This window comes from Pseudophryne corroboree, chromosome 9 (assembly GCF_028390025.1).
Source record: "Pseudophryne corroboree isolate aPseCor3 chromosome 9, aPseCor3.hap2, whole genome shotgun sequence".
NCBI lineage: Eukaryota > Metazoa > Chordata > Amphibia > Anura > Myobatrachidae > Pseudophryne > Pseudophryne corroboree.
The window spans coordinates 140079953-140152041 of NC_086452.1; positions in this window are offsets into that span (position 1 = coordinate 140079953).

Below are 72089 nucleotides of genomic sequence, written 5' to 3' on the forward strand. Positions count from 1 at the left end.
GTGTTTGTATAGTGAGGTGTTAGGTAGTAATGGTTTTTTTTTTTGTTTTGTTTAATGTCTGCTGTATTTTACTTGTCTTTGTGGCCAATATGTTAGTGTAGATGGCTAAGTATTGTATGTTTTTTTTTGTTTAATTTTCTAATTTTTCGGATTTTAAAATGTTATTTTCACATTTACTCATTAATGTAATAATGTAAAATATATGGTAATACATGTGTGTATATTCAGCTGTTGGCCATGGAAAATTAGACTACTTGGCTATGTTTTTGTCTTTGGAAATGGAACCTCATTAGCCTGTTTTCAAAAAAATGAAGCAACCTATTGTTTCAACATTTATTGTTAGAAACTGTACCCATAATGGTAATCATATGTCCACATCACTAAATGTTGCTGCTTACAAAAGTACACACTGTAATTAAAGGTCATAAACACCAATGTATCATTTTTACAGTACGAAAGCAAGCCACCACTTCCAGAACACAAGCAACACTGTCAAGAGCTGTGGATGCTGGCGATACAGGTAACGCAAAAATGACACCTGTTAATGTGGCCACCACAAAAAAGCAAAAAAATCTAATGTTTGCATTAATCCATAGGAACTTCAACATCGCAGCACAGTCCACAAAGACGTCCTTCACAGGGGTCTGGCAGCCACACGAGCAGGCCTAGCAAGAGACGTCATCCTGATGTCGCACCAGCACCAGCATTAAGCACACCCCCACGTCGTATTTCAACTGTGTTGCCTCAGCCACCAGAACACATTTTGGAGAGTACTCAATCACCGGGACCACATTCCCCTCAGCTGTCTGGTGAGTAAACACAAAACACAAATTGCACATCAGCCAAAAAATGTAATAATCCTAGTACTTATCCACAGCAGCAAGCACATGGCTTGCAAATTGTTAAAATCCAAAAACCACTAAAAAATTTTAGCAAATTTAGAGTTTTCTCTTGCACCTTACAGTAGTATTGTGTTGTCATTATTTATTTGAATAGTAAAATATTGAGCTTCAGGTAGATTCACACCCTTTCACAATGGTGATAGAATTCATATTGTCATTTACTGTTTGAAATTTTAATGCAAGTACGATATGGCAGGTGACAAATCACTTTTTTTCATGGTGTAAACTTTGTACCTCTGTGTGTTTGTTTCGTAAGTGTGGTATTTGTCAAACATGTGTCCACTTTTGTTTTGAAGTCATTTTTTTCAACATAAAAACCAACATAATTGGCCTTTTTGATTGTGTATACGAGTCTTGGTGAACATCCTAATTTGCTAAATAAAAATTTTGACAAACAAGTCTAGAAAGTTAAACTAAATATCAAAACCAGCATAATTTTCAAATACACTCAAATGTTGTCCCCTTAAACCCCATACAGAACCAGACATCATGCCCCCGGAAGCCCAGCAGGAATCTGAACAGGAAACATACACCCTCCATCTGCAAGCAATAGATGTTAACCAACCAAGCACGCCTCAGGAAAGTATCCCGCCACCTCAAATGTCACCACACCCACAATTGAGCCAAACAACCCCCCCCCGCAACAACCTGAACCATCATTTTGGGTGACATGGAACCAACAACAGGCACAGAATATTGATTGCCTACGCACACACACCCATTACCTAGCCTGTCTGCCCCATCATCTCCCGAGACAGATGAGAGCAGATAACAGCCAACTTATTGTTACCTTTCAGCGCATAATGGATGAGCAACACCGCCATCAACAGGCCCTCATTCAGTTAATTCAAAGTAATCAAATTATATCAGAAACCATGTCTCGCATCATAGACAACAACACAACAGCCACAACACAACTTACGGCAACCCTGGCTAACCTCAGTCAAAATATTAATTTGTTGGCACAACACCAACAAGGTTCCACCTCAGGGACCAACACACCTACACAGACCCCAATTTCATCACCAGTTCGAAGATCAAGCCGAACCCGCTCCACTGCCCAAACCAAACCTACGTCAGCCACCAAAGAACAGCCTAAGAAATAGGCCACCCTACAGCTGACACATTGTTGACAAAACTAGGTCTACACAATAGCAGTTATTTGTAATGAAAACACATGTTGTACAGTAATAAATGTGAAAAGTGATTGATGTGCAATGTGTTATGTGCAAAAAACTGTCAGTGTAAGAAGAAAATTCTTAGAGTTAACACTCACATGTGTTGGGAATATTCTAGCATCATTACTAACATGAACGTTTACCACATCACAGCCATAATTATGTGTAAACAATTTTGTAAGGTTGGTGTTAGTCAATGTATGTTTGGCTAATTGGCACACATTACTCAATGTCCATTATGTTGTGCTAATGAGGTAACATATTTCAAACACAGCTTTAGAAGAAAGCCGACACATAACAAACACAAACAATAGGCTAAACAATAATGGTTGTTAGTGCATACTAAATTATTATGTAGTATTGTGGCAAACATTACCTTTGAATGTGAAAAAGAAACTTTTAACATTATAAACACATAATTACTAAACAAAAACGCAAAAAAAATATCTAAGTAACTGATACCCAACAGTTAGACATAAACACATATCAAGCAAATAAACAACACTCAGCTGACTAGCTCAAGAGGGAGCAAGTGCCACATTACTACAGAAAATACATTGGTGTGCCTTAATTGTTCATATACAAAGCACACAGGCAAATTTACTTACCACTAAAATGTGCCAAAATCAGGTCTTGCCTTAGCTGCCTCCCTATATCTGTACTCACAGTGTCGCCAGATGTTTCTAACTCCTCTGCTTGCTGACTGTTTTCTTCTTCATCATCATCATCATCATCATCATCATCATCATCATCATCATGTGGCAGATGTTGCTGCAAACACATGTTATGAAGAAAACAGCAGCAGAACACAATCCTAGTCACCTTTAAGGGACTATACAACAAAAGCCCGGCAGACTTATCCAAACACCGAAACCTTGATTTCAGTACACCAAAACATCGTTCTATCACATTCCGCGTAGACTTATGTGCATGATTGTAAGTGTGTTCAGCAGGGGAATCAGGGGCGGACAATGGAGTCAGAAGCCAAGAGTAGCAGCCATAACCCCCATCACCTGAAAAACAGAAATTAGCAGCATTGTAAAATATTGATGCACAAACACTGTGCTAACATAATGTGCAGGTTGAGGTAAGCACAAAATTAAACACAAATACTTGGTACATACCCAGCAGCCAGCCATCCGGCATTTCTCCAGCCTCAAATTTATCAAAGAGGGATGACTGACTGAGGATGAAGGAGTCATGGCAGCCGCCAGGGTAACCCGCAACAACACTCATAATTTTGAGATTTGCATCACAAACCACCTGGACATTAGTTGATTGCCCAAAATATCTATTTATATAAATATATTGCCTGCCCCTAGGTGGTCTCAGCTCAACGTGTGTGCAATCTATGGCACCCAGCACATTTGGCATGCCAGCAAGCTCATAGAAAGCTACCTTGACTGCATGCCACTGAGACTCCTGGGTAGGGAAGCAGATAGAGGCATCTATGTGGGGTTCAAATGCTTCCAAAACCTGAGTGTACAGTCAAAAATATAAGGTGAGTGTCTTAAGCACTTTGTTCAAATATACTGTTATAAATTCACATTACACAATACAGAAATGGGGCATAGAGGAGTATGTATGGTTTGCCTCACCTGATTTAAATATTTTAAAAAAGGTGGGCTGTGAGATTCCTATTACATCGCCTGTCACAGCCTGAAAGCTGCCAGTAGCCATAAAGTGCAACACAGCCAGGAGTTTGTGCAGGCCTGAGACAGAGCGAGAGCGTGCTGTCTCAGAATCTAGGTCCAGTTTGACTAGGTCATACAGACGGAAAATGTTGGTCCTATTTAGCCTGAACATCTGTATGACCTGGTCATCGGCCAATGCGTTTAAGTTCAAACGCCCCCTAAAAAACCGAGGCCTGCGCAGCCTCCGTGGCACCTGTACATCCTGCTGACCATGTTCAGTTTCCTGGCCCTGGTTTCTTGTAGCCTCATGGAGCAGTCTCAGGAATCCCACAGCAAAACCAAACTCACTGCTACACACGGCAGCAGCCATTTCAGAGTGATTGATTTGGAAAATGTGCTGGCCCACCTTTTAAAGGGCCAAAAATGCAGGTGTGATTAATGATTAAGTCGGAACACATGTAAACACGCTTCTCAAAAGCAGGTCTACTTTTTTCCCGTGTTTTTTTACGAATTGTATTTTTTTACGACCGCAAATGCTCTTTCACGGTAGAGATTTCAAATACGAATGCATAGTAAATGACCGAGTTCTATACCTAAACAGCCACGTTTGACCGATGGTGTATTCATTCCTATTTTTACAACACAGTCGTAAAAAAATACGAATGCCCTCATCACTGCCGAGATTTGAGTTTAGTAAATTCCCGAGATGACACTTTGAACAAAAAACACCATATCGGTCAAAATCGGGAGCTTAGTAAATATACCCCATAGAATGGGAGAGCTTCTCTGTGCACTCCCGGCGTGACTAGGCGGATGAATCGCCTAGTCACACCAGGAGTGCACACCTGCGATGGAGCCGCCTCAGATGAGTGTGGCTCCATCTGTATACTAGCACCCGCGATGCATACGCATTGCATTACCTGGTCACAGTTACAAATATATACAGCCAGGCGTTGCCATTATGTGTATGCATGTGCATACACCGCTGCAACGATGAGCCTGGCTACATATGTAGATAGATAGATAGATAAACACAGACACAATATTTTGTTTTAAACAGTTTACTTGAAATATAAAATAACATTGTTAAATGTAAATAAAAAAACTTTTAGAAAAATTAAATTAAAATTAATGAAACTAATTAATTCGAATTGAAATTGAGGAAGCCGTGGCAGCCAGGTTTTGTTGAATCAGCTAAAGGTGCTCCAAGATGGCTGCATTTCTGTCATCTTCTTCAACATCTACAGATTGTGGGTAACAAAAATAAAAAAAAAAACATAATTTTTTTTTACCAATATATATACTGTGCTGGGGCCCCAGCCATCTCATGATGGCATCTTTCAATTTGTATTTAATATTTATAAGGTTTGTGAAGTGTGATTGGTCACCTTCATCAAAATGGCTGACAGTATAACTGTCAAGTATTTATTATTTATTGCACTACTTCCTCTATATTTCCAGTTTACTTAAGTAGCTCTATAGAAACCATAACACAACACAACAATGACAAGTATGGCAGAGGGTTGAGAGTGGTTCTGACTGGCCTTAAAATAGTAGTTGCCTATGTATGCAAGCAGTGTGCAGCAGAATGCACAATATATGTATAAAAGAACTCTGGCGTGTCATATATGCATTAAAAATGTCGGAACGCAATGATATAGACGATTTACTGGATGATTTCTCGCTGAACCAGGGGAGTGAGCCTGCAAATCTAGAGGAAATGGAGGATATTGTTGCAGCTGCTTTTACATCAAGTGTTGGCGATTGGCCCCAAAGTCATGTTGAGGAGGTTGGGGAGCCTAGTGTCCTCCAACAGGCTGCTGCAGATACATTATCTCAAGCACACACTCCAGTCCCAATGATGATCAACAGTTAGACGACACCTCAGATGAATCCACAGAAGATGACACTCCTGGTAGATGAGTGCCATTCATTACAAGAAACAAAATGTTGCATTGAATTGTAGTGAATTTTAAGTGTCCTATTATTCAAATTGTTTTTTTTTAAACTAATAACAAACACAAAATTGATCTGATTAGGTATACTTATAATTTTAGATGGTGTGAACTTCACAGCAGGCTAAGGTAAAAATTAAGGAGGTAGTCAGAGCTTGCAATGGCGAGTGGTGGGGAAGGGTCTGTCTCTCAGTCTTTGGCATTGACCCCACAAGACAAAGCTTTAATGGGGTCACTAAAAAGAGAAGTTCACGGTATGTGTTGTCCAATTAAAAGTGAGGGCACCAGTGAGAGTGGGTAATTCTCACTGGAATTGGCTGCACCTACCATGGAACCCCTGTATTTTGGATTAGGTAATCAGAATATAAAGACAATATTAGTAGCAAAAAGCCTTTCTCTTACATCCTAGAGGATGCTGGGGACTCCGTAAGGACCATGGGGTATAGACGGGCTCCACAGGAGACATGAGCACTATAAAGAACTTTTAGTATGGGTGTGCACTGGCTCCTCCCTCTATGCCCCTCCTCCCGACCTCAGATTTTGTGCGAGATAGGGTGCATTACAGAGGAGCTCTCCAGAGTTTCTCTGAAAAATAATTTTGTTAGGTTTTTTATTTTCAGGGAGCACTGCTGGCAACAGGCTCCCTACATCGTGGGACTGAGGAGAGAGAAGCAGACCTACTTAAATGATAGGCTCTGCTTCTTAGGCTACTGGACACCATTAGCTCCAGAGGGAGTCGGAACGCTGGTCTCACCCCGCCGTTTGTCCCAGAGCCGCGCCGCCGTCCTCCTCGCAGAGCCGGAAGGTAGAAGCCGGGTGAGTATAAGAAGAAAAGAAGACTTCAAGGCGGCAGAAGACTTCAGATCTTCACTGAGGTAAGCGCGCAGCGGTAACGCTGCGCGCCATTGCTCCCACACGCTACACACACAGGGGGTAATTCTGAGTTGATCGCAGCAGGAACGTTTTTAGCAGTTGGGCAAAACCATGTGCACTGCAGGGGAGGCAGATATAACATGTGCAGAGAGTGATAGATTTGGGTGTGGTGAGTTCAATCTGCAATCTAAATTGCAGTGTAAAAATAAAGCAGCCAGTATTTACCCTGCACAGAAATAAAATAACCCACCCAAATCTAACTCTCTCTGCAAATGTTATATCTGCCTCCCCTGCAGTGCACATGGTTTTGCCCAACTGCTAAAAATTTTCCTGCTGCGATCAACTTGGAATTACCCCCACAGAACGGGCACTGATGGGTGCAGGGCGCAAGGGGGCGCCCTGGGCAGCAATAAACCTCTGATCTGGCAAAAACGGGTACATTAGGCTGCGGAGGCAGTAAATGAAGAGATCCCCCCGACATTTTTTGTATATTGAAGCGGGACCGAAGCCCGCCGCTGGAGGGGGCGGAGCTTGATCCCTCCGCACTAACCGCCATTTTCTACACAGAACGCTGCAGAGAAGATGGCTCCCCGGACTCTCCCCTGCTGAACTCGGTGACAGAGGGCTGAAAAGAGGGGGGGGGGGGGCATGTTTAAGGCGCAGTGAGTGTATAACATTGATTATATATATAAAAAGCGCTATCTGGGTTATTCCAGTGTCAGTTTGGCGCTGGGTGTGTGCTGGCATACTCTCTCTCTGTCTCCACAAAGGGCCTTGTTGGGGAATTGTCCCCTTATAGATATATCCCTGTGTGTGTGGGGGTGTCGGTACGTGCGTGTCGGCATATCTGAAGCGGAAGGCTCGTCCAAGGAGGAGGTGGAGCAGATGTGTGTTGTGTCTCCGTCGGCAACGCAGACTCATGATTGGATGGACATGTGGCATATGTTAAATGCGAGTGTGGCCTCATTACAAAAAAGACTGGACAAAGCAGAGTCCAGGGAGAAAGCAGGAAGTCAATCTACGTATTGGACTGGGTCACAGGGCCCTTCTGGGTCTCAAAAACGTCCCTATCCCAAATAGTTGACAGTGGTACCGACACGGATTCTGACTCCAGTGTCGACTACGATGATGCAAAATTACACCCAAGGGTGGAAAAAAGTATTCAGTGTATGATTATTGCAATAAAAGAGGTTTTGCATATCACTGATGACCCCTCTGTCCCTGATACGAGGGTGCGCATGTATAAGGAAAAGAAACCTGAGGTAACTTTTCCCCCATCTCATGAGCTTAACGAGTTATTTGAAAAAGCTTGGGAAACTGCAGATTCCCAAAAGGGTTCTTATGGCGTATCTTTTCCCTGCAAAGGACAGGGTACATTGGGAATCCTCTCCCAGGGTGGACAAGGCTTTAACGCGCCTGTCCAAGAGGGTGGCGCTGCCATCTCCGGACACGGCAGCCCTCAAGGATCCTGCTGATCGCAGACAGGAGACTACTTTAAAGTCTATTTATGCGCATACGGGTGCTTTGCTCAGACCGGCAATAGCATCGGCGTGGGTATGTAGCGCAGTTGCAGCATGGACAGATACCTTGTCAACTGACCTTGATACCCTAGACAGGGATACCATTTTATTAACCTTAGCCCACATTAAAGACGCAGTCTTATATATGAGGGATGCACAAAGAGACGTTGGGCTGCTGGGTTCCAGAGCCAATACCATGGCTATTTCTGCGAGACGAGCTCTATGGACCCGCCAATGGATGGGTGATGCAGACTCGAAGAAGCATATGGAGGTTTTACCTTACAAAGGTGAAGTGTTGTTTGGGGAGGGGCTCATGGACCTGGTTTCAACAGCTACCACGGGTAAATCTACCTTTTTACCTTTTGTTCCCCTACAGCAAAAGAAAACTCCACAGTATCAGATGCAGTCCTTTCGGTCGCATAAGTCCAGAAGAGGTCGGGGCTCCTCCTTCCTTGCCAGAGGTAAGGGTAGAGGAAAGAGAACACCTGCTTCTGCTAGTTCCCAGGAGCAGAAGTCCTCCCCGGCTTCTACAAAATCCACCGCATGACGCTGGGGCTCCTCTAAGGGAGTCCGCACCAGTAGGGGCGCGCCTTCGACTTTTCAGCCAAGTCTGGATTCTTTCAGACGTGGATCCTTGGGTGATGGAAATTGTTTCCCAAGGCTACAAGTTGGAATTCGAAGAGGTGCCCCCTCGCCGATTTTTCAAGTCGGCCTTGCCAGCTTCACCCCCGGAGAGGGAAGTAGTGTTAGCTGCGATTCAAAAGCTGTGTCAACAGCAAGTGGTGGTCAAGGTTCCCCTGGTCCAACAGGGAAAAGGGTATTATTCAACCCTGTTTGTGGTCCCGAAGCCGGATGGTTCGGTCAGACCCATTTTAAATCTAAAATCCCTAAACCTGTACTTGAAAAAGTTCAAATTCGAGATGGAATCGCTCCGAGCTGTAATATCCAGCCTGGAAGGGGGGGGGATTTGATGGTGTCACTGGACATAAAGGATGCATACCTTCTTGTCCCCATATACCCCCCTCATCAGGAGTACCTGAGATTCGCTGTACAGGACTGTCATTACCAGTTTCAGACGTTGCCGTTTGGGCTTTCCACGGCCCCAAGGATTTTCACCAAGGTATTGGTAGAGATGATGGTGCTCCTGCGCAGGCAGGGAGTCACAATTATCCCATACTTGGACGATCTCCTGATAAAGGCGAGATCGAGAGACCAGTTGTTGAATAGCGTGTCGCTCTCCCTAAAAGTGCTAGAACAGCACGGTTGGATTCTGAATCTGCCAAAGTCACAATTGGTTCCAACGACTCGGCTATCATTCCTAGGCATGATTCTGGACACGGAACAAGAAAGGGTTTTTCTCCCATTGGAAAAAGCCCAGGATCTCCAGAACATGGTCAGAGACCTGCTAAAACCAAAAAGAGTGTCTGTTCATCAATGCACTCGAGTTCTGGGGAAAATGGTGGCTGCCTACGAGGCCATCCCCTTTGGCAGGTTTCATGCGAGGACTTTTCAGTGGGACCTTCTGGACAAGTGGTCCGGGTCCCATCTACAAATACATCAGAAAATAACCCTGTCCCCCAGGGCCAGGGTGTCTCTCCTGTGGTGGCTACAGAGTGCTCACCTTCTAGACGGTCGCAGGTTCGGCATTCAAGACTGGGTTCTGGTGACCACGGACGCGAGCCTCCAAGGATGGGGAGCAGTCACACAAGGAAGAAATTTTCAGGGACTATGGTCAAGCCAGGAGGCTTGTCTACACATCAACATATTGGAATTAAAAGCCATATACAACGGCCTACGACTAGGGGAGAATCTTCTTCGCGACCTACCGATTCTGATTCAATCAGACAACGTCACAGCCGTGGCTCATGTAAACCGCCAAGGCGGGACAAGGAGCAGAGTGGCGATGGCGGAAGCCGCCAGGATTCTTCACTGGGCGGAAAATCACGTAAGCGATCTGTCAGCTGTCTTCATTCCAGGAGTGGACAACTGGGAAGCAGACTTCCTCAGCAGACACGATCTCCATCCGGGAGAGGGGGACTTCATCAAGAAGTTTTTGCAGAGATAACAAGTCTTTGGGGAATTCCTCAAATAGATATGATGGCATCACGCCTCAACAAAAAGCTTCGAAGGTATTGTGCCAGGTCTCGGGACCCTCAGGCAGTAGCAGTAGACGGCCTGGTGACACCATGGGTGTTTTAGTCGGTCTATGTATTTCCTCCTCTTCCTCTCATCTCAAAAATATTGAGGATCATAAGACAAAGAAGAGTGCAGACAATACTTATTGTCCCAGATTGGCCTCGAAGGGCCTGGTACTCAGATCTTCAGGAAATGCTCACAGAAGATCCGTGGCCTCTTCCTCTCAGGGAAGACCTGTTACAGCAGGGGCCCTGCGTGTTCCAAGACTTACCACGGTTACGTTTGACGGCATGGCGGTTGAACACCGAATCCTAAGGTATTCCGGAGGAAGTTATCCCTACTCTGATAAAGGCTAGGAAGGAGGTGACGGCAAAGCATTATCACCGTATCTGGAGGAAGTATGTATCTTGGTGTGAAACCAGGAATGCTCCTACGGAAGATTTCCATCTGGGACGGTTTCTCCACTTTCTACAGACTGGAGTGGATATGGGCCTGAAGTTAGGCTCCATTAAGGTACAGATTTCGGCCCTATCTATATTCTTTCAGAGGGAATTGGCTTCTCTCCCAAAAGTACAGACGTTTGTGAAAGGAGTGCTGCACATCCAGCCCCCCTTTGTGCCCCCAGTGGCACCGTGGGATCTTAACGTGGTGTTAAGTTTCCTGAAATCTCACTGGTTTGAACCTCTTCAAACAGTAGAATTAAAATTTCTCACGTGGAAGGTGGTCATGTTATTGGCCTTGGCATCTGCAAGGCGGGTGTCCGAATTGGTGGCCTTGTCCCACAAGAGCCCCTATTTGATTTTCCATGTGGATAGAGCAGAGTTGAGGACACGTCTTCAATTTTTGCCTAAGGTGGTTTCTTCATTTCATATGAACCAACCTATTGTGGTGCCTGTGGCTACGGGGGACTGGGAGGACTCCAAGTCCCTGGATGTAGTCAGGGCCTTAAAGATTTATGTAGCCAGGACGGCTAGGGTTAGGAAAACAGAGGCTCTGTTTGTCCTGTATGCAGCCAACAAGGTTGGCGCTCCTGTTTCTAAGCAGACTATTGCTCGCTGGATCTGTAACACGATTCAGCAGGCTCAATCTACGGCTGGTTTGCCGGTACCAAATTCGGTAAAGGCCCATTCCACTTGGAAGGTGGGCTCTTCTTGGGCGGCTGCCCGAGGCGTCTCGGCATTACAGCTTTGCCGAGCAGCTACTTGGTCGGGTTCAAACACTTTTGCTAAATTCTACAAGTTTGATACCCTGGCTGATGAGGACCTTGCGTTTGCTCAGTCGGTGCTGCAGAGTCATCCGCACTCTCCCGCCCGGTTGGGAGCTTTGGTATAATCCCCATGGTCCTTACGGAGTCCCCAGCATCCTCTAGGACGTAAGAGAAAATAAGATTTTAAATCTACCGGTAAATCTTTTTCTCCTAGTCCGTAGAGGATGCTGGGCGCCCGTCCCAGTGCGGACATATTTCTGCAAGGCTTGTATACAGTTCTTGCTTACATAAGGGTTATGATACAGTTAAGATCTGTATTTGACTGATGCTGTTTTGTTCATACTGTTAACTGGTTGCGTATATTCCAGGTTTTATGATATGATTGGTGTGGGCTGGTATGAATCTTGCCCTTAGATTAACAAAATCCTTTCCTCATATTGTCCATCTCCTCTGGGCACAGTTCTCTAACTGAGGTCTGGAGGAGGGGCATAAAGGGAGGAGCCAGTGCACACCCATACTAAAAGTTCTTTATAGTGCCCATGACTCATGCAGAGCTCGTCTATACCCCATGGTCCTTACGGAGTCCCCAGCATCCTCTACGGACTAGGAAAAAAATATTTACTGGTAGGTTTAAAATCTTATTTTATAGTATGAATGAATACATAGAGACATAAATTTAATATACTATTATTAAATGAATTTCATTCCCTTGAACTGCTAAATGGTGTGTACAATTTACAAAGTTATGAGCATTTTCTTCAATGCTTCCACATCTGATTCAGGATCAAAGACAACAGTTTTAATACTTACAAATTGATGTGTTCATTTGGTAATATGTGTGTGTGTGTATATATATATATGTATATATGGAAAGTGGGGTAGACGTAACAATAGCACTAAATGAAGAGCTCAACCTCAAGATGTACTCCCTGTTAGACGGAGTACAGAAGTACAAATGCAGAGAAAGGGGTGGTGTCTATGGGAGCTGAACCCAATGATATCTTCCAGAATTTGACCACAAATCACTTTAAAATAATTTTTTTATATATTTATATAAAAGTATTTAACAATCACAGTGAATAACAAATGCAGACATCAGATATAGACACCATATATTGCGGATAATTGGTAAGTCCAATGTGGTTTTCTTAATTATTACATATCCGATGTTCTTATATCCAAACCAAAAACCCGACGCGTTTCGTCCAACTGGACTTCATCAGGGGCTCAATATCAAAAACAAGTCGGAAGAACATAAAGGAATAGATGACCAATTAATGATCGTATTAATCCCACATCAGTAAAACAGGCTTTGCAATAACAGATGTAATAAAGAATGAGCTGATTCCACAGCAAGGTTTGTATTGAATATGCCAACTCAGTAAGGCAAACAGTAATACAGGTTGAGTATCCCATATCCAAATATTCCGAAATACAGAATATTCCGAAATACGGACTTTTTTGGGTGAGAGTCAAATAGTGAAACCTTTGTTTTTTGATGGCTCAGTGTACACAAACTTTGTTTAATACACAAAGTTATTAAAAATATTGTATTAAATGACCTTCAGGCTGTGTGTATAAGGTGTATATGAAACATAAATGAATTGTGTGAATGTAGACACACTTTGTTTAATGCACAAAGTTATAAAAAATATTGACTAAAATTACCTTCAGGCTGTGTGTATAAGATGTATATGAAACATAAATGCATCCTGTGCTTAGATTTAGGTCCCATCACCATGACATCTCATTATGGTATGCAATTATTCCAAAATACGGAAAAATTCCATATCCAAAATACCTCTGGTCCCAAGCATTTTGGATAAGGGATACTCAACCTGTACAATAATTTCGTTTTCGTGGATAATCCTCAGCAGGAAGAGTGGCTTCTCCTAGTCAGCAGTGAAGCCACTCTTCCTACTGAGGATTATCCACGAAAACGAAATTGTGGCTTATACCGAACTCAGCATTATTGTATTACTGTTTGCCTTACTGAGTTGGCATATTCAACACAAACCTTGCTGTGGAATCAGCTCATTCTTTATTACATCTGTTATTGCAAAGCCTGTTTTACTGATGTGGGATTAATACGATCATTAATTGGTCATCTATTCCTTTATGTTCTTCCGACTTGTTTTTGATATTGAGCCCCTGATGAAGTCCAGTTGGACGAAACGCGTCGGTTTCTGGTTCAGATATAAGAACATCGGATATGTAATAATTAAGAAAACCACATTGGACTTACCAATTATCCACAATATATGGTGTCTATATCTGATGTCTGCATTTTGATTATGTCAACCATTTGTTATTCACTGTGATTGTTGAATACTTTTATATAAATATATTAAAAAATTATTTTAAAGTGATTTGTGGTCAAATTCTGGAAGATATCATTGGGTTCAGCTCCCTTAGACACCACCTCTCTCTCTCTCTCTCTCTGTATATTATATATATATATATATATATATATATATATATATATATATATACAGAACAAAACAAACCAAACAGGCGGCACTACTTTAGTCAGGTGTACAATAAAACACTTGAAATGTTGACATACATACTGAAGCTTGTGGAGCTGTGTTCTTTGTCAAAGACCTTGGAGTGCCGCCCATTTGTTCTGTATGTCTGCTGGCTCCCTTGATCTGTGGGAGGGCACCCAGGTGGTAACCCAATTTAAGCGGAGTGCCATTCAAACTGGATATATATATATATATATATATATACTGTATATATATATATATATTCATTTAGACAACAATCTGACCTCTCCAGGGACTCTGGAGCTGCCTTATGGATGAATCCCAACTAATCTCTCAGACTTTCTCCAGTGACAACCCTTGAAGAAAACATCTCAGCCATTAGGGTGGCACTGGAAGGCACCAACAGAAGCCTTGATCAGTTAATGGAGTTCCTGGGTGGAATCTCAAGCCAGGACGCAGGAGACCTCTCTTCTAAACCAAAGACTAGGGCAGCTTACTGAAACTCTAGCAAATATACCCACCATCACAAACCAACCATTCCCATACCGTGGCCCATCTGATCCCAACCCTGGCCAGGGAGCGTGAGGATGGGTCTGCAAGCCTGCCCCCTCTACTCCTTCAGCATGCTGTAAAGCATGAGCACCACTATGAACTTTTGCCAGGTATTGACCTTCTTTTTTGCACTCCTGACCTTGATTTCATGAATGCAATCTTGCTATTGCCTCTTTATTCAGGATGGCATTTGTCAACGTCGGAAAAATATCATGCTACACGTTGCCATATATCCACCCCATGCGCGTGCCGCTGCACGTACACATTCTCTCCCGTGCGTGCGCATATTCGCAGTTGCGTGACGGCGCCTCCTCGGCCATGCGCTCGAGCGCATGGTATGTGCATTTACGGTAGAGTTTGTGTGCGTCTAGCGGGCGACTCAATCGTTACATAGTAAATCCAAATAGTATGTTTTAAAGATAATGTTCCCCTTAATAATAACTGAAAGTTTGTTTATTGTGACTGGTCCCTGGACAGAGGAATTCCTCTTTGCATGATACGAAGGGTCAGATAGGATTTGAGCAGTGGTGTTTGGTACCTAACTAAAGAACATTTTATTGGAAATGATCCGGTGCTGGTTAGGTAAAGATTAATCGCTCCTGCGTATAGTTATGTCTATAAGTAGTTTCTGGACATTTATTCATTGTCCATGTGTTGGAAATCCTGAGATTCCCTCCCACCTGAGCAGTCTGAAATAGTCACAGCCCACCTGTTCAAACAAACCTATGACCTTTTGTTGTAATATGAAGACAGATTCCTGTGTCCAATGAACAATGAGATGGTAGGGCCCTTTGTAGTGTACTGTATGTAGTGTATATAAAAACAGCCAGCCTGGAGCAGCTCAGGTCTCTCCACACAACGGTTTTCATCATTGACTAACCAGGAGCTGGTAACCAGATTGCGCCTGCGATTCATTCCCAGTGTGTAAGTACTCTCTGTGACCAACTTATTCCCTGTTTGTATTTGCCATACTCTCTCTCTCTGTTATTGTATAAGATTGTGACGCTATTGTATATTTATGTGTAGTTATTCTGCTTAGATATTGATGTTAGTTTGTAGTGTATGAATTGTTAACTGTTTTCTCCTTTTTACATAGCTAGATATTGTTAGTAAAGGTTTTGGAACCTTAGCAAGGTATTGTGTGTTTATTACATTGCTGAGAGTATTTAGAGCGTCTCAATCGTTCAAGAGGCTTTCATACAATAGAGGTTAATAAGCATTGCATTGTGCTCACATTACAAAACCAAGGTTTACAGTATAGGCTCAGCCTTTCATTGAGTTGCATACAAGGTTTACTGAGTGTCATCCCATGAGCGTCTGCACCGCTCGTGTTCCCCTCGTGGTCACGAGCATCCGCTACGCTGGTAGCGTAGCATTACGGCAGTCGGCCGCCTATAGCGTGCTCGACACCAAGCGTTAAGCTGTGAGCAGGGCCGGTTCTAAGACTTGTGGCGCCCCGGGCAAAATATGGGGGCGTGGCTTCAATTGGGGGCGTGGTCACGACACTGCAAATAAATAAATAAATAAATAAAAAGAATACTTACCATCCCCGTTCCTGATCCAGACCCCCTCCGCCGGCGGCACCGCTCTTCTCCCCTCTCTCTTCTCTTCGATCTATGGGAGAGACGTTATTACGTCTCTCCCATAGAACAGCATAGACACTAGAGGTCAATTATGACCCCTAGTGTCTGTGCCACTATGCTGTGCGGTGCGCGATGACGTCATCGCGCATCGCACAGCAAAGGTCCTCTACACGAAGGGAAACTAGACCATAGCGTCTAGTTTCCCTTCATGGAGAGGACCTTTGCTGTGCGGTGCGCGATGACGTCATCGCGCACCGCACAACTAAGGTCCTCTCAATGAAGGGAAACTAGACGCTACGCGTCTGGTTCCCTTCAAAGCGGGGGGGCACAGCAGGGCACTGCGGGGGGCACAGTGGCGGATCTTGCCCTGGTGCGGCGCCCTCCGGATGGCGCCGGCGCCCTCCGGAAGGCGGCGCCCCGGGCAAAAGTACCGCTTGCCCGTGGCAAGAACCGCCACTGGCTGTGAGCGAGCGTGCCGCATGTGCGTCTCGACCACGGCTAAGCGTCTGTTACGCTAAGTGCGTACCCTTACGGTACCCCATACGCCAATTGCGTACTGAGTCTCTTACCCATATATAGTGAATGTTATAAGATAAATATTTAGCTTTATCAATTGGGGGCAAGTCCGGTCCATCTCATATCCGCAGTCAGGCGAAAATGCGCAGACTTTATCGATCAGCAAAGGGAGGAAAGGTAGTATCTTGTAGTGCTGATCAGATGAGAGTCTGCGTCTGATTCTTTTGGCTTGTAGGGATGCTGGTGGAATCCGAAGAAGGTAGGAACATTAAGCTATTGTCTTTGTAAATCTGGTTTTTATTTCTATTTGGTGCCAACTGCACACGCAGATTGGATGGCTTGTCTGTTTAAATAGGTTTAAAAGTTTTTTTAATCGCTCTGCATAGCGTGATAGTTTTTACCCAGGCTTAAAAATAACTTCAGGTGCTGGCATGATGATTTTCTTTGTGACAAAAGGAGCCGCATGGTCTGTCCTCCATTTTGTGTAACCCTCATGGATGTGGAAGGGGGAGGAGCAGCGGCCATTTTGGGAAGGTCAAATTTTTTTCTTTTCTAAGCGGCTGATTTTCAGTTGACTCAGGAAATAATCAGCCATCCATTGTCAAAAAGAAATCATCATTTAATGAGTTTTTAATGCATTTGTTTAGTCCATGTCATGGTCAATCATGAGTGGTTCAGATAGAGTTTGATATAAGTTAATAGTGGAATGAGTATTTGATTTAAGAACGATACACAGATAAAACAAAGTTTTTTTTTTTTTTTTTTGTTTCTTTACCTCCCTATTCTAGGATTCTTTGCTTGGTGTAGGATAGCCATTGAAGTGCAAATTAACCTGTATAACTGGGTTTTGTTTTTTTCCCTCTCCCAGCAGTGAAAGAAATCGCACATTCATATGCAAATTAGAAGCACTGAATAGGGTCTCATATATGTAATAGTGATTAGTACATATATGTAATATCTATATGTGCATGCTTACATCAATGTATGTTATTAGATTAATTTAGAATTGCATTTTCATTTGTGTATTTTCACATATCTCACTTTCCTGTTTGCCATTTATAATTGATAACGTGCTGAGAAAGATTTGTTGCTATTAGTAGTTAAAAGTAAAAATAATACGTTAAGGGGTAAATTGTAAAACACGCACACGGCTTTGCCTAAAGATACAAGGAAAGATCTGTGTGGTGCTTGGTAGATGATTACAGTTAAAGATCATTTACATTGATATAAACGTGTTAGTTGTGTTACTGTGGACATATCTGGCCTGCGTACACGTGTCTCTAACAAGGGGCAGAACGAGCGTACGCGACGCAAGGGCCGACGCACGAAGCGTATATTACGCAACGGAGCGTCTGGGTACGCCCACGTGATACAAATCACACGATAGTATTGTTTTAGTTAGGCGATAAGGAGGCAACGCGATAATAGCGCAAGTCAAATCTCAGTGTCCTAAATTTTAAGCTAATAGATCCTTCTCTAGTTGCAACTCCTCGGGATTAGCCTGCGATACTGAATGAAAGGGATTTCTGCGCAGAAACGAAAGTAAAGAGTACATGAGGTGAAAGTGTGTGTATACATATATATAAGTTTCTAATTTTTGGGTGGAACCACAGGAAATCATCAAGTTCTCGTGAGGTACATACGTGTAAGTGATGGCACGGTGGCTTGGGAGGCATCCCTTGTTAAACATATTAAAAGAAGAGCATTAGAGTATAGCAGACCAGGAGGTCTACTGTAGTACAGACCAGGAGGTCACAGACCAGGAGGTCCAGTTACAGCAGACTAGGAAGTCCGCTATATAAGAGTAAAGGAGCACAACACCAGGAAGGGTTGGTGCGGTACCCATATAGGCCATTAAGCTCTGGCTGAAGGAATTCGCAGCCACAATTTTCGATTCCACTGGTCGCTCCGCACATAAGATTAGTTGCTTATGTGCAGAACGATTGTACCGCACGTAATTGTGTGCATTAGTTAGTAACTTGACCCAGTACCATTTGCGTACGCTAGAGGGGTCATAAACGTTATTTGTACATTCTAACGTGATTTGTGTAATTTTTTTTATTTTAAGGGAGGTTCGCTGGTCACTCGGGAATTCTCTAACAACCAATAGTTACTGGAAAGGGTTAAGTGCTCTTCGGATCACACCCACATGTTCCAGTAAATAGAGGTTCAGGTCGCAGGGGCCCTAGGTTGAGTACGCCAGCGCTAAGGCAGTGTGTGGGCGTATTGGTCGACGTGGGCGAGTGAGTGGAGGTACTCAGTAAACTTCCGCCGCCGGCCTACCCCGGACATCTTGGTTTTTGTAAGGGTTCGCTGAAGACCCTGATTTGAAGGTCAGAGGTAGTGAAAGCAACACCTGCAAAGATGGGGGCCAGTTGTTCAGGTTGGGGGCGATCAACCTCGGTTCGGGTTGACTTAGTAAACCGGCCAATAGAGTCGGCAAGGATAACGTGTGATACAGACCGGGAAGTCCGAAATGGATCACACGCAAAGGTAATATTCAATGAATGGGAAAGAATGACTGTGCATGACGGGGAAAAGTTCCCAAGGGTAGGCAGTTTTAGCCCCGAGGTGTTACAAAATCTAAGGAGAAGGATATGTCTCATTAAATCTGCAAAGAGACGGATCAAACATTATGATTGTTTACAGTTATGGCAACGGGAAGGTGAGAGACAAGGAGGATTAGCTTACACAGCTGACTCTCACTGTGGTAAGAAAAATATGGCAACAGGAGAGATGGTAGTTACAGAGAGTGGCACACTGGAGTATGATAAAAATGCACTTAGCAACTGTATTAATGATGATAAGAATAAAAGTAACAAATGTAACAATGATAAAAGTAAAACTGTTAAATGTACAACTGTTAACCCGTGCAAGTTGCACTCCATGTTAAACTTCCCTCAGGATTACAAGCAAGAAAGTGAGCCCAGCACGATGTCGGCACCTTTTCCAGCAGCCATCACACAAGACATCCAGGTGGACGCGACCAAATCGGTAAAGGCAGTAATCACACCCCCTAACGGAGGGTCAGGTGAGGTCGTGTCCACAGGTACGTACGGTGTTATATATCACGCACAAACAAATGTACCTCATATTGTAGAACCAACACAAGATGATGTAATTGAATTTAATCCTGTCAGGGTGATCACAGTCCCCAATGGGAAGACTGACGCTCAGGGAACCATTCCCGTCAGGGACAGTACAATGCGCCGTCCCTGGTCCCGGATGGAATTGAGAGCAATTATGTCTGAATTCCCTGATCCTAGGAAAGATCTAGTTGCAAGCCAGAAGTACATTAGAGAGCTAGGAAATACTGTGGAGCCCAATAACAAAGACTGGCAGATATTGCTGAGGGCATGTTTACCCTCCAATGTCGACTCAGCGAGATTTATAGCTGACTGTAAATTAGATGAAGAGGTACCCCTTACGGATGTGTACAACCAAGATAATGTAAAGAGAATAAATTTACAGTTAAAAGAGTATATTTCCCAGCCATTGTCGAGTGGAACAAAATCTTCTCCATAAGACAAAACGAAGGGGAAAGTACTTCTAATTATTTCCATCGGGCATTGCAGGACATGACTAGGTATACAGGTATAGAAAACATCAAAGCAAGTGCACCGCATAGAGAAGTAGCAGTATTTGTGTTAATGGATGGTTTAAAGGAAGTGTTGAGAGCAAGGGTACAGACCACAAATCCAAACTGGAGAAATATCTCGGTGGCTGCATTAAGAAAGTCCGCTGTTGGGCATGAGCAAAACATCAGCAAGCACAGGGAAACACAGAGAAGTAAGAAGCCTCAGATCCCTGTGGGTAAGTCAAAGGTGATAAGGTGTTATAATTGCCAGAAGGAAGGTCATTATGCAAGAGATTGTAGATCAAGAAATAGACAAAGGTTATATAAACCCCCTAGACAAGAACACGAGCAGAGTTATGACACACGAAATTGTAATCTGGGATCATATAGGAAGAAGTTTGGGCCGCACTTGTAATATGCAGTCAGGAAAGGTGATCATTAGGACTGATAGTAAGCCTGAGGTTACAGTCAATGAAATTGGGAGGTCATTCCGTGTAGACGCAGGAACGGCCGGGTAAACTTTGTAATTTATCTGTAAATGTTTCTTTCTCCCCATCTCTGACGTTCATCGGCAGAACTCAAACATCACATAGCTACTTGGTCTTTGCAGAGGTCTACCTAACCCCAGTGTGACCTACCGACATCGGTGTGTCCTGGCCAGGCACAAAAGGGTGGAGTGTGGAAATACTGGTGGGGAGGGGACTTCGCAAAGATACCAGTGGATGTGTTGGTGTGACAGCCTGATGGTGAACGGAAGATCTGACAATGGTTTTTTGTTTTTTGTTTAATGTAAAATGTGATGAATTGTTCTCTCTCTCGTTTTTTTTTTTTCTCTCTTCTCTCTCATGTTCTTATGTTTTAAAGATGGTATGTCACACATCAGTTAGACAAATGGTAATGCAAGATTTTTGCTCCTTACAGAAAGATTGCAGATTTGGAAGGAATATTGTATCACCGGAATGTTCGTTTGGAAGACTGAGAGACAGCACCTTTGAGATGACAGCAGAGCAAGAGGAACAACAAGACTAGAGGACATAAGACATCGTAACATTTTTCTTTCCCCTCAAAGTATTTTTTTGTACCCCCATTACAAATTTCTCTTTCTCCACCTGTAAGATGGACTCGCCCCAAGAGACTGCAGTCCGTGTTTTCCTGTTGACCATGATGTTGACCAGAGCAGTCTGTTTCGGTGAGAGTACCATGGAGGTCGAGAAAGGATCTGGAATGGGTTCTGATGACCAGGATGGAGGCGTAAATTTCCAAGAGCAACATAATCTCCGAATAAAGGCGAGTATCAGAAAACGATCTGGTAGCATTGACAATAGAAGGAATTGTGAAGGATTGTTAGCTGAAGAGAACTGCATCTGTAGGCATTGTGGCAATATAGTTGAGGATGGGTGCATCAAGAAATGTCAGTCCAGTTTTAATGTCCACATGGACCGGCATCCATTGAGTGACTATCACTCCTTAGTGGGTAAAGTGTTAAACCATACAGACTGTTGGGTATGCTCTCAAGTACCTCAAGATCATAGCAAATCAGGACTAGTACCATTCCCTTTAACTGTAGGAGAGGTACTTGAGCTAAGTGGTGGGAGGCCGGTGGACAAGAGGTTTAATATCTCTAGTCCTCCTAGTTTGAAGCTCCACCAATATCATGTGGATAGGTCCTTAGTGTGCTTTAACATTTCCAATCCCCGAAAGTCGGGAAATTGGGAAGTGTCATGGAGTAATCAAACCATGACCTTTTCATACAGAGCCGACAGAATGCCCATAGACACAGAACTTATACGCCAGATAGCCGACCATGGAAGATTTTTCCGGTATAGGTACACTCTAGGAAGTAGGACCATGCGAGTTGGAGAAGTATCACCAGGATACTGTGCACATATCGTACAAACAGATACGTGTACTAAACAGATGGGAGAATTAGGGTTAGGAGATTTCACATGGAAAATTTGTAACATGGTAATGTCATACTCCGTCCCATATGTTCTCCCCGATGATGCATATTTCATATGCGGGAGGAAGGCGTATAAGTGGCTTGCCCCTAACTCAGAAGAATTATGTTATATTGGAAAAGTACTGCCTGAAGTAATGACTGTATCTCATAACAAAATGAAAGATATTCACCGCAGTGCCCAAGCTCCTTATACTCACACTCATTACGAGCACGTCGTTAAACGGCACCTGATAGAGAGGACAGAGCATCCAGCCTCTGATCTGATCCATGAATCCACCGGGATTCAATTCCTACTTGCGTTAGATATCACTTGTACCGCCAGAGGAGTGATAAATTATAGATATATATCTGCGCTTGCAAATTTATTAGACAATATCACCGAAATGTATGACGACACATTCAGGTACACTGGTAAAGAGTTGCAGGCCTACAAAACAGAACTGGTTCAGCATAGAATGATTCTTAATTACCTCACAGCTGTGACAGGCGGGTATTGTGTTACCCTGGCAACTCAATATGGAATAAAATGCTGCACGTATATCACAAACAGCACGGAGGACCCGGCCGAGGTCATAGACCAAAAGGTGGATGACATTTTACAATTAAAATGGGAGTTCCGAAGGAGACATAATCTCACTCTCGCTGCTGTGGGTAATGAGCTGACCAGTTGGGTGTCATGGTTGAACCCACGAAATTGGTTCTCGGGCTTAGGAGAATGGGCCCAAGGTATTATTATGGAGGTAGGGAAATTTCTTTTGTGTATTCTAGGAGTCGTCATATTGGTTGGCCTGATATTTAGATGCGTTCGGGCTTTAACGAAGTGTAAAAGTAGTACTAGAGTGATGAGTCTGAGGAGCGAGGACACTGTAATAACAACAACTAATTTGATTTATGACCCAACGATAGAGACAATGTTGTGATGAAAGTGTGATTCCACGGTCCGTTTCTTTCACCCGCTTCTCCTTTGTTTTCCTCCAAGGTACAAAGACATCCGCTTGGAAGAAGAATTTGACAACCTCTTTTAATACAGACCATTGATGGACTATACCACAGACCCCCAATATCCCTAGTGACTTTAAATTTTTACGATAGCCCAAATACTTTAGTGACTGTAACTTTCTGGACAATGGAAAAGCTTTTGTCGCCATTTATAGCAAAAGCACCGAGAGACATCAGACAACATGTACATCAAGACAAGACATCAGACAAGACCTCAATCGGCGACTGTTTGTTTAAACTTACATAGTTTACGACTGCATTTATAACGATTGCTTCTTATCTTCACCTCTACAACCTTCAGGTAATAACACATAGTCGATAGGGAATATAGACACAGATATCAGCACTCACATACCCCCCCATTCATGTATCATCAACTAAATGTGCTCCCCATTTGTTGCAACCAAAAGCCGAAAAGAGCTCGGTAAAGTTTGACAGCCCATCCACAGACCCGTAATACGGGATAAGAAGGATTCAAATGTATACTTCGCAATACCTCGAAGCTTGATTTTAAACACGTACGGCACGATGATACATGACCCCTCAAACATGGATTCATACACACATGCTTCTACTATCTCACTAGGTCATACCTTTTTCCCACCTTCTCCTCTCCTCCCTTTTCCCAATCATAAAATGGTATTTACATGATGACATATATTTTTCTTTTGTTTGAACTGTTTTAGGAAGTGGCAGTTATTGATGACTGCCAAAGGGTGGACTGTCAAAGTCGGAAAAATATCATGCTACACGTTGCCATATATCCACCCCATGCGCGTGCCGCTGCACGTACACATTCTCTCCCGTGCGTGCGCATATTCGCAGTTGCGTGACGGCGCCTCCTCGGCCATGCGCTCGAGCGCATGGTATGTGCATTTACGGTAGAGTTTGTGTGCGTCTAGCGGGCGACTCAATCATTACATCGTAAATCCAAATAGTATGTTTTATAGATAATGTTCCCCTTAATAATAACTGAAAGTTTGTTTATTGTGACTGGTCCCCGGACAGAGGAATTCCTCTTTGCATGATACGAAGGGTCAGATAGGATTTGAGCAGTGGTGTTTGGTACCTAACTAAAGAACATTTTATTGGAAACGATCCGGTGCTGGTTAGGTAAAGATTAATCGCTCCTGCGTATAGTTATGTCTATAAGTAGTTTCTGGACATTTATTCATTGTCCATGTGTTGGAAATCCTGAGATTCCCTCCCACCTGAGCAGTCTGAAATAGTCACAGCCCACCTGTTCAAACAAACCTATGACCTTTTGTTGTAATATGAAGACAGATTCCTGTGTCCAATGAACAATGAGATGGTAGGGCCCTTTGTAGTGTACTGTATGTAGTGTATATAAAAACAGCCAGCCTGGAGCAGCTCAGGTCTCTCCCCACAACGGTTTTCATCATTGACTAACCAGGAGCTGGTAACCAGATTGCGCCTGCGATTCATTCCCAGTGTGTAAGTACTCTCTGTGACCAACTTATTCCCTGTTTGTATTTGCCATACTCTCTCTCTCTGTTATTGTATAAGATTGTGACGCTATTGTATATTTATGTGTAGTTATTCTGCTTAGATATTGATGTTAGTTTGTAGTGTATGAATTGTTAACTGTTTTCTCCTTTTTACATAGCTAGATATTGTTAGTAAAGGTTTTGGAACCTTAGCAAGGTATTGTGTGTTTATTACATTGCTGAGAGTATTCAGAGCGTCTCAATCGCTCAAGAGGCTTTCATACAATAGAGGTTAATTAGCATTGCATTGTGCTCACATTACAAAACCAAGGTTTACAGTATAGGCTCAGCCTTTCATTGAGTTGCATACAAGGTTTACTGAGTGTCATCCCGTGAGCGTCTGCGCCGCTCGTGTTCCCCTCGTGGTCACGAGCGTCCGCTATGCTGGTAGCGTAGCATTACGGCAGTCGGCCGCCTATAGCGTGCTTGACACCAAGCGTTAAGCTGTGAGCAGGGCCGGTTCTAAGACTTGTGGCGCCCCGGGCAAAATATGGGGGCGTGGCTTCAATTGGGGCGTGGTCACGACGCTGCAAAAAAATAAATAAATAAATAAAAAGAATACTTACCATTCCCGTTCCTGATCCAGACCCCCTCCGCCGGCGGCACCGCTCTTCTCCCCTCTCTCTTCTCTTCGATCTATGGGAGAGACGTTATTACGTCTCTCCCATAGAACAGCATAGACACTAGAGGTCAATTATGACCCCTAGTGTCTGTGCCACTATGCTGTGCGGTGCGCGATGACGTCATCGCGCATCGCACAGCAAAGGTCCTCTACACGAAGGGAAACTAGACCATAGCGTCTAGTTTCCCTTCATGGAGAGGACCTTTGCTGTGCGGTGCGCGATGACGTCATCGCGCACCGCACAACTAAGGTCCTCTCAATGAAGGGAAACTAGACGCTACGCGTCTGGTTCCCTTCAAAGCGGGGGGGCACAGCAGGGCACTGCGGGGGGCACAGTGGCGGATCTTGCCCTGGTGCGGCGCCCTCCGGAAGGCGGCGCCCCGGGCAAAAGAACCGCTTGCCCGTGGCAAGAACCGCCACTGGCTGTGAGCGAGCGTGCCGCATGTGCGTCTCAACCACGGCTAAGCGTCTGTTACGCTAAGTGCGTACCCTTACGGTACCCCATACGCCAATTGCGTACTGAGTCTCTTACCCATATATAGTGAATGTTATAAGATAAATATTTAGCTTTATCACATTCTTCCTCTTTGTGATGTGTGGCACTTGTCTATAAGCAATGTTGATTCATTACAGGTGTTTTCTGATTGTTGTCACATTGGAGTGGGTGCTTGAGATTGTGTATCTGCAGCAGTAACAGCTGCAGCTGCAGCCTTCATTTTCTCTAGATTTGTAAGCAAAACACTCTAGTTCACCAGCAACTCATCCAGTAAATCTGTGTTTTGTGAAAAATGTTAATACAATTTTTAATGTGTTGGTGTTTGACATTGGGATAAGTTATGAACCATGGCCCTCATTCCGAGTTGTTCGCTCGGTAAAAATCTTCGCATCGCAGCGATTTTCCGCTTAATGCGCATGCGCAATGTTCGCACTGCGACTGCGCCAAGTAAATTTGCTATGCACTTAGTAATTTTACTCATGGCTTTTTCATCGTTCTGGCGATCGTAATGTGATTGACAGGAAATGGGTGTTACTGGGCGGAAACAGGCAGTTTTATGGGCGTGTGGGATAAAACGATACCGTTTCCGGAAAAAACGCAGGAGTGGCCGGAGAAACGGAGGAGTGTCTGGGCGAACGCTGGGTGTGTTTGTGACGTCAAACCAGGAACGACAAGCACTGAACTGATCGCAGAAGCCGAGTAAGTCTGGAGCTACTCAGAAACTGCTACGAGGTGTGTAATCGCAATATTGCGAATACATCATTCGCAATTTTAAGATGCTAAGATTCACTCCCAGTAGGCGGCGGCTTAGCATGAGCAAATCTGCTAAAATCCGCTTGCGAGCGAACAACTCGGAATGACCTCCCATGTATATGTCAGCAAACACCATATAGTAGTATTCATCATGAGTTAAATTTGCAAGTTCAAAGTGGTTTTGAAGGTAGAACATATGAATTAGTCATATTTGACATAGAGGCAAGCATAGGTGTAACTCCCCTTTTTGAAGACACATTGATAAGCAGTTGTAAAGGTACAACACTATTTTATTTGTTCAAAATGGCAAAGGAGATTAATTGATACAAGCATTCCTTTCTTTATAACCCAATTCCAAGGAAGACGCAGTGTAACAATTTGAAAAACTATCAGACATTTAGGTAATTACAAATTAAGCAATCAATCGTGTAGCACAGTCTATGCAAATAAATGATCTTTAAATAAAACACAGTTCAACACAAGCAGGCCATTGTAGTACTTGTGGTCCACCAGCTTCAGCTAAGCAGTCTATGCAATGAATGAGATATTTTAAATCAGGAACATTTCTACACAAGAAAAACACAAGGTAATGTACATGAACACGGTAATTGTGGGTTCAGTTATTTTATATTACAAAATAAAATGTTTCAACAGAATGGGGTATATTTACTAAGGTCCCGATTTTGACCGAGATGCCGTTTTTTCTTCAAAGTGTCATCTCGGGAATTTACTAAGCAGAAATCACGGCAGTGATGAGGCCATTCATATTTTTTTGCAAGTCCAAGAATAAAAATACGAATGAATACACCATCGGTCAAAACGCGGCTGTTTAGATATGAATCTCGGTCATTTACTAAGAAGTGCAAAGCAAAAAAAAAAAAAACACTGCCGTGAAAAAATACAACTCGTAAAAAAGTGCTAAAAAAAAACAGACCTGCTTTTTTGAGCCGTGATTGGATAGGCATGCACGGATCCATGAGATCCGTGCATGTATATCAGTGGGAAGGGGTGAGAAAGTGTTAATTTTGTGAAAAAAAATTGCGTGGGGTCCCCCCTCCTAAGCATAACCAGCCTCGGGCTCTTTGAGCCGATCCTGGTTGCAGAAATATGGGAAAAAAATGGACAGGGGTTCCCCCATATTTAAGCAACCAGCATCGGGCTCTGCGCCTGGTCCTGGTTCCAAAAATACGGGGGACAAAAAGCGTAGGGGTCCCCCGTATTTTTAAAACCAGCACCGGGCTCCACTAGCTGGACAGATAATGCCACAGCCGGGGGTCACTTTTATACCGTGCCCCGCGGCCGTGGCATCAAATATCCAACTAGTCACCCCTGGCCGGGGTACCCTGGGGGAGTGGGGACCCCTTCAATCAAGGGGTCCCCCCCCCAGCCACCCAAGGGCCAGGGGTGAAGCCCGAGGCTGTCCCCCCCATCCAATGGGCTGCGGATGGGGGGCTGATAGCCTTTTTGTAAAAGTGATTGATATTGTTTTTAGTAGCAGTACTACAAGGCCCAGCAAGCCTCCCCCGCATGCTGGTACTTGGAGAACCACAAGTACCAGCATGCGGCGGAAAAACGGGCCCGCTGGTACCTGTAGTACTACTACTAAAAAAATACCCAAAAAAAGACAATACACACACACCTTGAAAGTAAAGTTTTATTACATCCATCCACACAAACATACATACATACTTACCTTATGTTCACACGAGGGTCGGTCCTCTTCTCCAGTAGAATCCATGGGGTACCTGTTGAATAAATTATACTCACTAGATCCAGGGTACCAGGATCCTCGGATAATCCTTTTGTAATCCACGTACTTGATTAAAAAAATAAAACGGATAACCGAGCCACGCACTGAAAGGGGACCCATGTTTTCACATGGGTCCCCTTTCCCCGAATGCCAGAAACCCACTCTGACTGATGTCTAAGTGGGTTTCTTCAGCCAATCAGGGAGCGCCACGTTGTAGCACTCTCCTGATCGGCTGTGTGCTCCTGTACTGTCTGACAGGCGGCACACGGCAGTGTTACAATGTAGCGCCTATGCGCTCCATTGTAACCAATGGTGGGAACTTTCTGCTCAGCGGTGAGGTCATTTTCGGTCAACCGCTGAGCAGAAAGTTCCCACCATTGGTTACAATGGAGCGCATAGGCGCTACATTGTAACACTGCCGTGTGCCGCCTGTCAGACAGTACAGGAGCACACAGCCGATCAGGAGGGTGCTACAACGTGGCGCTCCCTGATTGGCTGAAGAAACCCACTTAGACATCAGTCAGAGTGGGTTTCTGGCATTCGGGGAAAGGGGACCCATGTGAAAACATGGGTCCCCTTTCAGTGCGTGGCTCGGGTATCCGTTTTATTTTTTTAATCAAGTACGTGGATTACAAAAGGATTATCCGAGGAGCCTGGTACCCTGGATCTGGTGAGTATAATTTATTCAACAGGTACCCCATGGATTCTACTGGAGAAGAGGACCGACCCTCGTGTGAACATAAGGTAAGTATGTATGTATGTTTGTGTGGATGGATGTAATAAAACTTTACTTTCAAGGTGTGTGTGTATTGTCTTTTTTTGGGTATTTTTTTAGTAGTAGTACTACAGGTACCAGCGGGCCCGTTTTTCCACCGCATGCTGGTACTTGTGGTTCTCCAAGTACCAGCATGCGGGGGAGGCTTGCTGGGCCTTGTAGTACTGCTACTAAAAACAATATCAATCACTTTTACAAAAAGGCTATCAGCCCCCCATCCGCAGCCCATTGGATGGGGGGGACAGCCTCGGGCTTCACCCCTGGCCCTTGGGTGGCTGGGGGGGGGGACCCCTTGACTGAAGGGGTCCCCACTCCCCCAGGGTACCCCGGCCAGCGGTGACTAGTTGGATATTTGATGCCACGGCCGCAGGGCACGGTATAAAAGTGACCCCCGGCTGTGGCATTATCTGTCCAGCTAGTGGAGCCCGGTGCTGGTTTTAAAAATACGGGGGACCCCTGTGCTTTTTGTCCCCCGTATTTTTGGAACCAGGACCAGGCGCAGAGCCCGATGCTGGTTGCTTAAATATGGGGGAACCCCTGTCCATTTTTTCCCCATATTTCTGCAACCAGGATCGGCTCAAAGAGCCCGAGGCTGGTTTGCCTTAGGATGGGGGACCCCACGCATTTTTTTTTTAACATTTAAACTTTTTTTATTTTTTAAACAAAGTGCACAATGAAGCCCAGCACGGATCTCTCAGATCCGGCCGAGATTCATTGTATTAAAGTCGGCAGTGTTTTACAAGTCACTCACGTAAAACACTGCCTAAAAAAAACGAATGACATCGACATCGGAAAACCCGAAAATGCAGAATACGGCAGCTTAGTAAATTAGTCGTAACAAATTCAAAAAGTTGCAGTTTTACACTTTCGATGTCATTCGTGATTATTCTCCCACCAAATCGGGAGAATTACGAATGTTAGTAAATATACCCCTCTTTTTCACATTATTTTAGTAAACATAATGTTCATAAATAGACCCCTTAGTCTGTTGTCCTCTTAAATTATTCACAACATTTTCTTCTTTTTATTATATTTTTAGTCAAAGCATTCAGAAAATAACAATTTCTTTCTTGCTTCCTTTATCTAAAATTCCACCTAGCATGTCTCTATCCTTCACCTGTTAATGTAATCTATTTCCACTTTCCTCACTATGTAAAATGTACATATATTGATGAATACCTCAATTGTTACATAATAATGTATCACAACATCAATTTATTACCCACATACACTACTGAGCACATATTTTTCTTTCATTTACTTTGATAAAATTTTACTTTAGACCAGTGTTTCCCAACTCCCATCCCCAGAGACCCCTAACAGTGCATATTTTACAGATTTCCTAGCAGGTGCACAGGTGTATTCATTACTGGCTGACACATTTTAAAAGATCCACATATGGTGCTAATTATTTAAATTGTGATACTGAGGAGATTTGTAAAACATGAACTCATAAAGATTCCTGGAGACTGGAGTTGGGAAACACTACTTTAGACAGTATGGGGTATATTTACTAAGGTCCCGATTTTGACCGAGATGCCGTTTTTTTCTTCAAAGTGTCATCTTGGTAATTTACTAAGCAAAAATCACGGCAGTGATGAGGGCATTCGTAATATTTTGGAAGTCCTAGGAAAAAAATCACGAATCAATACACCATCGGTCAAATACGCCTGCAATTTGGTAGAAATCGGGAATTTACTAAAAAGTGCAAAACAAAAACACTGCCGACAATAGCCAAACACTGCCGTGATGAAATACAGATCGTGAAAAAGTGCTAAAAAAAACAGACCTGCTTTTTTATCCCGTGTTTGTATAGGCATGCAGGGATCCATGAGATCCGTGCATGTTTTTCAGTGGGAAGGGGTGGGAAATGTTATAATTTTTCCAAAAAAAATTGCGTGGGGTCCCCCCTCCTAAACCAAACCAGCCTCGGGCTCTTTGAGCCGGCCCTGGTTGCAAAAATATGGGGAAAAAATTGACAGGGGTTCCCCCATATTTAAGCAACCAGAACCGGGCTCTGCGCCTGGTCCTGGTTCCAAAAATATGGGGGACAAAAAGCGTAGGGGTCCCCCGTATTTTTGAAACCAGCACCGGGCTCCACTAGCTGGACAGATAATGCCACAGCCGGGGGTCACTTTTATACAGTGCCTTGCGGCCGTGGCATCAAATATCCAACTAGTCACCCCTGGCCGGGGTACCCTGGGGGAGTGGGGACCCCTTCAATCAATGGGTCCCCCCCCCAGCCACCCAAGGGCCAGGGGTGAAGCACGAGGCTGTCCCCCCCATCCAATGGGCTGCGGATGGGGGGCTGATAGCCTTTGTTGAAAGTAATGAATATTGTTTTTAGTAGCAGTACTACAAGTCCCAGCAAGCCTCCCCCGCAAGCTGGTACTTGGAGAACCACAAGTACCAGCATGCGGCGGAAAACCGGGCCCGCTGGTACCTGTAGTACTACTACTAAAAAAATACCCCAATAAAGACATTACACACACACCTTGAAAGTATAACTTTAATGCATACATACACACCACCATATACACATACTTACCTTATGTTCACACGAGGGTCGGTCCTCTTCTCCAGTAGAATCCATGGTGTACCTGTTGAAAAAATTCTACTCACCAAATCCAGTGTAGAGGGCTCCACGGATAATCCATTTGTAATCCACGTACTTGTAAAAATAAAAAAACGGGACACCCGACCACGAACTGAAAGGGGCCCCATGTTTTCACATGGGACCCCTTTCCCCGAATGCCAGAAACCCCCTCTGACTGATGTCTAAGTGGGTTTCTTCAGCCAATCAGGGAGCGCCACGTTGTGGCACCCTCCTGATCGGCTGTGTGCTCCTGTACTGTCTGACAGGCGGCACACGGCAGTGTTACAATGTAGCGCCTATGCGCTCCATTGTAACCAATGGTGGGAACTTTGAGGTCAGCGGTTGACCGAAAGTGACCTCACCGCTGACCTCAAAGTTCCCACCATTGGTAAATTTACCCCTATGTATAGAAATCTGTAATGATAGTCACATATAGGGGGTAATTCAGACCTGATTGCTGGGCAGTGATTTTTGCAGCCCTGCGATCAGATAGTCATTGCCTACAGGGTGAGTGTATTTTAGCTGTGTAAGTGTGCGATCGCATGTGTAGCAGAGCTGCACAAACTGATTTTGTGCAGTTTCTGCGCAGCCCAGGACTTGCTCAGCCACTGCGATCACTTCAGCCTGACTGAGACTGGAATTGACGTCAGGAACCCTCCCCGCAAACGCTTGGACACGACTGCGTTTTTCCAACAGAAAATGGTCAGTTGCCACCCACGATAACCCTCTCCATGTCAATCTCCTTGCAATCACCCATGCTTTCAGAAATTTTGCACCATCCCATCGCTGGCCGGAGATCCCCATTGCTGCGGTCCATCACGCCTGCGCATTGTGGTGCATGCGCAGTTCAGATCTGATTGCAGGCTGTGAGAAAACGCAGCCTAGCGATCAGGTCTGAATCGTCCCCATAGGCCAATCCTGCAACTTGTTTTGGGTACAGAGTGTGAAGATATGGGGTTCCAAATCACTCAGGCATGGTAGTAGATGAAAACCAACAGTGGTCTATTGAACAAAATGCTTTATAAACAGTTCAGCCTAAGAGCAGAGAATCTCCTCCAGCAACACAGAGTCCCAGATAAATCCAATATAATGGGTTCTGCAGCAGATCCCTGGCAGGATATTAATTCTTAGCTTAGGGTCAGAAAATCTCTCCCCAGCTCTCTGAGTAGCTCTACTTATACCCCCAGAAGCCTCAGATTGCAGGGGTGTGTTCTACTTTCTTCTTTTGTTTTAGGATCTTAAGGCATTGGAATACAATACACATACACATACATATTCTAATCAAGGTGATTACATCAGCCAGAGAGCCATCATGTCTGGCCATCTTACTGTTGGACAATAGGGAGTAAACAAAGGGGACAATGGTTCCTTAAACAACTCAACCTTTGAGTGTCCATTGTGGTGTAAGTAAACAAGAGGAAGCTCTAATGCTAACAGGAAAAACCCACATACAGTGTAACATATAACAAACACAAGTGCATATATTACAATATTAAGGCTGATTCAAACATAGTATGGGGGTGAGCAAGGAAATGCTATGGGGAATGAACAAACAGACAAACTGAATGAATAGGGGACATTGGCCCAAATGTATTAAGCCTTAAAAAGTGATAAAGTAGAGATGGCTAAAGAGAGATAAATGACCAGCCAATCAGCTCCTGTTATTTTTCAAGCACAGGCTGTGACATGGCAGTTAGGAAGCTGATTGGCTGGTACTTTATCGCTCTTTATCCATCTTTACTTCATCACTTTTTAAGGCTTAATACATTTGGTCCAATGTCCCCTATTCATTCAATTTGTCTGTTTGTTCAATACTTAATGCTTAATACTTAATTGGAAAGGAGGCATAACTATATTCGTTGTCACAGCCCTCTCCTTTCCTCACACCGAGCAACATGATCACTGTCCATAAGAGCCACATACTGTATATAAGTGGTTATATTATATGCTGCTATTCTGTACTCAGTCTAACAAGCAATCTTACCCTGCAGTTTTAGAACAATAACATGACCACACAATAAAGCTGAAAGCTTTGAGCTTCTAGACACACTACTGAACATACTTCATGATGATCCAATCAGTTTAAACCAGGGTTTCCTAACTGTGGTCCTCAAGGCACCATAACAGTCCAGGTTTTAAGGATATCCATGCTTGTGCACAGACGGTATGATAAAACTGATTAAGGTACAGATTAAGCGACCTGTGCATAAGAATGGATACCCTTAAAACCTAGACTGTCAGGGGCCTTGAAGACCGAGTTTGAGAACTTCTGGTTTAAATGGGCTTGCCTTAATATCCCTTAGTCTGGGACACCTATGATTTACACAGGTTCCGTGGCTGTTTAAAACCAGGTGAAATGCAGGCTTGAATTTAGCCAGCCCCATAAATTGTATAAATCAAAGGTGTCCCAAATTAAAAGAATATAATGGTTTAAACTATTGCCAGGCATTGCACTTGTTTTGGGTTTATCGTAAAATAAACTTTCCCCAATTAGTATATGTGCAATTTACATTTTCATTGTTTTTACACAGTAGCACAAATCAAACATTTTATTTTTATTTATGTGATTTTCAATTCCCACAATTTACTATAAAACAATTTGATTCTGAGTTCGGCTGAACATAGATGGCAGAAAACAATTATGTATTTCCAAGGATTAAATTAATTAGTTATCATGTAGTCAGACCATTGAAATTTTAATAACAGGACAGTTATTAAATTGTAGATTAATCAAGTTAATGAAATAGTAATTTTGAGGAATTAATGTGTTATATTGAAATACAACTTTCAATAACAGAGTTTGAAATGACAACGCTTTATTGAGTATACATTATATGTAATGAAGAATAAAGAAGTACAGCACCAGCCTCAGGTAACAGAGGGGCAGATTTACTAAGCCTGGTGAAGTGATAAAGTGGAAGGTGATAAAGTACCAGCCAATCAGCTCCTAACTGTCAAGTTGACTGGCTGATGCATTATCACCTTCCACTTTATCACTTCTCCAGGCTTAATAAATCTGTCCCAGAATTTGGGGATGGATTAGCACATAAATGGCTGCTGCCTATTTGCTGCAGTGTAGACCACACATAGAAGGGATGGGGATGATGGGGCCAGTGGTGTATCTAAGGGTCCGAGCACCCCTGGCAAAGTAAGGACAGGCGCCACTCTCCCCACCCCCCACCCCCTTCATATTTGAAATACGGAAGTCACCAAAAAAGGGGCGTGGCCACACAATAGTACACTTGATTCATATTGCACCACACAGTAGTATCCCTGACACACATTACACCGCACAGTAATGTCCGTTATTCACATTATGCTACACAGTAGTACCCCTTGTCTAGTACCCCATGTCTATACACCACTCTCCAGGTGCGGCACTTCTGGCTTCACAATTCTGAAACTGATGACAGTTCAATACAACTGAAACGTTATTGAATATGCTAGAGTCTTGAGTCTTTGTGAAGCCAGGAGTGCCGCACCCGGAGAGTGGTATGAAAACAGTATTGTGAGGGCACCGGCTGCATGCATGCATTTTTTAGGGAAGTGCCATCCTTTTGCAGTGTGTGTGTGTATATATATATATATAGCAAAAGAGGATGGAGAAGAACAAGCGCCTATGGTGCAGTAAGTTCGTTAAAGTGTTATAATGACACTTGAGAAAATATAAATGCGTACCAGATGAAATCTTTAAACCACGCCTAATAGTAAGATGCCAGTCAGGATATTTCTCACCAACAACACCATAGTTCATTAACAGGATTGGAGGAGGATTGTACTCATGTCGTGCTTCATAGCTCAGGCTCCACTGCTGTGTGTGAATAAACACATATATACTCTGCTATTATGTGGTTAACATAAGAGAAGTCCAAATCCTGATCGCTCCTCAGGAGCTATGAAGCACGACATGAGTACAATCCTCCTCCAATCCTGTTAATGAACTATGGTGTTGTTGGTGAGAAATATCCTGACTGGCATCTTACTATTAGGCGTGGTTTAAAGATTTCATCTGGTACGCATTTATATTTTCTCAAGTGTCATTATAACACTTTAAAGAACTTACTGCACCATAGGCGCTTGTTCTTCTCCATCCTCTTTTGCTACAGAATTTATGCCATATACCTTTGGTACACTGAGGAACTGAGCTGCCACCCTGAAGAGTGGAAGGTGCTGACAAAGACTTATTGAAGCCTACAAAACCGCGATATCAGCCAGTTGTGGCTACTCCATTAGCAAATTTATTATATTGTTCAGACAAATAATTCTTTGTACTGTCGATCCCTAAAGAAGCGCACGAGTCTATACATTTTTTATATATATATATATATATATATATATATTTGCAGCGTATATGTATATATATATATATATATATATATATATATATATAAAGGCTATCAAAGAAAAGATGGCGTCACTCCAGGTCTTAAGGTGGTAAAATCTTCAATTAATGGTGTCAGAATTACATAACAAAACCAACGTTTCGGGGCCCATAGCCCCTTTGTCAAGGTGTGTCATACCTGGAGTGACGCCATCTTTTCTTTGATCGCCTATCTACACCAGTTTGGAAGGCCCCCAGGCAATTTTACATCATTAGGACCAGGAGTGCCGGGCACCACCATTGCTATATATATATATATATATATATATATATATACACACCTATAGAAATAAAATATCAGTTTTTTCACATTTATTTATATAGCTTAAAAGTCTTTCATGTAGGATTTAATATCCCTTGTTAATATATAATAAATAGGTCCATTTGAATAATAAGCTTAAAATAAGTTAGGCGCTGAATAATGTACAGCGTTCTCCACGATGTATGCACATTGGGCACTGCTGTGGAATACACACGAAAGCCCGCTGCTGACGCATGCGCGGTGGACGCTCAATGCTTTCCACTGATGCTATGGGTGAAACGCATCATGTGGGAGCCGAAGCAGGTGCATGCGCAGTCCGTTCTCGATGCGTTCCACCGGCGGGACGGGTGGAATGCACATCGAGAGCAGGCTGTGTTAGCGGGGGAGAGCCGGTCTGGGCTCTCCTCCTCGCCAGTAAGGGTTGGACCATGTGGGGGGCTATTGTGGCACCTTGGCGGGCATTAGATTAGTGCCTTATACACTTAGTGTAGCCATGCGTTCCATACAAAACAGATGGAACGCAGAGAGGAAGTGACATCATGAATAACCAATATGATTTAAAATGGGTATATTATGATTTCTATGGCTCCTTATTTAAGGATTATAAACATTACACCCTCAGGCATGATTTTGGATGTTTAGGTAGACTACAGTTACGTTCTAAAATCTTATTACATCCAAATTTGTTAATAGCATCCTCTGATTGGCTAAGCTTCATAAAGGAAGTGAGGTATCACCTTAGGAGTATAAATAAGGAGTTCCTGTACCATTGAGCTCACTTGCTCTTTGGGAGGAAACACATTCACATCCTGTTGGAGATCCACTAAGTAAGTTCATGACTTAGATTTTCACATTATTATATTGAGCACTTTTGTAAATAATTAATTAATCTATTTAATATAATTCACTTGTAGTAAAATATTGCTGAATCACAAACGGAGATTGTGGCTTCCGGTTAGACAGCTGCCCAATACTAGTAAGTAAATGAAAATTATATACTTATATACGAATAAATTAACACTATTTCTAAAAGTATGCCAACTTTCTACAGAACTATACTGGGTCCATAGATATTCTATATATGGGCAGAGAGAACTTCGATTACTGATTCCTCTCTTAGCTCTACTCTGTTTGGAGCTTCATTTAAACTATTAGTAAGTAAAATTTCTCTCTATCTATATATGTTAATTTGATTAATGGGGCTTAGATTTATGCCCATAGGCAATACTTCTATATCCAACACTATTGAGGGTGTCCCTCATTTTTTGAGGATTAATCATTTATGGATAACATCTACAACAGACTTGCCTGTAAGTAATTTGGCGGAATATTTACTCTTTTCCTTCAATGATCTGACCTATTTGAGAAATTTGTATGCTGGATTATACATTTAATTAATTACCTGACTGATGGTAATCTCTTTTTGCTATTTTTCCTATGCAAATGTATAAAAACAAATTAATTAATTATTGTATTCAAAATCATTATTTCCATGTACTCAAAAAATGTTTAAAAAAATGCTATGAATGAAATTTTATAAATAGTGTAGAATGTGTTTAAATATGAAAATTTCTTGGAAGATTTTGGATAGATATTAGTTCTCTTATCCTTTGAAAGCTATTCTTTTTTTGAGCCATGACAATATCGTGTCTACAAATGTTGTTCTTTCTCTGTTTTCCTCCTCATCAACCAGCTTAAACAGATTCCCCTGATGAAGTCCACATAAGGACAAAACGCGTTGGGTATCAAGACATTATCTCTTCTTTAAAAGGCAGTCCCCCAAAATAGGGGCACATTGGATGTATTTTATCTGTTTTAACAAGTCTATTGAATGTTAAATTGTACAATACATTTTTATTATAGTAGGTTGCTGGTTGAATTTTAATCTTAATTAGACCAATCATATGCGCCCTCTGAATTGGATTTTTGTCTCTATCTTTGAACCCTGCTCTAGCAGAAGGGTTATTCTAGAGGTGCTGCATTTGTTGTAGCACAAGATAAGGGTGTCACGATCTGGGTATCTGGACGCCATTACTTACCCTTCAGATGCCTCCTAAGGCTGGCTCAGCGTTCCAGGACCGGATCCCGCTGTTCCTGAGTTTCCACATGCAGAATGTCAGAGTGGTGATTTCATCAGCCGCGGCCTCCGCTGTGCCCGCGTGGTTAAATGTGCGCTTGTCAGTCTGGCGTCTCCTGTCTCCTGTGGCCGGCGTCGCCATTACTGTTTCAATTCTCACATGGATTACAAACCAAACTTCCCTCCAAGTGTCTGCATGGGCGCAGCCATCTTGGATTTTGTCATCTGATCATTTCCACCAATCTGCTGTCTGTATTGTTGATTTGCATAATTGCCTAGCCAACCCCTTCCTTGCTGCAGGTATAAGTAAGCTGTGCCTGAGCAAGGAAGGCGTCAGTGCTTTGGTTGTCTAACCTAGTTCCAGTTTGTCTCTCTCCTGTGGTTGTCTTCCAGGTTCCAGCTCCTGTCTCCAGACTTCTGCTATAGAGACCCGCACCAGCATTCCATCTGCGGTGTAGCCTGACTCTCCGATCCATTCTGGACTCACCTGTTTCCAGCTACAACAATCACCTGCTTCCAGCCCAGCTTCCAGCAGTGTACAGCTTCTCTTAAAGGGCCGGTGTCCTTTCTGCAGTTTACCACTCTCCACCGGTATTATTATTTCACCGCTCTCAAACAATCACCTGCTTCCAGCCCAGCTTCCAGCAGTGTATAGCTTCTCTTAAAGGGCCGGTGTCCTTTCTGCAGTTTACCACTCTCCACCGGTATTATTATTTCACCGCTCTCAAACAATCACCTGCTTCCAGCCCAGCTTCCAGCAGTGTATAGCTTCTCTTAAAGGGCCGGTGTCCTTTTCTGCAGTTTACCACTCTCCACCGGTATTATTATTTCACCGCTCTCAAACTCCAAACTTCATTATTATTTCATCGCTCTCAAGTTCGTTTATTATTTAACTGGTTCCAGCCAGTATCCACTCCGTACCAACAACAGTCTGGTTCCAGCCAGTATCCACAGCAGCCGTTTTACCTTCAGCAGCCCAGCCTTTCCTGGAACATCAGCTGGTACGATCCTGGGTTCTCTCCATTGCTACAGTCAGGCCTGGTAAGGACTTTCCAACTAGAAGATTATAAGAACTGTCTCACACTACCAGTGCCTGTGGCCCTTGCCACCCTGTAGTACCCAGGAATTGTATTTATCCTCTGTTGACTTTTATGTTTCCTTTTACTGCTGCTGTGTTACGGAGTTTGTTATAATAAACATCATTGACTTTTATCCTGGTTGTCGTGGTCACGCCTTCGGGCAGTTATTCTACATGTTACTTACATGTCTAGGGGTCTGATACAACCTCCCAGGTTCCGTTACATCTCAGCCCCTACAACTGAGGCTGCCTCCCGTCAGCTCAGGCCCTCAGTTGTGACTAAGGGTATAATTGTTGATATATATATATATATATGTACTTAATATCTCTCTATCTATATATATATACTTATATACACACGCAATATATATATATATATATGCATATATACATATATATATAATTATGTATATAACCAAGATTTGCCCCGGCACTCCTCCTAGTAACTGGCTGAGGTGCCCTTCCTTGTGGACAAGCTAGTCCACCAACATGCAGCAAAGAGAAACAGGTGGCACTCACAGACTTGAAAGAAATGTTGAACAAACTTCACTCCGTGAAGAGTTTAATGGAAACAACAGGTGACGTTTCGGGGACACATCCCCTTCCTCAGACCGTCTGAGCGTCCACTGCAGATGTATAGAAGGTTTCCTTTCTAAGTTAACCTTCAGTACCTTGGTTTCCGAATTTTTGTACAAGTTATCTCACCACAAGGCCACACTGATTGTTCATCAGAAAGCCTCTGTGTTGTATTGAAGTTTCCATCATGCATGTATGAACAAGTTTTGTCGCATTATACTGTTTGTATAAACTACTGTACTTCTCAGCTGCTTGAGAGATACCCCTGATGAAGTCTTTTGTATAAGACGAAACGCGTTGGATTGTCTGTGTTGTGAAGCTATCTCCGAACCAACTATAAGGAGAAGGAGGAGATCAACATTTGTATTCAGCGCTAAGAGTCATACATCTTAAAGTGTGGAATAATATATGTATCTCCTCTGTATTAATTTGAATATGTTTTTAATAAATGTTTTATGATGGAACATGTTATTATTAAAAAAAAAAAGTATTAACCAATTAGGGGTTGGTATAGTGGGAGTTGATGCGACCCCCTGGCGCCAATTCTTCTATTGTTGTATATATATATATATATATATATATATACACATTTCTCTTTGATGAGGAGGCACCTGTGTCCCCGTCAATGCCTCGGGGCAGTTGCTCATGCACAAGGATGCCCTGCAATGACCACAGAAGGCAGCAGCCACTGTTCTTGGCGCCGGGGTCCGACACTGCTCCGCAGTCGCACTACATCAAGTAACTGCAAAAAACTACGGCTCCCTATTGGAAGAAAGTCCTTTCCCTTTCTGCTATGATAACGGGAGTAGATGTCCCAACTGACCCGCTGTTTTAGGTTTTCCATCTTTCCTCTGGGCCCATCCCAAATTACAAAAAATCATTATTATGTCACTTAAATAATGCAGCTAAGGCAGTTATTCCTGTCCATTGGCGCTCATCCTCCCCCCCTACGGTGCTAGATTGGTTCCATAGGATTGACCTTTATATGGAAATGGACGATATTATGTCCTCTATAGATAAAGGTTATGCTTGTTTCAGGGATACTTGGTATAGATGGTTGGCATTCAAAGACTCTAGTGTATATCGGGAGATCATCATTAAAAGTCGGCATCAACCCCTCTAAACGGGTCTGGGACTGAGGATAGACAGCAAAAAGGTCGACAAACCTTAGGTCGACGCCAATTGGTCGACACACCTTAGGTCGACATGGACAAAAGGTCGACAGGAACAAGGTCGACATGGAAAAAGGTCAACATGAGTTTTTTTTTTGTTTCGTTTTCTTCGGAGAGTGACCAAGAACCCCAATTAGTGCACCGCGTCCCCTCGCATGGCGCGCTTCGCTCGCCATGCTTCGGGCATGGTGCCTTCGCTCCGCTACCGCTTAGCTCGGCACAGATTACCGTTCCAATCGTAGTCCACGTGGATCGTTAAGTATGAAAAGGTTCCAAAAAAGAAAAAAATCGTGAAAAACTCATGTCGACCTTTTTCCATGTCGACCTTGTTCCTGTCGACCTTTTGTCCATGTCGACCTTTTGTCCATGTCGACCTAAGGTTTGTCGACCAATTGGCGTCGACCTAAGGTTTGTGGACCTTTTTGCTGTCGATCTGGAGTCCGGATACCCTCTAAACTTCCCTGATAGGGCACTTTTGGTATAAGATTCAACTACATCTATTTTTTTATTTTTTTTATTTTTCATAGACTTCGTATCGGATCAGGTCTTTTATCCCCCTCCCCCCGCTCCTCTTCTCCTTTTTCCGTTGTTCAATGTTCTATTTGTACGTTTTGATTCTTCAGTGGTACTGGTTTAGGGATTTTATCTGTTTTTCTTGTATATCTTTCTTAAACCAGATCTGTTTATATTTTGCCCACTATAAAGGATAGTCATTTCTTAAGTTCGTTTAAATGTTTTGCTGTATAATCTGTTGGTCCCTGGACTATTAAGCGTGATTTAGGCTTGCTAACTGTTTTTGGTACTAGTATAATCATGTACTGCTGTTGTATCTATTCACTTTTTGTTTTGCAATAAAAATTTAATTTGCACTAAAAAACTACAGCTCCCAGCAGCCATTACTGCCGGGAGCTCACAGCAGAAATTGCTGCTGGTAGCTGTAGTTTTGCAGAGTTGCTTGATTGTAGTGTGGACTGCGGAGCGGTGCCGGATCCCGGCACCAAGAACAGTGGCTGCCGCTGCTGCCTTCTGTGGTCAGTTCCGGGCATCTCTGTGGGTGGGGGACACAGGGGCACAGTTAATCTACCCTGGCCGCGGGTAGCACAGCCAGGCGGCGCCCCTCCTCATCTGGCGCCCCTGGCAAGTGTCATCCTGGTCAATGGGTAGATACGCCTCTGGATGGGGGTGGGGTAAGGCAGTTAACACATATAAACAGACCTGTAAAGTTGTATGTTATATATATATATATATATGTGCTGTCTGTCTGTCCCCGGGGATCAGTTGTGTACTCGGGACACTGCACTCAGCTTTTCGTTCCTCTATAATCCTGCTCAGACTCCTGTGTAACTAAAAAAGGAAAGAAAATACACGTTGAGTCACATTATTATGACCACCTCCTACTTTTGACGTCAGCAGCATGTAGCCCATGAAGTACATCACATGTCGTGTGCTGGCTTGGTGGGTATACAAGGTGTGTGATAGGCCATCTGCACACATTAGACTTGTTGCTGTCATGGGTAAAAGGGGCAATTTATCTGAGTTGCAAAAAGGGATGATTATCGGCTTTCGGGCCAAGGGTGGCAGTATTTCTGAAACAGTGCAGTTTGGGAACTATTCATGTGCTGCTGTGGTGAAGGTGTATCGTCACTGGACAAATGGCACCATTGCGAATAACTGACGTGAAAACTGCGGAGCACCACGTGCCAGTGATGTGAAAGGTGAACGTTTGCTACAAAGGTGCGTGAGGGCCGACAGACACGCTACAGTGAAGCAGCTCACTATCAAAATTATCTTGGGGGCTACAAGACGTGCGTCTAAAATGACAGTTCAGCCCGTTTAGCTGCTGTCCGTGCTGCACACGGCGGTTACACTGCCTGTTAGCTGATGGTCATAATAATGTGACTCAACTGTGTACAGGGCCGTAACTACGTGTGTGCCAAGTGGGCTTGGCACACAGCGCAGTTGCCCTGAGGGCGCAATGGCCAGCGGCATGTAATGAGTCTAATTGACTCATTACATGCCGCCTCTGGCTGCTGTGTGCGCCGTGCGCCGCGCTGGAGGGAGAAGAGACCAGCGCCGGGCAGCGTTCAAGGAGGAGGAGGGAGGGGGAGCAGGGAGCCGCAGCAGCGCTATTTGATTGGTAGTAAGCGCCGCTGCAGCATCCTACTCTCCTTCTGTATTGGCTGCCCGGCGCTGCTATGGATGCTGGGACGCGGTTCCTTCATCCCAGCATCCACAGCAGCGCCAGGCAACCAATACGGAAGGAGAGGGGGATGCTGCAGCGGCGCTTACTACCAATCAAATAGTGCTGCTGCGGCTCCAATCCCCCTCCCTCCTCCTCCTTCTCACCTCACTGCCTGCACCGAGAGGGAGCTGCACGAGGAGCCTGTCAGCGGGGAGAAGGTAAGTATATCCCTCTCTCTCTCTCTCTCTCTCTCTCAGGGGGACACCGTCTGCCGCAATGTGTAAAAAGGGGGCCTGGCTGCCGCAATGTGTAAAAAGGGGTCCTGGCTGCCGCAATGTATAAAAAGGGGGCCTGGCTGCCGCAATGTGTAAAAAGGGGTCCTGGCTGCCGCAATGTGTAAAAAGGGGTCCTGGCTGCCGCAATGTGTAAAGAGGGGGCCTGGCTGCCGCAATATGTAAAAAGGGGGACTGGCTGCCGCAATGTGTAAAAAGGGGGACTGGCTGCCGCAATGTGTAAAGAGGGGGCCTGGCTGCCGCAATGTGTAAAAAGGGGGACTGGCTGCCGCAATGTGTAAAAAGGGGGACTGTCTGCTGTAATGTGTAAAAAGGGGGACACGTTCTGCTGTAATGTATAAAAGGGGCTCTACCTGGTGTAGTGGCGCTACTGTGCAGCGTAATTTGAATAATGTAGACTACTGTGCACCGTAGTATGAATTGCTATTATTTTGTGGCCACGCCCCTTCCCCATGAAGCCACGCCCCTATAAATTTTTCACGCGCCTACGGCGCGCACTGCCTTTATCTTACATGGGGGGGGCGCCATTGTCGTTTCTTGCACACAGCGCTAAAATGCCTAGTTACGGCACTGACTGTATATATACTGTTATCAGGCGTTAATTAGAATGATAATTATCAAGCCTTTGGCAAACTGCAGATCCAAATGAGACTTTACTGAAGAAAATCCCCCAAACCAGGTACAAGAAAATGTTTTTGTAGTCTTTGTCAGAAATATTTTAGTAACATTTATTAACATACATAAAACATATACAGGTTGAGTATCCCTTATCCAAAATGCTTGGGACCAGAAGTTTTTGGGATATCGGATTTTTCCATATTTTGGAATAGTTGCATACCATAATGCGATATCATGGTGATGGGATCCAAGTCTAAGCACAGAATGCATTTATGTTTCATTTACACCTTATACACACAGCCTGAAGGTCATTTTAGCCAATATTTTTAACAACTTTGTGCACTAAACAGAGTTTGTGTACATTGAGCCATCAGAAAACACAGGCTTCACTATCTCAGTCTAAGTGTGTGTACATTCACACAATTCATTTGTTTCATATACACTATACACAAAGCCTAAAGGTCATTTAATACAATATTTTTAATAACTTTGTGTATTAAACAAAGTTTGTGTACATTGAGCCATCAGAAAACACAGGTCTCACTCAAAAAATTCTGTATTTCGGAATATTCCGTATTTCGGAATATTTGGATATGGGATACTCAACCTGTAATACAAAACACACGGCTAGTTTACACTAAATCAATAGTAGCAATCATCACCATAAAAAAAAATATTTATGATATCTCCCATTGTTAAAAGTCAGTCAGTGCAATAATCCTCCAATCAGATTAGTATAACTATAAACGGATATTTAAAATTCACTAGTCGTGCACTTAGACTCTTGATAGTGCAATACCATGCAGCAAACAAATGCTTTCACAAGCTGTCTCCAAAACACAATCAATTTATATTGAGTACTATGCTCCACAATACTTTGCAACAGATTAATTGGTTAGTAACAAACTTGTTACTGTCAAATAACACTTTGTTTTTGTAACAGCTTGCCAAGATGGCTGCCTCACCTTTTGCATGCTCCTGCTCATCTCCATAAAACAGCTTAAATTCACCACAACAGACCTATAAATCATCATAAATATCCAAGGACTTACCTTTAATTTGTACTACTCTACGCGGACATCTCATCAAAACCAACGGATTGCATTCCTATGTCCCCAGTGCTGCTGTATAAGTCCCTTGCAGTTTTGCTGTGTTGTCTTGCATCAGACCAGGGGTAGTGTCTCTCTTGTGTAGCATCAGTCCAGTGACCAGTCACAGTGGTGGTGTCCTCTGCTGCCATATATCCAGTGTTACTGGTGTATAATACTAGTGATATTGCCATATAATTCCCGTGATATTGCTGTAATTCCCGTGATACTGGCGTATAATTACAGTGATATTGCCGTATAATTCTCGGGATACTGGCGTATAATTCCTGTGATATTGCCGTATAATTCCTGTGATATTGCCTTATAATTCTCAGAATACTGGCATATAATTCCTGTGATATTGCCGTATAATTCTTGGAATACTAGCGTATAATTCCTGTGATATTGCTGTATAATTCTCGGAATACTGGCGTATAATTCCTGTAATATTGCCACATAATTCCTGTGATATTGATGTATAATTCTCGGAATACTGGCATATAATGCCTGTGATATTGCCGTATAATTCTCGGAATACTGTCGTATAATTCCTGTGATATTGCCATATAATTCCTGTGATATTGCCGTATAATTCTCAGAATACTGGCGTATAATTCCTGTGATATTGCCGTACAATTCTTGGAATGCTGGCGTATAATTCCTGTGATATTGCCGTATAATTCTCGGAATACTGGCGTATAATTCCTGTGATATTGCCGTATAATTCCAGTGATATTGCTGTATAATTCCAGTGGGAATTGTTTGTGTCGCTTGGCTTGGTCATACAGCTACCTCATTGCACCTCTTCTACATCTTTGCATGAGGTGCTGTTTGGGGCCTTTTTTTTATATCTGCCCTCCTGTCTGCCACTGCAGTGCCACTCCTAGATGGGCCAATTGTTTGTGTCGCTTGTCTTAGTCGTACAGCTACCTCATTGCACCTCTTCTACATCTTTGCATGAGGTGCTTTTTGGGGCCTTTTTTTTATATCTGCCCTCCTGTCTGCCACTGCAGTGACACTCATAGATGGTCCAATTTTTGTGTCGCTTGGCTAAGTCACACAGCGACCTCATTGCACCTCTTCTACATCTTTGCATGAGGTACTGTTTGGGGCCTAGTTTTTGAAAAGTGCCATCCTTTCTGACACCGCAGTGCCACTCCTAGATGGACCAGGTGTTTGTGCCGCACACTTGTGTCACTTGGCTTAGTCATACAGCAACCTCGGTGCACCTCTTTTTCTTCTTTGCATCATGTGCTGTTTGGGGCCTTTTTTTATATCTGCCCTCCTGTCTGACACTGCAGTGCCACTCCTAGATGGGCCAGGTGTTTGTGTTGTCCACTTGTGTCACTTAGTTTAGTCATCCAGCAACCTTGGTGCAAACTTTTGGCCTAAAAACAATATTGTGAGGTGTTCAGAATAGACTGGAAATGAGTGGAAATGAATGTTATTGAGGTTAATAATACCATAGGACCAAAATTACCCCCAAATTATGTGATTTTAGCCATTTTTATGTTTTTTCAACATTCATCCAGATCCAAAACCAAAACACGAAAGGGTCAGAATGGCAAAACCAAGCCAAAACCAAAACACGAAAGTGGAATTAGAACCAAAATTAAAACACAAAACACGATAAGTGCCAGCCGCACATCTCTTTGAAACCTCTGCATCTCTCCGCTGAGAAGTCCTTCAGTTTGGAATCTACTGTACTCTGCATTGGACATCCCAGACAAGGTGCTGTAGACTACAACCTATCTTTGGCTCCATATAGCCCCTCACTTAGACATCATTCACCTCTGTTCTCTGAGCAACAAATAACTGACTTCTTACATTAATCAACTAATATACAGTATATTTAGGCTCTGAATTGCTGAAAGGTCACTGTTCATTTCAAATTGCAGGACCCATTCCCCAGGACACATGTTATCACTACCCCCACAAGAAATCTTCTTCAAATGCCTCTCACACTGAAATTTTTCACACCTACACAATTGGAATTGGATTCAAACGCCTTTCCACAAGCCTGCTTTGTCCTGGAATAATTGACTAAATCAGCAACAGAAAAAGCAAAGTTATTTATCACTTGATTCAAATATACCCATTGGATTAAAGAGCAGCAATAGGTTATAGCAATAACGATTATAGAGATTACAATCCAAGATGGCACCGCAGATGGCTGCCTCGGAGAAATGCAGCTCAGCCAAAATACCTGTTTCCCCTTGTTTTCCCATGCCCTTGTCTACCCCACCGGTGACCAAATACAGCAGGGAAGGCCTCCTAAGTTGGAGCGCTCCCGCGGTGCTTACCCCACGTTTGGGCCGGTCAGCAGGTGGATCAGCAGCCCTTGCAGCCCTCGCTGCCCTGTGTGGCAGGGATGCAGATGTAGTGGATGCTGAAGTGTATGACCGAGTGGCCGTGGCTCCTCACAACCCGTGCGGTGACCAGCGGTCAGATCGGTGGCCCCGGAAAAAGAATGATGGAGGCCCTCATGTCGGCCCTAGTAGAAGGACCTGGGCTCAGAGGAGAGACTGTCGTGCAGGTTCCCTAGTGAGGTGGCGAGGGCACTGGTCTGCACTTCATGCTATCCTGCTCTCAAACGTGTGCTCACTGGCAAACAAGTTCGACGAACTGTCCCTCCTTCTGGGCAGCACAGGGTCAGGCATTACAGGGTTGTCCGTCCTCTGCTTTATGGAGACGTGGCTTGACGACCATATTGCAGACATCCCAATGTCTCTTCAAGGCCAATCACTCCAAGGTTCTCTCAGGAAAAACGAAGGGTGGTGGCATCTGCTTCTACATCAACGACAGATGGTGCACCAATGTCACAATCCTAGGCAAATCATGTAGCCCTCACCTGGAGATGCTAAGTATCAACTGCAACCCCTTCTATTTCCCCCAGGAATCTGCCTCAATTGTCCTTGTGGGAGTGTACATCCTCTCCATCGCCTGCGCGAACGAAGCCCTGCACTACCTGGTCGTATGCATATCCGATATAGAACAAAAACACCCAGACTATCTTCTTATAGTGCTGGGCGACTTCAACAGAACTAACCTGAGCAAGGAGCTACCTAAGTACAAACAACAAGTCATGTGTCCCACTAGGGAAGGGTGCACCCTTGACCACTGCTACACTACCCTCAAGTCTGCCTTCCGGTCAATCCCACGTGCTGCACTTGGCCTATCTGACCACTGCCTCATCCACCTACTCCCTATCTATACACAGACGCTGAGAGCGGTTAAGCCTGTCATCAAGACTGTTAAGAAATGGACCAACGAGGCTAAGATGAGGCTCCAGGCCTGCTTCGACTGCACGTAATGGGGAGTCTTCGAAGCCTCTGCAACTGACCTGAATGACCTGACAGACACTGTCACATCCTACATCAGCTACTCTGAGGACATGTGTGTACCTACCAAGACTTACCGCATTTACAACAACAACAAGCCCTGGTTCAACATCCAGCTCAAGCAACTTTGTCAGGCCACAGAGGAGGCCTATAGCAGCGGTCACAGAGCACTATACAACCGAACTAGGAACTCTCTGACTAAAGAAATCAGGCTAGCAAAAAAGAGGTTCTCGGACAAGATGACAAACAATCTCTCCACCAAAAACTCCGTATCTGTATGGAAAGGAATGCAATCCATAACCCACTACAAAAAACATCGAAGTCCACCACCATGCACCAGAACCTAGCAGAATAGCTGAACCACTTTTATTGTAGGTTCACAAAAGAAATCCCCTGCGACCCAAACAATCACGTCTACGCCCCGAACACCAACGGCCAAGAGGTGGAGGCACTGTTCAAAAGGGCCAAACCCAGGAAAACTCTGGGACCTGAGGGAGTGTCACCATCTGCCCTTAGAGCATGTGCGAGTCAGCTCGCCCCCATATTCACCAAGATCTTCAACAAATCGCTGGAGCTACTGAAAGTCCCTTCCTGCCTCAAAAGGTCCACTATCGTCCCGGTCCCCAAGAAACCCTCTATCACAAACCAGAATGACTACAGGCTGATAGCACTGACGTTTCTGGTCATGAAAACGTTCGAGCGTCTGGTTTGGAATCACCTGAAAACTGTGACTGTCCCCCAACTGGACCCCTACAGTTCACCTATCGATTGAACTGGTGTGTCGAGGATGCAGTCAACCTGGGCCTGCACTACATTCTACAGCACCTGGTACCTACGCGTGGGTCCTGTTTGTCGATTTCAGCTCGGCCTTCAATACAATCATCCCCAGCATCCTCCACCTCAAATTACTTCGCCTAGGGGTCCTAGAAGCTACCTGTTCCTGGATAGTAGACTTCCTGACAGATAGGACACAGGTGGTGAAAGTGGGGGAATTCACCTCTCAAGTGCGGTCCATTAGTACATGGCCCCTCAGGGCCTGCTCTTCTCCCTGTACACATCTGACTGCACCTTAAAGGCGAAATCAGTAAAGATCATCAAATTCGCCGACAACACCACCGTCATAGGCCTCATCAAGGACGGGGATGAATCGGCCTGAAGACCAAAAGTAGATCGGTTGGCCCATTGGTACAGCCACAACAACCTTGAGTTCAACCCCGTCAAAACTGTCGAGATGATAGCGGACTGCAGGAAGAAGTCAGCTAGTGCCCCTCCGTTAATGATTTCTGACAGTGTGGTATCACTAGTGGACTCCTTCAAGTTCCTAGGGACCACAATCTCCCGGGAACTTAAATGGGGGTCCAACACTGACGCCACTGTCGGGAAAATGCAGCAGAGGTTGTACTTCCCCAGGCAACTAAGGAAGTTCAACATCCCACAGAAGCTTCTGCTCTTCTTCTACTCCGCGATTGTGGAGTTGGTACTGTGCTCCTCGATACTGGTATGGTACGGCTCCACTAGCACGAGGGACAGATGCAGGCTCAATAAGGTGGTCAGAACCGCAAAGAAGATCGGGGCCGACCTTCCCTCAGTCCAGGACCTGTACCTGTCCAGAGCTAAAAAGCGGGCAATGAAGATAGTAATGGACCAACTACACCCTGGCCGCAACATGTTTAATTTGCTTCCTTCAGGCAGGCGTTACAGGGCCGTCCCTGCTGGGTTCACCAGAAGCCTCAAAAGTTTCTTTTCTCTTTTCCCAAGCGGCCCGCCGGCTGAACTCACTTGTGTCTCTACGGTATACCTATCTGTTTGACTTTACTTGCACCCCCAACCCCCCCACCCCCCCGCCCCCACCCCACACACACACCAGCTTATCTGTTAGCTGCTTGGCTGTTGCATAGCAAACCGAAGACAAATTCCTAATATACACAAGTATACCTGGCCAATAAAGCTGACTCTGATTCTGATTCTTTATAATAGCTGTTCTTATTTAGCTCTGTTGAAACAAAACTGTTACAGTATTCCATGTAGTACTTTGTTGCTGATTTGTCCAGCTAGTATACGGCTCCTTTAGCTCCTCATCATTTTAGTTAGAGCCAGCATACTAGTACATTTAAGACACCATGACACTACCGTATTAGTACAAAACAGTCTGTTAACCCTTGAGCTGCTGGTGCAGTCCTATATATACAGCTTCACAGGGTAGTTAGGGTAGGGTTCGCTAATTAATAGCTTACTGTGGGCCTGATTCAGACCTGACCGCAGGTCTGTATCCACATAGATTCACGATTATATGGAATCTGCGGCGGCTACGCAAGTTGCAGTAAGGACAAGCCGAGGACAGTGTCTCAAGTGCAGTTGTGTTGGCTGTGAAACACAGCCACTGTCAGACTGGGGAATGAAGGGCCCACTGTGGGAATGCAGTTTTAGGGGCCCATTCTTATAGGTTTGGCGAGCCACCAGAGAAAGGGGGAGGCAGACCCGATAGAGTCTTGTCTAATCATTAGAGAGTGCATGGTCTGGGCCCCTTGACATATAGTAAATACTGCTAGTTTATGGATGACAATGTACCATATTAATACCAGCAAAGCACTGTACAAAATACTCCACAGTCCTGTGCAGTATAATGTAACAAAAGTATAATGTATAATTTAAGTGCACAGTCTGGAACCTGGGTGGGGCCCCAGGCAATGGGGCCCACCGGAGGTTTCCCCTGTCCCCCTATCGGCCAGTCCAACCCTGAACACAGCAAGCACATATATTACATATAACATTACAGGTATTTTTATGGGGGGTATCCAATTAGCCACGATAATGCGATCCACGATGATAATGCAATCCGCAATTGCGGCTAAAGATACCGCACCTATCTCTTGAACAAAACTGCTTCTCGCCAACTACACGCTCCCATTTTAGCACCTATCCTATTCCAAGATGGCGAAAACGGTATTCACGTGATAATTCTAGCCTTTATACATCTGCTGGTTTGAAATTGCATGAAAAATCACTGAAAACCATTGATTTGAGCAAATTGTACTCTATCACCTCCCCTCCAGATTATATAAACAAGAGGCCTGTGTTCCTTCTACTGCGTAGGCCAAGACTTTGAGGCCTGCCAATGTCTTGACCTTCAACTAAATTATTGTTCACTATCACTTTTTACTCAACAGTCCGTAGTTTAATGAAGGTTATTTATATTGTATTACATGAACCCCATTGAGTGCAGATAGGATTAGCAATAAATGCACCTTCCCCTGTTTTAATTAGTACTCTGCTATTTTTTTATTTTTTATAATATTAGTTTCCTCATATAGGACCCCAGATGTCTAGGTATATAATCCCTATTTCATTATTTGTTTTCCGCTATTAGAGAGCTCACACAGTGTGGAAAATAGCCCTGTCTATATATTTTTTCATTTAAAATACAATAAAACAGCTAGAGGTTGTAGTCGAACCACAGTATGAATAATAACATTGCCCAGATCTAGAGTGGTCTTTGAATCAGGAAAAAAACTGAAACAAAACCATACTGAAACTCCTTCAAAATAATGGCAGGGCTCCATGGACAGAACTGTAAGATACAATAGCTTCCAGCAGTGATCCTAATCTACTCTCAAAGGAGGAAAATAGTTCTACAAGACATAACAACATAAATATGTATATGGAAATATATCACGTTAGCATAGGAGCCCATTACATTGCTTGTATCTGATACACCATACAAATTTCAAATCTTTACTGTAGGCAGGTCTCATTGTCACTTTATAATTAGAAATTAGTGTCACTCACTGTGATTATGATAATATGGGAAATGTCTATGGATACAAGTGGTTTCATGTGGATTGGTCTCTGGTCGTGCTGCATTTCCTAATAAACGGATTAAAATTATAAATGGAAGGCAGATTAGAAAATCATTATATGAAACATCGAATATGCAGACCGACATCGCTGTGACACTTTTACTCTCAAGTGCTATTAGTGCTGAGATACCAGACTTAATGCCAATGACAAAGTGTCAGGGACAGATGTTTTCTAAAGTGAACAGACAGCATATCCTGGAAAGTGTCTGTCTGCATCAGATCTTGTCCTATGTTTCAAAAGCACCACTTAATAGAAACGTGTTTTAGGATGGTAGCTGTAAGGGTATTGATATCATACAAATAAAGAAAGACAGAAATGCGTGTTTTGAAATACATAGCAGATTTAACATATTATGGATCCATGGCTTATGTATTGTATAATGGGTGTAGTGTTTACAGTGCACACGAGCCCCTGGGTACACCCTGCACCCATACATTGTATTTACCTTTTCAGAGTCCATTGCTGACATTGGATGCAGTGATGCGTACACATCATGGTAATACTATGCTGCGGCATGCAGAGCTAACTTGCACCCGTGGGTCCCCCATGTAAAGCGAATGGACAGCGAGCATATACACACTCCCGTTATTCCACAACATACATGGCAACAACAGAAGAGAGCTTAAGAACAATGAAGCAATTATACTTTCAACTGTGTTGTTTAAAGTACAAAAAAAGTGAAAAAAGGTAAAGGCGTTTCACTTACTGTAGATCTTACTTCTCTTCATCTCTGAATATTACATGAAATTGGCAAGTAGCTCATGCTTCCTGCTAGCACCTTACATATTTTACTGTAGGTGTGTGCACACTTCACATACCATAATAAACCATTGTTGATGCATAATGGGTGAAATGTATCAAGCCTTAGGGGTATATTCAATTGCCTGAGAAGAAGCATAGGGAAAGAAAAACGGCTGTTTTTTTGCAATTTTTCCTGATGTTTCTTCAATATTTTTTTCAGAGCTATCCAATTAGGTCACCCAAAAAAAAACATACCCTTTCACCCAAAAACACACAGGTTCAGTGAAACCTGTGTGTTTTCAGTAAAAACTGCACCACTTTCAGATGAAAACCGGGCTGTTTCTGGGAATTTTGCTTCAATTGCCTGAGGCAGGTGAAACAAAATCTAGAGATGTGCACCGGAAATTTTTCGGGTTTTGTGTTTTGGTTTTGGGTTCGGTTCCGTGGCCGTGTTTTGGGTTCGAACGCGTTTTGGCAAAACCTCACCGAATTTTTTTTGTCGGATTCGGGTGTGTTTTGGATTCGGGTGTTTTTTTCAAAAAACCCTAAAAAACAGCTTAAATCATAGAATTTGGGGGTCATTTTGATCCCAAAGTATTATTAACCTCAATAACCATAATTTCCACTCATTTTCAGTCTATTCTGAACACCTCACACCTCACAATATTATTTTTAGTCCTAAAATTTGCACCGAGGTCGCTGGATGACTAAGCTCAGCGACCCAAGTGGCCGACACAAACACCTGGCCCATCTAGGAGTGGCACTGCAGTGTCACGCAGGATGGCCCTTCCAAAAAACACTCCCCAAACAGCACATGACGCAAAGAAAAAAAGAGGCGCAATGAGGTAGCTGTGTGACTAAGCTCAGCGACCCTAGTGGCCGACACAAACACCTGGCCCATCTAGGAGTGGCACTGCAGTGTCACGCAGGATGGCCCTTCCAAAAAACACTCCCCAAACAGCACATGACGCAAAGAACAAAAGAGGCGCAATGAGGTAGCTGTGTGAGTAAGCTAAGCGACCCTAGTGGCCGACACAAACACCTGGCCCATCTAGGAGTGGCACTGCAGTGTCAGGCCGGATGGCCCTTCCAAAAAATACTCCCCAAACAGCACATGACGCAAAGAAGAAAAAAAAGAGGCGCAATGAGGTAGCTGTGTGACTAAGATAAGTGACCCTAGTGGCCGACACAAACACCTGGCCCATCTAGGAGTGGCACTGCAGTGTCACGCAGGATGGCCCTTCCAAAAAACACTCCCCAAACAGCACATGACGCAAAGAAAAAAAGAGGCGCAATGAGGTAGCTGTGTGACTAAGCTCAGCGACCCTAGTGGCCGACACAAACACCTGGCCCATCTAGGAGTGGCACTGCAGTGTCACGCAGGATGGCCCTTCCAAAAAACACTCCCCAAACAGCACATGACGCAAAGAAAAAAAGAGGCGCAATGAGGTAGCTGTGTGAGTAAGCTAAGCGACCCTAGTGGCCGACACAAACACCTGGCCCATCTAGGAGTGGCACTGCAGTGTCAGGCCGGATGGCCCTTCCAAAAAATACTCCCCAAACAGCACATGACGCAAAGAAAAATGAAAGAAAAAAGAGGTGCAAGATGGAATTTTCCTTGGGCCCTCCCACCCACCCTTATGTTGTATAAACAGGACATGCACACTTTAACCAACCCATCATTTCAGTGACAGGGTCTGCCACACGACTGTGACTGAAATGACGGGTTGGTTTGGACCCCCACCAAAAAAGAAGCAATTAATCTCTCCTTGCACAAACTGGCTCTACAGAGGCAAGATGTCCACCTCATCATCATCCTCCGATTCATCACCGTGTACATCCCCCTCCTCACAGATTATCAATTCGTCCCCACTGGAATCCACCATCACAGCTCCCTGTGTACTTTGTGGAGGCAATTGCTGCTGGTGAATGTCTCCATGGAGGAATTGATTATAATTAATTTTAATGAACATCATCTTCTCCACATTTTCTGGAAGTAACCTCGTACGCCGATTGCTGACAAGGTGAGCGGCGGCACTAAACACTCTTTCGGAGTACACACTTGTGGGAGGGCAACTTAGGTAGAATAAAGCCAGTTTGTGCAAGGGCCTCCAAATTGCCTCTTTTTCCTGCCAGTATACGTACGGACTGTCTGACGTGCCTACTTGGATGCGGTCACTCATATAATCCTCCACCATTCTTTCAATGGTGAGAGAATCATATGCAGTGACAGTAGACGACATGTCCGTAATCGTTGTCAGGTCCTTCAGTCCGGACCAGATGTCAGCATCAGCAGTCGTTCCAGACTGCCCTGCATCACCGCCAGCGGGTGGGCTCGGAATTCTGAGCCTTTTCCTCGCACCCCCAGTTGCGGGAGAATGTGAAGGAGGAGATGTTGACAGGTCGCGTTCCGCTTGACTTGACAATTTTCTCACCAGCAGTTCTTTGAACCCCTGCAGACTTGTGTCTGCCGGAAAGAGAGATACAACGTAGGTTTTAAATCTAGGATCGAGCACGGTGGCCAAAATGTAGTGCTCTGATTTCAACAGATTGACCACCCATGAATCCTTGTTTAGCGAATTAAGGGCTCCATCCACAAGTCCCATATGCCTAGCGGAATCGCTCAGTGTTAGCTCCTCCTTCAATGTCTCCAGCTTCTTCTGCAAAAGCCTGATGAGGGGAATGACCTGACTCAGGCTGGCAGTGTCTGAACTGACTTCACGTGTGGCAAGTTCAAAAGGTTGCAGAACCTTGCACAACGTTGAAATCATTCTCCACTGCGCTTGAGACAGGTGCATTCCACCTCCTATATCGTGGTCAGTTGTATAGGCTTGAATGGCCTTTTGCTGCTCCTCCAACCTCTGAAGCATATAGAGGGTTGAATTCCACCTCGTTACCACTTCTTGCTTCAGATGATGGCAGGGCAGGTTCAGGCGTTTTTGGTGTTGCTCTAGTCTTCTGTACGTGGTGCCTGTACGCCGAAAGTGTCCCGCAATTCTTCTGGCCACCGACAGCATCTCTTGCACGCCCCTCTCGTTTTTTAAATAATTCTGCACCACCAAATTCAAGGTATGTGCAAAACATGGGACGTGCTGGAATTTGCCCATATTTAATGCACACACAATATTGCTGGCGTTGTCCGATGCCACAAATCCACAGGAGAGTCCAATTGGGGTAAGCCATTCTGCGATGATCTTCCTCAGTTGCCGTAAGAGGTTTTTAGCTGTGTGCGTATTCTGGAAAGCGGTGATACAAAGCGTAGCCTGCCTAGGAAAGAGTTGGCGTTTGCGAGATGCTGCTACTGGTGCCGCCGCTGCTGTTCTTGCGGCGGGAGTCAATACATCTACCCAGTGGGCTGTCACAGTCATATAGTCCTCAGTCTGCCCTGCTCCACTTGTCCACATGTCCGTGGTTAAGTGGACATTGGGTACAACTGCATTTTTTAGGACACTGGTGAGTCTTTTTCTGAGGTCTGTGTACATTTTCGGTATCGCCTGCCTAGAGAAATGGAACCTAGATGGTATTTGGTACCGGGGACACAGTACCTCCAACAAGTCTCTAGTTGCCTCTGCAGTAATGATGGATACCGGAACCACGTTTCTCACCGCCCAGGATGCCAAGGCCTCAGTTATCCGCTTTGCAGCAGGATGACTGCTGTGATATTTAATCTTCCTCGCAAAGGACTGTTGGACAGTCAATTGCTTGGTGGAAGTAGTAAAAGTGGTCTTACGACTTCCCCTCTGGGATGAACATCGACTCCCAGCAGCAACAACAGCAGCGCCAGCAGCAGTAGGCGTTACACTCAAGGATGCATTGGAGGAATCCCAGGCAGGAGAGGACTCGTCAGAATTGCCAGTGACATGGCCTGCAGGACTATTGGCATTCCTGGGGAAGGAGGAAATTGACACTGAGGGAGTTGGTGGGGTGGTTTGCGTGAGCTTGGTTACAAGAGGAAGGGATTTACTGGTCAGTGGACTGCTTCCGCTGTCGCCCAAAGTTTTTGAACTTGTCACTGACTTATGATGAATGCGCTGCAGGTGACGTATAAGGGAGGATGTTCCGAGGTGGTTAACGTCCTTACCCCTACTTATTACAGCTTGACAAAGGCAACACACGGCTTGACACCTGTTGTCCGCATTTCTGTTGAAATACTTCCACACCGAAGAGCTGATTTTTTTGGTATTTTCACCAGGCATGTCAATGGCCATATTCCTCCCACGGACAACAGGTGTCTCCCCGGGTGCCTGACTTAAACAAACCACCTCACCATCAGAATCCTCCTTGTCAATTTCCTCCCCAGCGCCAGCAACACCCATATCCTCCTCATCCTGGTGTACTTCAACACTGACATCTTCAATCTGACTATCAGGAACTGGACTGCGGGTGCTCCTTCCAGCACTTGCAGGGGGCGTGCAAATGGTGGAAGGCGCATGCTCTTCACGTCCAGTGTTGGGAAGGTCAGGCATCGCAACCGACACAATTGGACTCTCCTTGTGGATTTGTGATTTCGAAGAACGCACAGTTCTTTGCTGTGCTTTTGCCAGCTTAAGTCTTTTCATTTTTCTAGCGAGAGGCTGAGTGCTTCCATCCTCATGTGAAGCTGAACCACTAGCCATGAACATAGGCCAGGGCCTCAGCCGTTCCTTGCCACTCCGTGTGGTAAATGGCATATTGGCAAGTTTACGCTTCTCCTCCGACGATTTTATTTTAGATTTTTGAGTCCTTTTTTTACTGATATTTTGTGTTTTGGATTTTACATGCTCTGTACTATGACATTTGGCATCGGCCTTGGCAGACGACGTTGATGGAATTTCATCGTCTCGGCCATGACTAGTGGCAGCAGCTTCAGCACGAGGTGGAAGTGGATCTTGATCTTTCCCTATTTTTGGAACCTCAACATTTTTGTTCTCCATATTTTAATAGGCACAACTAAAAGGCACCTCAGGTAAACAATGGAGATGGATGGATACTAGTATACTTATGGATGACGAGTGACTGACGACACAGAGGTAGCTACAGCCGTGGACTACCGTACTGCGTCTGCTAGTATAGAGATGATAATGATATAAAAAAAATATATATATCACTACTGCAGGTATATATAATATAATGACGGACCTGCTGGACACTGTCAGCAGACTCCTAAACTACTAGTATGAAGAAGATAGAAAAAACCCCCCACCACAGGTAGGTATACAATTATGGACGAGCACTGACGACACAGAGGTAGCCACAGCCGTGGACTACCGTACTGCGTCTGCTAGTATAGAGATGATAATGATATAAAAAATATATATATATCACTACTGCAGGTATATATAATATAATGACGGACCTGCTGGACACTGTCAGCAGACTCCTAAACTACTAGTATGAAGAAGATAGAAAAAAACCCCCCACCACAGGTAGGTATACAATTATGGACGAGCACTGACGACACAGAGGTAGCCACAGCCGTGGACTACCGTACTGCGTCTGCTAGTATAGAGATGATAATGATATAAAAAATATATATATATCACTACTGCAGGTATATATAATATAATGACGGACCTGCTGGACACTGTCAGCAGACTCCTAAACTACTAGTATGAAGAAGATAGAAAAAAAACCCCCACCACAGGTAGGTATACAATTATGGACGATCACTGACGACACAGAGGTAGCTACAGCCGTGGACTACCGTACTGCGTCTGCTAGTATAGAGATGATAATGATATAAAATATATATATATATCACTACTGCAGGTATATATAATATAATGACGGACCTGCTGGACACTGTCAGCAGACTCCTAAGCTACTAGTATGAAGAAGATAGAAAAAAAAAACCCACCACAGGTAGGTATACAATTATGGACGAGCACTGACGACACAGAGGTAGCTACAGCCGTGGACTACCGTACTGCGTCTGCTAGTATAGAGATGATAATGATATAAAAAATATATATATATCACTACTGCAGGTATATATAATATAATGACGGACCTGCTGGACACTGTCAGCAGACTCCTAAACTACTAGTATGAAGAAGATAGAAAAAAACCCCCCACCACAGGTAGGTATACAATTATGGACGAGCACTGACGACACAGAGGTAGCTACAGCCGTGGACTACCGTACTGCGTCTGCTAATGTAGAGATGATAAAGATGATAGAGATGAACAAAAAAAATATAACACTACTGCAGGTAAATATTTATATAATATAATGAATGACGGACCTGCTGGACACTGTCAGCAGAATGCGTTTATAGAATTAAAAAAAAAAACACCACAGGAGTGTTTAACTTTTTCAGGCAGACAATATACTGGTGGTCACTGGTCAGTCACACTGGCAGCAAAAGTGTGCACTGTACTCCTGCTATAACTGCACCCCAGTCTCCCCCACAATTCAGCTGTGTGAGCAGTGAGCACTCAGCACAGTCAGATATACATAGATGATATTATCAATCATGCAGCACACTGAGGCTGAGCACAGATATGGTATGTGACTGTGTATCGTTTTTTTTCAGGCAGAGAACGGATTATATTAAATAATAAAGTGGTCAGTCACTAGTAACTAACTATCAGCAAAACTCTGCACTCTGAGTACTCCTAATGCTCCCCAAAATTACTAAGTAATCAACTCAAGTGTCTCTATCTATTCTAACGGAGAGGACGCCAGCCACGTCCTCTCCCTATCAATCTCAATGCACGTGTGAAAATGGCGGCGGCGCGCGGCTCCTTATATAGAATCCGAGTCTCGCGATAGAATACGAGCCTCGCGAGAATCCGACAGCGGGATGATGACGTTCGGGCGCGATCGGGTTAGCCGAGCAAGGCGGGAAGATCCGAGTCTGCCTCGGACCCGTGCAAAAAGGCTGAAGTTCGGGGGGGTTCGGATTCCGAGGAACCGAACCCGCTCATCTCTAACAAAATCCCTGTTAAACTGTGTCTCATGCCAGCTAATCAGGGCTAATTGAATAGCCCCCCTGGCAACACAATTACCCACAATCAATGATTGCAGGGATTTGAATACCCCCCATGGAGAGAGATAAAGGGAAAAGTTGTGCAAAGCAAACAATCTTACATTTGTCTAGAGCAGTCTGTGAAATGACTGATTGGTTGCTTTGGGCAACTACCCCACTTTATCTCTCTCCAAGACTTGATACATCTCCCCTAAAGTATTTACACACTTTATGTAGGGGCAAACAAAGGAGGGTGTTTATGACCTACTTGATTTCTGAACATCATTTTTTTTTTAGCTAATACCCCTTTCACATTGCACAAATAACCCGGTATTGACCCGCTATATTGCCGGGTCGACATGGGTCACTGTGAGTTGTAAAAAAGTGGCCATGGAGAATTCCCGGGTCACCTGACCCAGTAATACAACCCGGGTTATAAGAAGGGTTAGACCCGGGTTGAATACCGGGTCAGTGGCAATGTGAACGGGTTCCTGGGCCGATGCGAACTGGGACCTGTTCACTACATAGGGAGAGGCAAGCGGAGATGAGCTCATCTCCCAGCGCGGCCTCCGCCCCCTGCCACTATGGCAAACTGTTACGGCATATTGTCGGGTCGGGAAGCCTGCCGAAGCCTGCTGTCAGGGCCGGTTCCGGGGCTTCTGGCGCCTCGGGCGGCATTAGGGGGCGTGGCTTCGTACAGGGGGCGTGGTCATTTACGCCCCCTGTACAGACTGAAATGATGTGCGGTGCGCGATGACGTCATCGCGCACCACACAGCAAAGGTCCTCTCCACGAAGGGAAACTAGATGCGTACGCGTCTAGTTTCCTTTCCCAGCGGCAGCAGGTGGGGGGGGGGGGGGGGGGGCAGCGGCCAGCAGCAGCAGGGGGGCAGCTGGCAGCGGGGGGCACACAGCAGCAGCGGATCTTGCCCTGGTGCGGCACCCTCTGGAGGGCGCAGGGCAAAAGTCCTGCTTGCCCGTGGCAAGATCCGCTACTGCCTGCTGTTAGGGTCCAATGCCGGATCCCAACCAGGAAGGACCCGTTTCCAATTCCCGGGTGGGATCCGGCATTGGAGATGTGAAAGGGGTATAACAGGAAACACCCCACCACAAACGTGAGTGGCTACACTGTACTAGCTGTACTGTATATCACCAATGTAGCCCCAGTCTAAAGTACTGTACTATAATACTCTGTAATATCAATCAGAAATAAAAGGTGGGATGTAATGAAATCCGAGTTTGGCGGCCGACCTCTGACTTTTTCACGATTGCCCCCTTAAAAAAAAATCTGAGTTTGGATGGCATCCCGCACGGCCGACCAACTTGGACTTCATTACATTCCGACCAAATACATTTGCAACATGTTGCATAGGCATTTGGTATGATTTGTCAGCATTAGGAATTATGACAAACATATTGTAACATGGAGCAGAGAATGCTGACAGGGTAGTAATGTTATCGTAGTGCTGGAACCGTATCGACATTACAGGTGAAACTCAGAAAATTAGAATGTTATGCAAAAGTTTGTTTATTTCAGTAATTCAACTTAAAAGGTGTAACTAATATATTATATACACTCATTACATGCAAAGTGAGATATCTCAAGCCTTTATTTGTTATAATTTTGATGATTGTGATTTACAGCTTAAGATAACCCCAAATCCAAAGTTAAGAAAATTAGAATATTACATAAAATCAATAAAAAAAGGATTTTAAATACAGAAATATCGGTCCTCTGAAAAGTATAATCATGCATATGTACTCAGTACTTGGTTTGGGCCCCTTTTGCATGAATTACTGTATCAATACAGCGTGGCATGGATTCTATCAGCCCGTGGCACTGCTGAGGTGTTATGGAAGACAAGGATGCTTCAATGGCGGCCTTCAGCTCTTCTGCATTGTTCGGTCTCATGTCTCTCATCTTTGCAGTGTAACATAAAGTGTAACAGTGTAACATGCAGTGTGACAGTACAACATACAATTTAACAGTGTAACATACAGTATAACAGTACAATCAAATACAGTAGGTTGAATTAATCTGCATAATAAACTCCAAAGTACCTGCATCCTCCATAGAGACAACTTGTAACATCACATGTGAGATTGTAAAACAGTGGGACTAGTGGTAATTTGCTATGGTGTCACAGTTCTGCAAGGTATACTTGCTGACATTTGTGCTGATTCAGAATAGCACAGAAGGCGGACCCACATGCACGAAACTACATGCAGATATTGGCCCTCATTCCGAGTTGATCGCACGTAGCAACTTTTTGCTGCTCGTCTGGGCGCACTCAATGGCCGCAGTGCACGTCCGCAACACTTCTCCTTGTGGCATGTGGCCGCAAGGTGATTTACAGAGGCCTTGGGGGGGGGGGAGGGGTACGGTGTTTCAGAATTGCAAGGGCATGGTGGCCGAAACACGGGCATGTCGTGAGCATTTTATGGGTAGCTGTGTGACGATACATGTAGGTAGAATAAAATAGTAATGAGTGAATCAAGTGCTTGTGCAAGTTGCTGAAATTGGAATAGAGCACAGAATAAGATAGAATAAAATGTGTAGGAATCTAACTCTTTCTGTACATGTTATATCTACCCCGCCTGCAGTGCACATGGTTTTGCCCATTAGAGGAAGATTTTGCTTTTGCAATCAACTTTGAATTAGGCCCTGTGTACAGCATACGTGTGGGATTTGTTATTTAAATATTTTATAGAGGAGCTGTTGTTGGGAAGGGAGGTACTGGGTATTTCCAAAGATTGCCATTTAGGTACCAGTTGCATGGAATGTTTATTGGAGGTACAGTAACAATACATTTTTTTGTTTTGGGAGCATATCATCTTTGACACAATTTGTGAGGATAACTGGAATCTGTTCTATCAAATTGATCTGATGAAGCCGCTGACATTAATATTAGGCGGAGAAACGCTTTATATACAGAGGGGAGCGGAGGAAGGAGACTTAAGGCCACTACACTCTTGAAGATCTAACTAAACAATATGAACGTTCTCGTTCATTAATGAACGAGAACTCATTCATATTGTTCAGTGTGTAGGCACCAATGATGAACGATGCTCGTTCATCATTGGTGCCGGGTCTCTTATGCATGCAGGCCAATATGGACAATCTCATCCATATTAGCATGCTAGCATGCACTGTGATGGAGCCGGGTGATGGGGGGAGTGAAGAAACAGCTCGGTGGTGGATCGCCGAGTGTGTAGGGGGCATAAGACTAAAGGTACATTGCTCACAGTCAAAACCACGAGGAGATACCAGTAACCCTGGCTGCTTTATTTCTGACCAATGCCACTGCAAAGCCTGGAGACCAGAAGCAGGATAAATGAGGATCAGGAGCACTTGCCAGTGATGTGATAAAAATGGACTTCACAACAGTGTGGTGATTTACATTGATAGAGGAGAATATTCCTCAGATAAGGAACTGTGACTATATCTGTATGTTTCCAACAGGACGGGTTTATGTTATAACCCTGCTAATCCCTCCATACCCCAACCAAATAACATATATAAGTCTAAAGGACTATTCGGTTCAATGATTGCTAATTAAAATTGGTGGCTTATATTCCTTTGATTTGAGAGAGAGAGAAAAAAAAGGGGGGGGGGGGGGTCCTCCTGAAGTAATCCAGGATACAAGTAATTTGTCCCTAATCACTAATAAATTGCAGGCAAGGACTTTAGCAATATCAGGAGACAAGAAGTGATATAAGGAGACAAATTAACAATTAACCTCAAGTCTTTTCTTATTGATTTTTATGTGCAATATACTGTTTTGTGTTATGTATATATGTGATGTGTGTAATAAAGTGTATGTAAATTTATTGATTGAGCAGCCCTTCTTTCTATGATAGACTTTATGTTTTTTATACATTTTTTAAATTGGATTAGAGCTTGGAGTCAAACGCACCGGTGGTTTTCATCCAGGATGTTAGTAAGGGAGTTTGGCAGTAGCAGCGCCTGATGCGCAGGTCACAGTCCCCTGTCTGGTATATAGGAGAGTGGAGAAATGCCAAGGAACAAATCTAATCTAAAGCATGGTCAAGTACTGTATAGCCAAGGTCACAACTGGGTCTCAGGTACAAATCAGCAGGCTATAGAGGGCCTGATTGTGAGCCAGATGGATTCATGAGCATGGGGAGAATGGCAAGTTTTTCCATACAGCACATAACATTTTTTTGCACAAGTCTGTCCTGTTCTGAGGACAGAAGTTGGCCAGATCTGTCTTTCCAGGTCGGGGAAGCAATTAGGCAGCGACCGTATAACCCATCCTGACTTGTAGAAGTGCCATGGAAGGTTCACGGGTGAGTATAAAAATAAGCTCTGTGCATACAAGGAAGGGAAGCCTGTTTCTGACGGTTTTCTGGCAACTAGGGCTGGGTAGATGCAAGTGCTGATACTGATGACAATTGAGGCAGCTGGAGTAAAATCAATGGGTTGCACAGCTTCCCACTTTCAGGTGCACGAACCTCCATATTAGCCTTATGGATTTTGGCATAAGTATAAGGCAACTACAGCAACGTTGCTTCGACTCAGAATCAGCCCCACAGTGGCCACGACAAGCACAGTAAACACTGGCATCAAGCTACAGACAGGAGAGTGCCAGAGACTAGAGATAAGGCATCTTTCTCAGCAGCTTCCGCCTACTTATTTATACAGGCTGACTTGTTTGAAACTGGCACCAGCAGTGACACAATCAATCACATGACCACAAGGATAAACGGAACCCACCCTTATATGGGAATGTAAGAATGCTGGCAAGGGAATGGAGAGCACATAGGCCCTCATTCCGAGTCGTTCGCTCGGTATATTTCATCGCATCGCAGTAAAATTCCGCTTAGTACGCATGCGCAATATTCGCACTGCGACTGCGCCAAGTAATTTAACAATGAAGATAGTATTTTTACTCACGGCTTTTTCTTCGCTCCGGCGATCGTAATGTGATTGACAGGAAATGGGTGTTACTGGGCGGAAACACGGCGTTTCAGGGGCGTGTGGCTGAAAACGCTACCGTTTCCGGGAAAAACGCAGGAGTGGCCGGAGAAACGGTGGGAGTGCCTGGGCGAACGCTGGGTGTGTTTGTGACGTCAACCAGGAACGACAAGCACTGAAATGATCGCACAGGCAGAGTAAGTCTGGAGCTACTCTGAAACTGCTAAGTAGTTAGTAATCGCATTATTGCGAATACATCGGTCGCAATTTTAAGAAGCTAAGATTCACTCCCAGTAGGCGGCGGCTTAGCGTGTGTAACTCTGCTAAAATCGCCTTGCGAGCGATCAACTCGGAATGAGGGCCATGGTCAGCTGCTGTGCAGTGTTCTGGACAGGAACACTATGGAATGCTGAAGCACACTGATTTCTAGCACACTACAGTGTCCAACAAGGGAGCAGAGGAAGCATAAACAGCGGGACAAGCTGTCTAAAGATGCATATACTCTGAGCTATTTTCACTGTGCCCAGCAATGTTCACAGGGGTGAAGAACTTTCCACAGTAGGAGTATGTGGAAAGTGGTCCACTCGGCTGTCCAAACACCCCAACGGACGGCGGGAGCACGCATCAGCGCTCACCGCTCATTGCTCGGCCATACACACATGCCGAGTAGGAGCTCAAAGTAGCTCAAAATGCCAAAAGTGAGCCACTTTGAGCTCAAAATCTGCTAGTGTGCATGGGCCTTAACAGTTCGGACACCAGAGGCACAGATTTCAGCAAGGATGTGCCGGAGACAAATGTAAAAAAAATTTCAATCATTTTAGCATTTGCCTAGGCTCAGAGAACCTTCCCATAATTATTCTTCATCTCCTGCTAGTACAGTATATGAAATACAAGCCCTCAACTTGTTACACTGGTCTGGTCCTACTACTGGATTATATTGAAATATATTTATAGATAATTTCAAATAAGATGATTCATTTAATGAAAAATGTTACTTAATATTACACAAAATAAGAAAAATTCACTGTTCTGTAAGAACATCTTCAGTTTTTGAATACAAGAAAATTGGTATTCGGATTGGAAATGTATCTTCTTTATCTTCAATAATTTATGATGGCTTATCAAATTGTACATCAGACGTAAACAAATGTAAAACTACCCATGCTTACTGCTACATGTCTCCTTGCACACTTCACTGAGCCTGTGAGTTATTTTTACATTATTTTTGTAGATACTTTTTTTCCAATCTGCTTGAATGACTGGTTTGTGAGTGTGTGGTGTGTAAAATCTAATTCTGAAAATCACTGGTATGAGAAACTGAAAGATGGAGCAATTGTTTTGACTGGTCAAAGTAATTTTCTGTGCTATTATCTGCATTGTTGTATTTATTGTACTGCAAGCCTAAAGTGTTTTCAAACTACTGTAGCATTGTATAGTAAGTACCTGACTTTTAGTTCTGTATAACTCAGTTATGTGACCTGTGGATCATCAACATATAACTAGTTACCTACATGACCATAATGCTCTGTTTTTGTGCCCTAATATACCACATTACCTTATTAATGGTCCTATTTATCATTAAATATTTGCGGCATATACCCGCAATTATTAAGTATCCTTCATATATACCATGGAGGGATTACAGCAGATATCGCTGATATCTGCCACGGTCCATCCCTTCTCATCCGCAAAAGCAGCCCCCATAGGATAGTGCAAAATCCAGATGGCGTTACCCTATAGTAGCCTGTGGGCTACTATTCCACAAAAATTACTGGAAGAGGGTCTCTCGCCGGCTCTCCAGCAATGCCCACAGCATGTGGTCAGTAAGCCACGCATGCGCAGAACTACCCTGGTTCGCAGCATATATATTGAAATGAAATGATTGAGAGGGAGGGCTCTCTCGCTGCATGTGATTGTTGGTGCATTGCAGGAGGGTACGGGACTCAGGGTTGACAGTGTCTAGGTTGACACACATTAGGTCGATACCTATTGGTCAACGGTGACTAGGTCGAAACACGACCATTAGGTTGACATGAACAACGTCGACATGGAAAAAGGACGACATTATTTTTTTGGTGTTGTTTTCTTCGTAAAGTGATGGGGAAGCCCAATTAGTGCACTGTGTCCCCTCACATAGCAAGCGAGCTTTGGGCGAGGTGCCTTGCTCCGCTACCGCAGCGCTCGGCACAGGTTACCGTTCAGAATTGTAGTCCAAGTGAATCGTAAAGTATGAAAAAGTTCAAAAAATGAAAAAAAAAGTGAAAAACTAAAGTCAACGGTTTTCCATGTCGACCATATTCATGTCGACCTAATGGTCATGTCAACCTATTTCCTGTGTTGGCCTACTCAATGTCGACCAATAGGTGTCGACCTAATGTGTGTCGACATAGACACTGTCAACCCTGAGTCCCATACCCCCCTGCAATGCACTAACAATCATATGCAGGGAAAGGGCCCGTCCCTAATGTGTGTCGACCTAGAGTCCGGATACCTTGCAGGGATGGTCACTCTCCCTGCATGTGATTGTTAGTGCATTGCAGGGATGGGCCCTCTCTCTGCATGTGATTGTTGGTGCATTGCAGGGACGAGCCCTCTCCCTGCACGTGATTGTTGGTGCATTGCAGGGACGATCCCTCTCCCTGCATGTGATTGTTGGTGCATTGCAGGGATGGGCCTTCTGCTTGCATGTGATTGTTCATACCTCCCAACTATGACCTGTCTTGAAGCGGGACACACGCGTGGCAAAGCCAAAAAGGGTGTGGCCTATTAAAGGAGGCGTGGCTTCGTGGAGGACCCACAATCACGAGCTACGCCCCGTTTTCGTCACTGAGGGGGCATGCCCAGCGCTCTGTGAGCCGCTGGCATGCCCCCTTTCCCTCTGACTCCAGTGAATAGATGCTGTGCGCTGTACTGCTGCTCTGCTAAGCAGGGCAGCGAGAGACAGAGCCTCTCAACTGCCCCCCCCCCACCGCGGGACACTGTGGCCCGTGGGTGGGACAGCGGGACAGTCCCCAAAAAACGGGACTGTCTCGCGAAAATCGGGAAAGTTGGGAGGTATGGATTGTTGGTGCATTGCGGGGGCGGGCCCCTTCCTTGCATGTGATTGTTGGTGCATTACAGGGATGGGCCCTCTCCCGTTTGTTCTTTACAGGGACGGGCCTTCTCCCTGCATGTGATTGTTGGTGCATTGCAGGAACAGACCCTCTCCCTGCATGTGATTGTTGGTGCATTGCAGAGACGGGCCCTCTCCCTGCATGTGATTGTTAAGGCATTGCAGGAACAGACCCTCTCCCTGCATGTGATTGTTGGTACATTGCAGGGACGTGCCTTCTACCTGCAAGTGATTGTTAGTGCATTGCAGGGATCAGGGCCGGTGCAAGGTTTCTCAGCACCCAAGGCAAAACTTCTGACTACTGCCCTTTCCCCCTACCTGCCCTTCAGTTGAAAGGCATGCTGCTGCTGTCCCCCACCCCCGGTATGTTGCATGGCTGCTCACCTCCCCCCATCTCCCCAGTCTATGTGGGTGCCTGCTGCTCTCACCTCCCCTGTCTATGTGGTTGCCTGCTGCCCTCAGCGCCCCCTCCTCTGTTAAATGCCTACTCCCACCATCTGTGTGCATGCTGCTGCTTGTTCCCCCAGACTGTGTGCATGCCTGCTGCTCATCTCCGCCTCCCCCCCCCACACACACATACTGCTGCTCTTCCCCTCTTACCTTCTCAAATGCAGAGAGTGCACTGCGCAGCCACCTTACCTGCAGGCTGCGATGCAGAGTTGGGACTGAGTAGTCTGTGCAACAGGAGCTGTCAAAGTTACTACCTGTGCCGGGTGGAGGCGGAGCTGGAGGCTGCAATACGGGAGCTTGGCAGTCGGCTAATGGAAGATACGAGTGCCGGGGGGATTGTGGCTGATGTGAGAGGTAGGACCGTGCTTCCTTTTTCAGGCAGCTATAGCAGGCCGCCCCCTCAGGTCCCGGCGCCCCTAGGCAGCTGCCTAAAGCTGCCTAGTGGAAGCTCCGGCCCTGGCAGGGATGGGCCCTCTCCCTGCATGTGATTGTTGGTGCATTCCAGGGACGGGCCTCTCCCTGCATGTGATTGTTGGTGCATTACAGGGATGGGCCTTCTACCTGCATGTGATTGTTGGTGCATTCCAGGGACGGGCCTCTCCCTGCATGTGATTGTTGGTGCATTGCAGGGATGGGCCTTCTACCTGCATGTGATTGTTAGTGCATTGCAGGGACGATCTCTCTATGCATGTGATTGTTGGTGCATTGCAGGGACGGGCCCTCTCCCTGCATGTGATTGTTGGTGCATTGCAGGGACGGGCCCACTCCTTGCATGTGATTGTTAGTGCATTGCAGGTACACACCCTCTCCCTGCATGTGATTGTTGGTGCATTGCAGGGATGGGCCTTCTCCCTGCATGTGATTGTTAGTGCATTGCAGGTACAGATCCTCTCCCTGCATGTGATTGTTGGTGCATTGCAGGGACGAGCCTTCTACCTGCATGTGATTGTTGGTGCATTGCAGTGACGGGCCCTCTCCCTGCATGTGATTGTTGGTGCATTGCAGGGACGGGCCCTCTCTCTGCATGTGATTGTTGGTGCGTTGCAGGGATGGACCTTCTACCTGCATGTGATTGTTGGTGCATTCCAGGGACGGGCCTCTCCCTGCATGTGATTGTTGGTGCATTGCAGGGATGGGCCTTCTACCTGCATGTGATTGTTGGTGCATTGCAGGGATGGTCTCTCTATTCATGTGATTGTTGGTGCATTGCAGGGACAGGCCCTCTCCCTGCATGTGATTGTTGGTGCATTGCAGGGACTGGCCCACTCCTTGCATGTGATTGTTAGTGCATTGCAGGTACAGACCCTCTCCCTGCATGTGATTGTTGGTGCATTGCAGGTACAGACCCTCTCACTGCATGTGATTGTTGGTGCATTGCAGGGACGAGCCTTCTATCTGCATGTGATTGTTGGTGCATTGCAGGGACGGGGATTTTCCTGCATATGATTGTTGGTGCATTGCAGGGACAAGCCTTCTACCTACATGTGATTGTTGGTGCATTGCAGGGACGGGCCTCTCCCTGCATGTGATTGTTGGTGCATTCCAGGGACGGGCCTCTCCCTGCATGTGATTGTTGGTGCATTGCAGGGATGGGCCTTCTACCTGCATGTGATTGTTAGTGCATTGCAGGGACGGTCTCTCTATGCATGTGATTGTTGGTGCATTGCAGGGACGTGCGGTAAGCTAAATGGCTCAGGAGGCACTGGCTAGCGGCAGAGCCAGATTTACACGCAATATATGAGCCAAAGAGTACATCTGGGCATTATATACAGTTGCAGCAGTATAAACTCCTGGAAATCTGGTGAGTTTTGATCAGAGATGTGCGGAAAAGATTAGCAGGTGAGGCACTGCCTCACCTGCCATAGACTTTTTACTCCGGAATTTTGGCTATAAAAATGATTAGAACAATGCAAAGAAGATATTTCAAACATATTCTTTGTATTTTTCATATACTTTATACAGTAAAAACTCTAGCACAAATGTTAGTATGACAGGAAAGGCTCTGCCTCACCTGCTTCTCCCCACCGCACGTCACTGGTGCATTGCAGGGACAGGCCCTCTCCCTGCATGTGATTGTTGGTGCATTGCAGGGACGGGCCCACTCCTTGCATGTGATTGTTAGTGCATTGCAGGTACATACCCTCTCCCTGCATGTGATTGTTGGTGCATTGCAGGGATGGGCCTTCTCCCTGCATGTGATTGTTAGTGCATTGCAGGTACAGACCCTCTCCCTGCATGTGATTGTTGGTGCTTTGCAGGGACGAGCCTTCTACCTGCATGTGATTGTTGGTGCATTGCAGTGACGGGCCCTCTCCCTGCATGTGATTGTTGGTGCATTGCAGGGACGGGCCCTCTCTATGCATGTGATTGTTGGTGCATTGCAGGGACGGGCCCTCTCTCTGCATGTGATTGTTGGTGCATTGCAGGTACAGAACCTCTCCCTGCATGTGATTGTTGGTGCATTGCAGGGACGGGCATCTCCCTGCATGTGATTGTTGGTGCATTGCAGGGATGGTCTCTCTATGCATGTGTTTGTTGGTGCATTGCAGGGACAGGCCCTCTCCCTGCATGTGATTGTTGGTGCATTGCAGGGACGGGTCCACTCCTTGCATGTGATTGTTAGTGCATTGCAGGTACAGACCCTCTCCCTGCATGTGATTGTTGGTGCATTGCAGGTACAGACCCTCTCCCTGCATGTGATTGTTGGTGCATTGCAGGGACGAGCCTTCTATCTGCATGTGATTGTTGGTGCATTGCAGGGATGGGGATCTCCCTGCATGTGATTGTTGGTGCATTGCAGGGACGAGCCTTCTACCTGCATGTGATTGTTGGTGCATTGCAGGGACGGGCATCTCCCTGCATGTGATTGTTGGTGCATTGCAGTGACGGGCCCTCTCCCTGCATGTGATTGTTGGTGCATTGCAGGTACAGACCCGCTCCCTGCATGTGATTGTTGGTGCATTGCAGGAATGGGCCTTCTACCTGCATGTGATTGTTGGTGCATTCCAGGGACAGGCATCTCCCTGCATGTGATTGTTGGTGCATTGCAGGGTTGGGCCTTCTACCTGCATGTGATTGTTAGTGCATTGCAGGGACGGTCTCTCTATGCATGTGATTGCTGGTGCATTGCAGGGACAGGCCCTCTCCCTGCATGTGATTGTTGGTGCATTGCAGGGATGGGCGCACTCCTTGCATGTGATTGTTAGTGCATTGCAGGTACAGACCCTCTCCCTGCATGTGATTGTTGGTGCATTGCAGGGATGGGCCTTCTCCCTGCATGTGATTGTTGGTGCATTGCAGGGATGGGCCTTCTCCCTGCATGTGATTGTTAGTGCATTGCAGGTACAGACCCTCTCCCTGCATGTGATTGTTGGTGCATTGCAGGGACGAG